The sequence below is a fragment of the Camarhynchus parvulus genome, chromosome 9 (genome assembly GCF_901933205.1).
Source record: "Camarhynchus parvulus chromosome 9, STF_HiC, whole genome shotgun sequence".
NCBI lineage: Eukaryota > Metazoa > Chordata > Aves > Passeriformes > Thraupidae > Camarhynchus > Camarhynchus parvulus.
Genome location: NC_044579.1, coordinates 14,731,541 through 14,803,629, shown reverse-complemented (window position 1 = coordinate 14,803,629; position 72,089 = coordinate 14,731,541). Strand labels below are relative to the sequence as shown.

Below are 72,089 nucleotides of genomic sequence, written 5' to 3'. Positions count from 1 at the left end.
TGGTAGTAAAACCAGTAAGAACTATAATACCCACAAGAGCTAAAATTCATCCAAATCACAGTTATTGCAACATAACAACTGACAACAGAAAGTGAAGAATCACATTAGTCCAACTTCACTAAGGCCAATTTGCTTACATGCATACATGGCGAGGGAACGATAACACCACCAGCTCATATACCCCTTTTCAAATACAGATCCCTTTCTTCTTTTAGAGAAAAACACACTGTTACAGCACAAATTGCAAATAAACAGCATCTGTCTTTCTACACTTCCTTGAGCCCAGTATCATTGCCTGTACCTTTAAACAATGCACCTCAAAATCAAACTCTAAAAGCTCCTATCAAGTTACTATGCTGATTATGAATTGCTGGTAAAACTCCAGCAGGCGTCCCCTGCTCCTGGTGACTCAGGAATTGACGTTATGGGGACATCAAACAAGCCCAGTCTAGAGGAAAATGGGTTTGCATTGTTACTTCCAGGTTAAGGCAGTCTGTCAATACTCAATGTAACAGGAGGGAGATTCTGCTTTCAGAACACACAAAGAGAGGTTTAGAATTTCCAAGGTCTTCATACAGGTGAACAGTAGCAGCTCAGCAAGTTGGCAGAGTTTTAACAAAAGACCTTTAAGCTGTAGATGTGTCAAAGATTATAGAAAGACATATATTAGCACTTCAGCTTGGCAGCACTACCAATCCTCTGACTCTCTCTTTTTTAACACCTTTATCAACTAAAGTCTCTTGCATTCACTCCAGCCAGAGCATAAAAGAGATGAAGGCAACTCTAATGCTATTACAGGGCCATCTGGCCATACCATACACTTACCTTGGATTATTGGCCTTCAAACCCAAGTCTGAAATTATGAGTGACAAACTGCATAAACTCTCCAAGCTTTCGTCACTTAACTTGTATTTTGAAAATGCACACACCTCAGCCACAAAAAAGCTTTGGTAAAAAAAAGCTGTTGCATTTCCAGCACTGAGAAAGCTATTTATACAAAGCAGAAATGCAATCAAGTACACAAGTTCAGACAGTATCGAAACCTGTCCTTGCTGGAAGGGTTATGATTGCGTATCTATGACCAAAGTGAAGTAACCTCCAACACTGCAGAAGGTGTGGCCCTTAAGTCTGCTTACAAACTTTGTGGCTAATTTTAGGCATGAAGCAACAATCCTCTACAGAGTCACATTACTGTCTAATTCAGTCTTTTTTATTGGGAAAGGGGGGAGTTGGGAGTTTTCAATCTTTGTGTATTGGCCTGTTGTTTATTGGGGGAGGGCAAGAAATATGCGGATCTAATAAAGTGGCTGAATAAAATCTCACACTGTCTGTACAATAACATCAACAAGTAGTATGGATCAACAGAAGAAAATCTATAAAGCAAGACAGTTGCCATTAAGGATCAGTGTCCACCACCTCTGCATTTCAATCATTTCTACTTCAAAACATACCATATTACAGCCACAAGTGACCAGCATACACAAACTGCTCTCATAAAACACAACTTTCAGCTCAATTTCATCCAAAAGGATTCCTGTTCAAGTGCTCCAAGACCATTCCACATCAGCCAAAACACAGCAGGTGAGGATGACTGCTTGGCTTCAAAAGAACGTTCCCAGCCCCAAAAGAAATACTAATATAGATACAGCCCAGTTATTTGCTCAATGTGAGCATATTACTGAAACTAGTCTTTCCACAGTTTGTTTATTCTATTTAAGTGATTTTACAGCTCAACTGAAAAGTTTCATTTTACTGATGACAAAAGCAAGAAAGACTGAAAATAAATTGTCTCAGGCATCCGAAAAAACTCCGTAATGTAAGAAAAGGTGTATTGTTTTTTGCTGTGTTTGTTTGGGGTTTTGTTGGGTTTTTTAATACAGCAGCGAAAGCGGTGTTTATCACTAGAGTACAGCGAGGCATAACAAGACACATCAAGCTGTGAACTCTAGATCTTCCTGCATACTGCTCAGCAGCAGAACTGAAACATACTATACCACTGCACGCTACATACATGGAAGGGTGGGTTCTGTGACGTTTGTGTCCAAAGACAGGCACCAGCTAAAAACTGTTACCTGAGAGCCTGACTCTTTCCATGTCATCCACAAATTTGGTAAGGACCTGACAGACCTATCTTACACTGGTCTTTATACAATAGCTGTTTCTGCCCAGCACCTTATTCAAAAGGAGATGCTGATGACAGTAAAGAAGACAAATTCATTTTAAATTTTATATTCACCACCATGCTTTAAGTAGGCATTTTTATAGGCTTTGTCAGCTCAAAATGTTTGCTCAGAAATGCAAAGGCAGGGGAGGTCCTCTTCTAAAGAGACCCAGATTCTAAAGAGGACTGTAAGCTTCTTCCATCCTGCTTACTTCAGTAAGGAGCTCTCATTCTGATAAAGGTCTAATACACTTTAAAAGTGCAATACACTCTCATTCATGGAAGTCTGGCACAGATCTGGTGAGGGGTGGAAGAGGTCCAGTCATTTCAGACAAGTGAATCTTCAATCAATGTATGACAGCAAATGCACAATGCACCAAAACAATGGATGAGTGACTTCCTTTAAAGAAAACAGTGCTACCCTTAAAATGCATCAGTTTGTCCAACTCACTGTGGAGCTTCTCCCTCGTATTCTACTGTAAAAACTGAACTACCAGCAGATATCTGAAGAAGAATCCCCCATCTCATCTCCAAATAACTTGCCTTCAATCCTTTATTCTAGGGAGAGCTATATTCACTCCAGGTGAAGTTCCATGTAAAAGGAAAGAGTTGGTAGGGCAATACCTAATTTAAACATCCACTGAGATGCAGAGACAACACAGAATGGGCAGAAGGGAACGCAGGGCTCACTATGCCTTGTTAAAAGAACTATTCTCCAAAACCAATTATAGCTTACAAAATAATCAGCTACATAAGGCAGCAACTTCCCCTTCCTTATGCCAAATTATTTGAGGGGAGAAGCCTTGTGTTTATCATCTGCTCTTCCACTTGTACAGTAGACTAGTTTAGAGAAAATGAAGTTGTATTTTTCAGATTGAATTTCCCCAAAGTTCCTTAGAAGTTGGCCTTCTTCACCCATTCAACAGTTGTTCAACTTGTTCTCAGTTAAGACTTAATATTAGAAAGAAATACACCTCACCTTCATTAAACTTTACAGCCTAGCTCCTTCATAGTAAAAAGCTTTTGTGTCACTGACCTGTAATATTTTAATACTCATCCCAAAAAAAACCCCAAAAAAATCAAGCCCGAGGTACACATATCACATATTCAACAACTGCACCAGTAATGTATCTGAAGTAGAATAGACAGATTTGCCTACCATCACACTATAACCTTCCTTCATTAGGCTGAGCTTTGAACAAAGTTAAAGACACACTTCTATCCGTACAGGATTCACTCATGGCAGTAACAGTACAGGCATCCATGGAACAGTTCTAAGGATCTTCTTTGTTCTGCACTGCAGAGGCGACCACTTACAGAGCAAATACAATCTGGTCTCCCTGCTCACTGTATCAGGCGCATTAAATGATGGCAAACCTTTTTTTTCTTGAGTTATTCAACATCTGCACAGGATTTATATGCAGTGCAAAGGTAACAGAGTACCAGTTATTCAGTCTTGTTGAAGAGGAACATTTTCCCAGATTCCCAGTAACAGACTCTCCCTGTCATCCACCTCCCATACTTTTAATATCAGCAAGAAACACATGGAAAGAATTTGTTACTACATGTGATTTATGGAAAACAGCTTTTTCATCCTATAGCTAGCTCTACTACTGCTATTGTAGCTGAACAAGTATGGTAGTGAGTTATCCATGGGCTTATCCCATGCAGCAACAGTACAGATAGCATTTCAGGGGCAAAAAGATTTTATGGAAGTTTCAGTGCTTGGATTGAAGGATGGGAAACATTCTGTAAATCGCATACGTGTCACTGTTACACATTTGAACACTCAGACAGCAGCCATACCTTCCTCCTACTGCGTCGTCTTGTGGCTGGGCCCCGGCAGTGTTCCTCTGTGAACGTCGCAGTGACCCCCCTGGATTGTTACTAGGCCGGTTGGACATTGGCACCTCTCTCCTGAAGGGACATACCCTTTCTAGACACTATCATTCACTGAAAGACAAGAGAGAAGAGCCATAAGATACAGGGCATGAAGACTCAGTGCCAGACCTCCTGAGACAAATGTAAAATGCTATTGTTTAAGCAAAAACTGAAGACAAAAACTTTCAAACAATTTTTAGTTATAAGACACATGGACAAGGTTCTTCTCAAGACATTTAGAACCTTAATACAGAGCAATCAGGTTTTGGTATATATAGCATACTGAACTAAATGGCCTTTAAAGACCCCTTCCAACCCAAACTACAAACTCCTCTATGATTTTGGGATGACACACTTCCTTTCTAGTCGGCTTCTCTAATTATAAGGAGACAGGACAAACACAATTTAGGAGAATCTGTGTTTACCAACATTAAGGAAAAACTCAGTGCTTGATAGACAGCAACAGTATTCAAGTATTTTAACTTTCACTGTAGATTACAAAGCCCATTTCAGGAATAAGCAGCAGTATTCACAATAACTACAATGCTTTCCAAACAGCTTCTTCCTCTAGTGTGATTTATGCAACTTTCATTTGCATAAAGCAAGATACATAGTCATTGAGGAAAAAAGATCTAGCTTTATAATCAGGAAGTTCTGCTCATGAGAGCTAAATTAAAGGGAAAAATATTTGAGACAGAAAGATTAATGAGTGCATACAATTATTTTTTAAAAAATTATCTATGGTGGTTTTGTACTACTACTGTTGGTATTGCTTTGTGACTGTTAGAGATCTACAGGTATTATTTTGGTAGTTATTTATTAAAGACTACCATAACCCCCAGCCCTAGTCCTCTGAAATATAGGGCTTGATATATTTGAAATATATTTCAAGAACAAGCCTCAGTTAATTCCTCAGTGAAGAGAGGTGGCTTTTGTATCCTGTGCTAAATTGGTATTTCCACGTAGAGCATAGCAACAGGATCACAACCAGCAAATCCAGTTTTACTGTTTCTAATTTTGTGGAATCTGGTAAAAAAAGGTATTCACAGGTGAAAAAAAGAAGCTGTAAGAAGGAAAGTAACCCAAGTTTAAGAACTCAGTAGTCTATATACTGATTTGGTATCCAGAGCACAGTAAGCAAGGAGTCTGTCATGCAAAAGTTTAAAACACTGCAGGCTTCAGATTCAAATTCAAATGTCTCCAATGAAATAATTTTCAAGATCTGGCATTGTCAGTAAAAACAGTGAATAGCTGAACATAATTGTCTATTCTTCTGAAAAGGGCTCATAGAAGCGAACAAAGGTGACAGGAGGGAAGGGGAGACAAAGAAAGAATCCTAAATGATGCAGTTTTACTGCAGGCCATAAGAAGCCAGGCATATAAACACACATTATCCAAACCATTACCTCATATATGATGCTACAAGGAACACATATATCATCCATACACCTGTGCAGCACAGGAAAGTATTGATCAGGATTCTGTTAGCTCAGGTTCAGTCTTATTACACTGTAATAATACAACCTAATACTGAAAGGTCACAGTCAGTATGCCAGAAATACTTTAAATATTTCCAGGACTTGAATAAGAATACAAGTTAGACAGAAGAATTGCTCCCCATCCTAATCTCCAGACCACAGGAGCCAAAAACATCTTTTGAAAGTTTTTCATGTTCTTTCTACTAGAAGTCCAACATAGCAGCAAAACACAAACACAGAAAGTAGAACTAAATAATCACTTTTACCTTCATTTGTTTTGGTTGGGGTTTATTTTTACCTTATGCTTAGGAATTCGAAAGAATATAAGTAAAGCACAAGATACACAATCCCACAGAATTCAGTTGTTTGATGAACCCCTTAGGTAGAGGTCCTGATGACTAAGTTGAGAAAGCTATAAACACTACTACTCAAAAGGTGACCTTTCCCTCTTCACAATTGTTTCCTCTTAATCAAACTCCTTAATCAAAACCAATATTCCCACTAACAGAAAGTTTTAAAGCTTTTCAGTAAGATGTAACACCATCCATCTAGAACTTCTTATACTTAAGAGCACAAAAAGATTTACAACAAAACAGAAAAAGCTTGCAACTGCTGGAAATCATGCCAGCTTGCTGGTGTAGCCAGACCAGTCAAGTTTGTAAGTTGTAGCATTCTCTTCAGACCAACAATGCAAGAAACAAAGCCTAGCATTAATCAGGCTGAAAGCTGAGCAAGGGCTCAGCACCTAGGGGGTCCAGCTGGAGTCAGTCACAGGCATTGTCAAATGTTTCTGTGCATTCTCTTTTTATTTCCTTGTGTTCAAACACCAAAAAAAAAAAACTCTCTACTATCACAAATGAGGCACATTTTGTGCATTTTCTAAAAGGAGGGAGTAGTGTCCCCTTCTGTACGAAGGCCAGCTGGCACTGAAAATGTACTCATGTCAAACTTTCAGTCATACCACAAAATGGTTGCCACAGAACTACTGTCTCACCTTGTAGGGATTAAAATGTGCATTCCAGCAGGTTTCACTCTGCAAGAAGCAATGCCCACCTAGACCTCTGCTAGGTTAGCCACACACTTCCCCACCTAGGGCCACAACATGGGCTTCTCCACACACCACCACAAGAGTCAGCTGAAGAAAACATCGCACAGGTGATCCTAGCCCCCCCTAGAAAAACTTTAGTTTAACACTGATCTGCCTGGGTGTGCTGGTTTTGTCTCTGACAAACCTGAATTTATGCTAAAGTGGCTGGTGCAGGGCTGCATTTTGGATTTCTGTTGAACACAGCACTGACAATAGAGCACAGTGTTGATAATACAGATGTTTTAGTTATTGGTGAAAAGTGCTTGGACAGAACCTTTAGACAAGCCTTTTCTGCTTTTTGTACTGTTAGATATGCTGGTTAGGAGGCTTGAGATGCACGGGCGCATGTAGGTTGGGATGAGACCCAGCGAGGAGAGGCGACCCAAACTGACCGAAGAGATATTACAGACCACATGACTTCATTCTCAGTGCATCAACTGGGAAGGAGGAGGAAGGGGAGGACATTTAAAGCGATGGTGTTTGTCTCTCCTGGAATTGCCCACCCATGGGAAGCAGTCAATTCTTTGTCTTGCTTTGCTTGTATGCGTGGCTTTTGCTTTTCCCATTAGACTCTTTACCTGAACCCACAAGTTGGCCCATTTTTACCCTTCCAATTCCCTCTCCCATCCCACTGGTAGGGGAGTGAGCAAGCAGCTGCCTGGTGCTCGGTTGTTGGCTGGGGTTAAACCATGACACTGGGTTTAGCCAGACACTTTAAGTAGTCTGTGCTTAGAAGTTATGTAGCACAATGTGCTGTCATACACACAGTATTTCAGCTGTATAGAAGAATGAAATGACAACTGCTTTATCCTGTAAGGCATCTGTCAAGTCAAGATGATGTCCAGAGTTATCTTCTATATTGATACCTCTCAACTTAACTGCATTTCTTATTGGGTACTTGTTACCATATGACTCCCAGTTTGCTTTTAAATACAATGCAGCTTCATGACTCAGCTGTGACCTTTAACATTAAAATGCTAACTTCAGTCTCACTGCAAGCCACACAACACCATGTGCCCAGTTAGTCCAGCAATGAAGAGACATTTTCCCAACTGTGCCTTCCACATCCTGTAACAACAAAAGAGCCCAGAGGTTTCTAAATCTCAGCTGCTCTCATTCAGACTTGTTTCTCTATCTCAGAGTTCACTCCAAGCACTTTGCTTTTTTCCCATTGTCAGACAACATTCAAAAAAACCATGCAACTCAGCAGAGACTAGCCGAATGCACCAGTGCAGATTTTAAGACAATTTCCTCAACTACACTGATTCTTCCTCACACCCACAATAACAAAAAGCTACAATCTTCCATCAGACCTTCATGCTTCCATGACAGACAATGCTATTTTGAAATTTTTAAGCTCAGGTCCCCTTCTAGCATAAAGTTATCTGCACACAAGCCTTTTTAATTAATGTTTCATAACTCCATATTCCTAGTTATGATGATGCCAAAGCATGGGCCTGCAGAGGTTCTCATCATCAGCAGACTCTTTAGAATGAGGATGAATTCCAAAGGCCAGCATTTCATATAAACCCACAACATATCTTTTGAAGCTACGTAACAACACTGCTATCTAGTGCTTATTTTTATTATGCTGCATAGTATTTTTGAGTTTCAGCAAACACGATTTGGTAACTATTTAAAGTCATCTTTGTTATTGCACAGGAAAGCAACTAGAATTAATTTCTGTAGAGCTAACATACCCATTGCAAACACTATAGCTAATCTATGGCCAACATATGGCTCAGAGAGGTTGTACAGGAACACAAGACAAAAACCACTGTTACCTTGCAGTGCAGCCTTTACCTTTCTTCTTGTGGAAAGGCCAACAGGAAACAACTAACACGCTTCCATGTTTTTGAAGCAAACTGGGAGAACAGAGAACTAGACACTCAGCCTTTGCTTAGCACCCAAATCACTCCCTGCAGGATAGTAGGAGCTAATGTACCTACCCTGACGTAGGCTACTGACAGAAAAAGACAATGACTAAACTGAAGAACTCCAATATTCTCTAGGGCCAGTACAGGTTAACGTGGCAAATCAGTAATACCTGTAAAAATAAACTGAACTCTTCCACAAGGGCATTCTTAATCTACTTGCATAAGCTCTAAAACTTGTTTAGGGTGTTTGTTCAGTTTGGATTTGTTCTGTTGTTTTAGGTGGTAGTTCTGTTTTGTTCTTGGGTTTGAAGTTCCTTGCAAAAATTTTGGTAATGCAAGAGTTTTTTTCAGACTCTTGCACTCTCCTGAATATTTCAGGATATACCTAGCACCTCTGCCTATAATCCTCCATTATAGTACCTGTTACCTGCTTGGAGTTGAGCTAAGTGCACTGGTCAGCATCCTTTCTCTCTCACAGTTTAGCTCAAAAAAACCTGGTGCTTTATTTAATGTTGCTGCAGCAATCCAGCTCCTAAAAATTGTACACACTTACTACCCTGAAGTCAGTATTAGGCAAAAGGAGGAGGGGAAGAAGGAAAAGACAGGAGGATGTTTATATACCTTGCAAGTTCAGAACATTTTCTTCCAGCAAGTTGCACATCTTGCCAACCAGAACCCAGAGTTCAGTGTACGTATCAGAAAATATTAAGCCTGAGACTTCAGATTTATATTCCTTTACTTCAATGTAGACAACATTAATTTACATGATCAGCTGTTTCTGTGATAAATCTTGTCACTTAAGATAGAAACAACACTCTAAATATATAAGCATACAACACATTTAAGAGCTCAGACTTCAATTGTGACTAAACTGAAGAAATTACTGCCTACGGTTTAGTAACTGCTGAATTGTTTCAGATTTACATCATTTTCAACTGATCTCAGCTGCACCTCATTTTTGCTCACTGTTCACAAGGCTCTCCTCATTTACCTGCAGACATACACACCTCTTTTACTTGCCTTACAAGCAAGCACTTGCAAGTGCTCAATTACTACTTCTACTTCAATAGCTGACTTAAATTAAGATGACTTTTTAGTCTAAGGAGCTGCTTTAAACTCAGTCTTCTGCAGCTGGTTTTGACACAATATTCTCCCTTCCTACACTTTCCAAATTCAAGAGTTATCCACTCATCATTTTCCAAGTTGCAAAAAAAAAAAAAATAGAGATAAAAGCTTCAGTAAAATAGTCTTCCTAGATTCATTTACAGTGGAAGAGTTCTTTTTAATTCAGTTTCTCTGGAATCACTGGAGTGATTTCAATATAAAGAAAAAAAGTAAAATAAATCAGTCAAGGAACAGGAGTTATTCCCTGTTCCACTGACTTTACAACCAACAGCCATCAGAAAATTAAGACAAACTTCAGGCCTTGCTACTTTAGGAAGTCAGCTTTCCCTTTCCCAGACTTTCCAGAGGTCAGCCCTTGCCTACCCCTCCAGCCAAAAGAGTGGCAGTGCTGAAGGCCACCTTGACAGAACAGCAAAATGAGTGGCTAAGAGCTGAAAGGATGTAACCACTACAGAGGTTTCCAGACTGCATTTATGCATATATGTCTGATGACATAGTCTCTGTATGAAAGAGGAAGGAAGAAAAGCAAAAAAGTCTACATTTGTAATCTCCTACTGCTACCTGGCAGTTCAAATACTCATTATTTGCAACCAGAAGATTTACAAGTTCCCACAGGCAGTAAGGACACTGAAAACACCTCTGAAAAGATGCACAGCACTACTTGCTAGAAGAATGCCCAGGTTGTCAGGATTATGTAATCCAAAAGGTCATTCATGCCATGACCCCAAGCAAGCAAAGCAGCACACTTACCTACAGACTTCTGGTTACTGTCCTTCTGCAAGGACTGGAAGATATGAGCAGCTTTGGTTAAGAAAAAATCTAAAGACAAGTATTACATATTTCAGTGTTGACAAGAACAGTTCTGTGACAATGATTGAGTTGCAGAAGCTGAATAGTCTCCCCTGCTTCAAGCAGGCCAATTGAATTTCAAGTCTGAGAGTGCAGAGACCTTTCATTGAACCTGATATGGGAAAACTAAAGACTTCAGGGACCTGTAAGAAATGTAAAACTTTGTTCCATTAATATTACAGAGAACTGACAACCATCAAAACAATGGATTGGCCTTTATGCCATAGCCTGAACATCAGTAAGCCCTCCTGGGCTGTGGAAAAGTCAAACTGAATTAGCAAATGGGGCACTACTTAAAATTACTGAGAAGTACAGATACCACTGGCAGTCAACAATACAACTAGCTTGTCAGCTGAAGAACCAAGAGAAACCTATGGATGGAGGGGAGGGCCACAAGTTGGCTAAAAAACTTAAAAGATTAAGCACCTGCAGAAGTTAGACAGCAGAACCTTCCCACTCATCTAAATAGCTTAAAGGAACAAAAAACCTAAAGCTTGTACAGGATACAAGTGCAATCTCAGGTATATCAGGTATAGTTGTACAACTGGTGCTCCCAGTTCATGGTATACAGGAATCCTGAGCTTCATTTCATTAGTGAAATGAAAAAAAACCCACTGTATTTGTGCACTGAGAAATTAAATCCAGGTCTAAATCTTAACTGAACTCTTACAAGGTGGTTGAGAGGGCTATCTAACATTAAGACAGTAAAAGTCCTTACTCCTATAGTCCTTTTTTTCTTCTGGAAAAACAGAAAATGCAGTCCAAGAAGAAAAACTAAGGAATGGAACAAATACAATGGTCTCTTGAGGGCATCCCTCTTCAGTTCTGCCACATCACTGCTTTCTATCTCTTATGTTCATCAAGGACTGAAATATTACAATTTGTGTCACTCTTTGGACTGCACTTTGGTTCCCAAAACAACACACGCATCATCCAATCCTCATCCAAAGGAGAAATTAGGGAAAATAGAAAGCATTTCATTTTTTTTCTCTTGCTTCTCTGTAGTTTTACACTATATATTGACAGTGTTGTCAACAGCTACTATTCCTCTCGTGCACAAGTAATAGAGTTAACTACAAAAATCTCCTGGAACTCGCTACTTCATTCAAAGAATTTACCCTTCTAAAAAAATTAAAATATTAAAGTTTTTCTCCTCCAAATAAACCAAATTTGATACTTTTCCATGTCACCCTTCATAACATGTCCAAACTAGTTCAGTGTAAGTTTTCCTCTACTATACAGTTTGACTTGAATTTATTAACAAAGGAAGAGAATGCTCTCACTGTGGCAGAGAGCCAGGACTCAAAGCTTCAAGAAAATATTTTTATGTTTACAAGACCTGTAGTTTCTCAATCTAAATTCAGCGTTCTCTATTACTTTGGCTTTTTAACCAGCTAAACATGAAGTTCTGTTACATAATTCCATCAACTCTGCAGCAGTTAATTTTTTTGCTACTGAGATATAAAGATTATCAAAAGCATAAGAACCCAGAAACTCCTGAGTCAATCTATATAAAGAAATAGTCTGATCTGGATAGCTGCAAGCTAGCCAGAGACAGCTCAGCTTCAGAAGCAGCCCAGAGGTATTTAAGCCATGTCAGTAACACAAAAGATTTGTTAGACCACACAGAGAACAGGCACACACAAACATAGCAAATGTTTGCTGCAAAATACTGAATCACGTTTCCTATCTTTATTGATAGATCTTTTTTCCCTTTTAGCACAGCAATGGGAAACAAAAGAAAAGTGAGGAACAAATATATTCAAAGTTTCATCTTCTGTACACTTGTGTCACAGAGCAAAATTTTTCAGCCAAATTAGTCCAACAGCAAGAACTTGATTTCACCTCTACAGGACCTTTAAAAGCAATGTTACATACTGAAGAAGTCTACACTATGAGAGCCTCAGGATGCAATTCTGCTACCAAGTGTTCATAGAAGTGTAGCTTCAACTTGTAATAACAATGAAAATAATAGTTCTTTCCCTTTTTAAAATCAAACAAAAGCAGCTCTTTCCAAAAGAAAAGAATACATTTTCCAACAGCCAAATTCTGACCAAAACCATGCTGTTTGTATGTAAAGCGAACTGATGTGAATCCTTCATTTCTTCCAGACTTTTAACTAAAAAACATCATAAAGAATAAAAGTAAAATCTTACCTGATCTTCATTTTCAGACTCTAGAAACCCTTGTTTAGCTGTCACTATCAGAATAGTGGTTTAAGCTTTCACTAACAGCATAACAAAAAACATTAAAAAAACCAAAACAAACACAAAACCACACTGTCTGGCAAGAATGAAGAAGACTCCACTCAGAAAACAGGCATTCGATTGAATGAGGAGCTTTATCTTCTGTGAGACAACATGAATCAAAGCACAGAATCTTCATGAAGTACAGATCAGTGACACTGCCAGAAAAAAAGGCAAGCTTGAAGCAGGTGGTCGAGCTAAGACCAAGTAAAAGAAGTGTGGCAAAGTTGGGAAAAGGGGTATTTATTACCAGGTAAAAAAAAGAAAACATTAACTGTATGTTTTTTATACAAATTTCAATTTAGTAGGTTATTTCAGTACTTTCTTGCCAGCGACCCAAGAAGTACTCAAAACCATCACCACAATGCTTAATGCCCAGCTGCCTTTGAGCTCCATAGCTGCATTTACTCACAACACTGAGTCTGAATGCAGAACCTACTGCTCACACACCAAGCCTATTCCCTATTCTAATGCCATAGACCAGATGGTGCCTTATTTGCAGTTTGCCATTCACCTGCATCTGGCACACACAGCCCTTAAGCAAAACCAAGTGCAACAGCACAAGACAAATACTGATATGGTGCACAGCCATGTCCTACCTGCAGAGCCTGTTAGACAATACGCGCCCAAAGTTGCAGCATGGAAGGTTTTCTGAGACCTGCCAAATTCCTCATCAACTTCTGCCAAGCTGTCTTAAATTACCAAGAGACCTAGTGAGCTCAGTGACTAGTAAAACATGGTTTGGTCACCCAAAGCCTAACACAAGATGATCTCTGCAATCTCCTAAACAACTAGAAGGGTACAGACAAAAACAAACAAAAACAACAACAACAAAAAGTCAAGAACTTTAATCAGCCACTGGACTGAAGAAATTCAGAGACTAGACGTCACAGAAATTACTGCTGGAAAAAGAAACACACAAACCAGTTGACTTGTAGATGTGGATTAGAAAAGTGCCACAGATGAGCTCAGGACCACAGGTCTAAGTGTATTATAAAAACAAGGTAAAGAAGCAGAAAACTGGATCTTCATTTTCATAACACTCTGCTTCAGCTCTAAACCAGCCTACAAAACTGTTCAGTAATAGCAGCGTGCCTTAAAGAGGAAAACTACAAAGCTAAAAAACAAAAATTTCAAAAAATAATTTATGCTTCCAGGGCCAGGTAGAAGGTACTCATCTGTCTTCCACTCACCTACAATGGGTCCTTCGATTTTTGCATCTTCAAAATATAACTTAGACAAGTTTGGGAGAAATCAGGAGGATTTCAGGAGTTTTCGTGTTGTTTTCCTAATCACTGACGTCTAGCACTGATTCAGACTAATGCCTGTTGAGGCTTCCTTTCCCACACTGCCTCAAGCAGGTTATGTTGTTCTCCTGAACAGAGCCTTCATCCAAATGCTACACAGAAAAGGTAATAGGTCTAATGCATAGCAAGAGCCCTACGCCACATGACACAATCTGGGAAATGGTTTAATTGCAGTCATTGAGGAAGAAATCCAATTAAAACAGGTTAAGTTTCCGGCTTCCTCAGCACTGGATCTGCATATGGATCTTTTCCTATCACAAGAACACTTTAATAACAAACAAAGGGATTAAAACACATTTAAGTTTTCTAAACTGGGCAGTGCTCAAACCAGCAGCTTCTTAGAACTGTGTGCCAGAGACATATTCTGTCAACCATAGAAAATTTCTACATTTACATTTTATCTTAGAGTGATGTAATTAGGAGCAAGCTCCAATACACATACCAAATTACTGACACAGGCAAAATTAAAGACATTTACCTTGTATGAAATCATGAACCAAACTGCCTACCAAATATCTGTATAAACAGAAGTAGTTCTGTGTAAAGCTGAGCAAAACGAAGTCACAAACCAAGAAACACCTGTTAACACTAAGGATTAAGCTGTCTTTAAACTGATCCTATGAATTGTAAGATCATGACTTTACAGAGGTCAGAGCTATTCTTTCATGTTAAATACAGGTAACAATATATAATATACATCCCACAACTGTATTTAAGGAAGGTTCACTCTTTTACAGTCATGGAAAAAGTTGTCAGAAGCCAGAGCTTTATAAAGGAAATTATCAAATTTACAGCACAAGTGTCTACTCCACTCTGCACATTTACACGTTCTCAGGGCTCCACAAATAAAACAAGAGAATGCTGTGGTAACACAGCACTGTACATGATGCTGACCTTGAGCAAAACTAAATATTAGAGCTCTCAAGTGCTTTTTAGCAGGATGCTAGATTTAGTCTTAGTTTTAAGCTAGACAAGAATTCAACATCATCAAATACACATTAAAAAAGTCTGCTACAAATTCTTCTCCTCCTTCCCTTATGTGGAAGTACCAATAGGACATTTTTCTGCTTTACCTCACCAATGACTTTTACTTCATCTTTCCCAGGCTACCCACACACTTGCCTTGAACAAGAACAACTGTAACTATGCCCATATGTCACAGCTCGCAAGACTAAGAAGTTAACACTAATGAGGTGTTTTTCCTAGGGTCCTAGCATGGCCAGGTTTGTCAAAGTCTGAATTTCCTGTCAATAGTCAATCACTTCAGGGCTGGAAGAAAGGCTCCTTACCCTCAGACAACAAAATGTTCCAATAGGTACTGCCTAAATCTGTTCAAGGCTTTTTGTTATCTTCTGATGAATACAGAACACATAACAGAAGGACACAATCTCTTCACCACCCTGAGACACTCATAAAAGAACAAGCAGAGCTGTAAGCTTTCTATAGCTTGATCAAAATTACCTAAGAAGGTATTACAATAGCTGGTTTGATAAGCCTTTGCTCTTGCAATTTGCTCTGTGACCTAATCAGAATACTCAAAGAGTTGTCTTCTATGCTGGTGACCTTTCATCCAACACTAATGATTAACTATGCTTTATGAGCAAACCTACAACCTACTGCCCTGCAAAGCAACATATTACTTTTGGCTTGTCTAGGAGTGAAAAAGAATCAGGTGAGGAAGACAGGAAAAGAAGACCGTGTTTCTCCTAAGTGCCTTGTGTATACATCAATGACATAAGTAAAGCAACGCATCCATCTTGCTCCACTCCTAAAATACATTTTTGAAAGCAAGAAAATAACCCCATACTGGTAATATGACACAGAATTGGAAGCAAAGTTCACTCAACTCCCATGCAACATCTTTTGTGTTTCTGGTTTGTTTTCGTGGTTTGGGTTTTTTTCTTTAAAGAATACCCATAAGACACTCCAAAACTACTCCACATCATCCTCTTATAAGCCATTTAATAAAATGCACTAGTAAAGAAGACAAACAAAAGGGTATTTAACTGAAGAGGGCAGTTTCATCATGGTGCAAGATAAAATAACTCTTCACAACACTTTAGTAAAAAACATACATGGAATGGAGTGGCGTCAGGGAAAGATAAAAGAAAGAATATGAAGTAGATAGGCTTGTAAAGAAAGAAAGTATCTGGAAGTGAGCCAGTTTCTTCCTTCCCCTCTACATAGTAGAAGAGTAAGCCCAGTTTTTTCCCTCCCCTCTGCACAGTAACCTACATATGACAGGTAAAATGTACAGATTTCCTAAAGGCTGCAGCCTCTCTTACTCTTCAATCTGGTTTGCAAACCAAAGACACTTGGGAGCATGCACATCCCCATCCCCCATATGATTAATGAGCAAAAAAAGCATTCTAGTAATCCTAATATCTTTAACATCTCCATTTCCCAATGTAAAGTCTTGGAAATACATCTTGTCTCCCATCAGCTACTGGGATAAGGTGCTAAGGAGAGCACCTCAACCCCTATTAGCTACCAAAGATGCCAAATTATTACACTGACTTTGGGTCTTTATTCTATGCTTTTCAAAATTTATCTGTATGTTTACTTTGTATTTAAAGGCTCCCCTGACAGACCAGTTTTGGGACACAGACATCATGTACTGCTATTTGGAAACAGCCTGATCTGTCCAACACAAACTTCTTCCACATAATTGAAAGCTGATGAAACGCAGCTCTCCAAACATGCAGTTATCTCTGAAAAACTAATTGAAACTATTTCCTACTAAATGTCTATTTTGGTAAAAAGTGGAGGATATAAAGCATCTAACATTGAATTTTCACAACAGAATTCTAGAGTAATTTTTTCTTATATCAAGGGCAGAATATGCCACTAGCATATTAGTAACATGGTAGTGTTTATTATATTAAACAGTTGCATGATAAGAGCCTGAAAGTTTCAGAGATACTTTTTCATTTTCAAGGAAAATATTTTGGATGTGGCATCATAGTCTGTGTTTTATAATGGACACTTTTTTAATTAAAATGACAGCATAAATATTCTATACATATTCAAGTACGACAGACATTGTGAGCCAAACACCTACTCGTTTTTTTGGGGTTTTTTGTAACTCCATTAATTCTAAGCTTAGTGATGATTACACTTCCTTATACTCTTCATACAATATTTAACTCACTACTGAAGTTACAGCACAGACTAAGGAGAGAAAACAAACAGGCCAGACTTGAGGGCATTAGAGCTGTGAGTCTGCACTATGCAGTTGCTCAGCTGAGCTCCATTAGATCTCCCAAAGAATACCAAGTACTGATGGAAGGTAAAAATCCCAACTACATTTCTTGGGAGACATCCTAATGAGTATGGTCACCCAGATAAAATAGGAAGTCAAGTTAGTTGCTCTAATCCAAACCTACATGGAAGCCTTGTGTACTATACAGAAGGTAATTTCCAACTATTACATGTATTTATCCAAAGTTCCACACACCTCAGAGGGTAGGGGGATAGAGTACAATCATAAGCTTCACTATTATGCCAGTGCAGACCATCTTCATGTTAAAATTCAGCACATGAAACTTAGGGAGCTGGACAAAAATATGGATTGCATCTGTAGAAGTTGACATAGACAACTTAAAACCTGACATTTTGATCTATCACCAGTTGTCACAATTTAAACTTCTCAAATTCTGACGAAGCAACTTGAAACTACATCAGCTTCTCCTCCACTCTCCCACCACAAACACTACTCCAGTCTATTGAAGTACAAAGAACAAAACAGTTTAAATGATAGTCAGTCACAAATTTGTATTTTCAAGTTACTCCCACTTCAAAGCTGGGCCACCAACCTTTCCAACAATAGAGCAAACACACCCCAAGAATAAATGCATTTCTAGTTTGTTGTCATTACCTGGAATACTATTAAGTAGTAACAAACTACCTTGCTTTTAGATGCATCTAAGCTAAACTTAGACATTTAAATCACTGTATTCTGCCACAGGTTGAGCTGCTGCTTCTAGCTGCCACAGGTCTGGGCTTGCACTAGTCACATCCTGCATTTGATGTTGTCAACAGAAAGCCCAACTCCTTATCAAGCAGGCTTTTTAACCAGGTAGATCATCTACATAAAGCAAGGATAGGGGTTCACAAGCCCCAACTCAGCAATGTCTTACAGGGTTAGGTGAAAATTTGAGGAAATACAGTAGCTTGCATCTCCTCTACTTGTCACACTCAGTGATCTCTGAGCAGCATTCCCGAATCCATGGGCACAAAACTGAGTTTTTGAATTCCTTGACTCAGTTATTCAAGGCTCAGGCATGGCAGGTTAACATCTTTAGAATACCTGGTATATGACAGGTATGGCAGGTTAATATCTTCAGAATGCCTGAAAACTATCTCTCCTGGTATAGCTGTAACATTTATGACAACACAGCTAAAATCAGAGGTATGAAAACTGAACACTTGTACATACTTTTGCACTTCACTTTTTCTCCTCCTTAAGTTAGCCTTTAGCTGGCAACTAGGTATTTTACACAAAAATCAGGTATTTAAAGTCCTCCAGCCTAAAGTGGTACAAAAATACACTAAGGAAGAACTGTCTCTTTGCCTTAAAAAACAAATTACTATTTAAAGAGATACTCTTAGTGCTGACTGTATTTCCAGAACAGGCCTTCTCCTTTCCTGAGAGACAAAGTCTATTTTTTCCAGTACTTTACATAGGACAGCCTACCTTCCTTCCCTATGTCAGTAATGCCATGACATTATATTTGTTTACTCCATGAATTTATGTAGATAGACATTCTCATTGAACCAAAGTTTCAAAGTTTAGCAAAATGTACTCTCTGATGAGGACCACAGCTTCCACCTGGCAGGCTTCAAAGCTGTGTTACAGCAAACACACTCAAGTAAGAATATTCTACTATTCAGACATAGCTGGACTTAAAATATTCACAGTTACTCTGAATGCACATTCAAAGGCCCATGGTTTTGTAAAACAACTGGAAAATAGAGTTTCTGTAAGCTGTGGTAGCTTAAACATTTTTGACACTTGAAGGCAGGCAATAATGTTCAACTTGTAATGCTATTAAATCTTGAAATCATACTTCAGTAATGACAGGACATCAGCAGACTCCAGAAGCAAAAGATTTTGGTTTTTGACAGCAGAACTCTGGACACTTAGTGTTTCCTGGCTCACAGAAGAGAGGTCATTCATATTTTATTTGTTTTATTAAACCCAAGACTATTTAAATTCCTTTTAAGTAGCATCCAAACAATTGCATTATTGCACAAATTTAACAGAAAGTGTTTGTAATGATGGAAGACTTATTACCCACAGAAGAAAACTATGAACCAAGATGAAAGCTTTGTCATTTTTATAGCCTTGCTTATTTACAAATAACTACACAGGTGATATGGTTATCTAAACAGAGCTCTTCCCTTAAAACTCTCTTTTCCAAAATTATCAAAACTTGCAAGTCCCCTTTTCTCTCCTCTGTCTCACCCAAAATAGTAAGGATATATCCAAATATGGAACAGTAAATGATTTTAAAGAGACACTTGCAATGCTATGAAGTACAATATTACCACTCAATATGGAGATGCTGTACTTCAGTACTGAACCCAAAAAGCATTTTCTGTAAGCCAAACCCTGTCAGCATGTTCCAGTTCCTCCCAGAGTGATGCAGGAGGGGAATGGGAGAGGAGGTGTGGAAGAGGAACCAATGCTGAGGTGTATGCACCATTACCAAATACCTGAGAATTCTCAGTGCTTTTGGAAAAACAGTGCTTATCTGAAACACTCTACCCCATCACAGTGGCCCTTTGTCAAGAGACACGAATTCCAGCTGAAAACCAGAAGGGTGATCTTAAAGAAATTAACTAATAAAACTTGTATTATTTAGCCTGGCAACAAGGCTGTAAATACTTTCAATAAGTTCTAAGACTAAAACATCAACAGAAGAAAATAAAGAGAGGATAGTATTGACATAGTTAGCAAGCAAACAGTTAAGAGAAACTTTCAGGCTGGAAACTAGATGATCCTAAATTTTGAGACATGACACGCTGAAAGAATATCCCAGCAGGACTAAAGTATTAAAAAGGCAAGTATGACATTGTCCTTACAGACAACTAACAAGTTCTGTTGTCCTACTATGCCCACCAGAGAGGGAGATGCCCATGCTGCTCAGGTACAAAAATCCCTTTCAAGGCTCAGCTCCCACAAAAAGCTAGTCCCCCTCTTTGGACCTTTTGGCTAAGGAAGTAACCATTCATGCTATCATAACAGGCATCCTCTTTCTCAGAAGGTGTATGAAGTCAGAGAAGACACTGCAAAGAAGCCAACACCTCTATTATCTACAATTTGAGAAGCTTTTCCTGTCCTTCTTGTCCCATGGTACCTACCACTGAAGCTCTGTTATGACTGAAGAGAGGAAGCTTGTCCCCACACCTTCTGGGAAAGAGGAGGGGAGGCAGAAAACAGCCCTCCACAAAGCAAGTTACTGCAGTAAGCAGCAAGTTCTAGGATTTAAAAATAAAAAACCACAAACCATATACCACACTTTTGGATAGGGTTAGTCTGTGCAGAGGTTGTTTATCCAGCTTGATCCTTCTATTGCTGTGTCACTCTGTGCCCATATGCTCATGTTTGATATCTGCCACATGGGGGAGGAAACTTGCCAAAGTTAATATATTCCAAAAACCAAACCAGTTACTCCATTTGTGGAAAGAGCTCCCTGTAGAACTAGCAGACAAAAAACATAGGAGTCCTAAGAAAATGCAGAGAAATTTTGTAACTGAGTTGCTAACATTCAACTCAAATGATGTTTCAGAGTGGGTTACACAACAGAGAAAGTCAAAATACTAATTGAACTCTGCTGTTAGATCAGTTAGCACTATCACCTGTTATCTGGTTTTGATTTGCCATCATACTGAGCTGACTTTCCAAGTAGCCTGACATCATCTTGGTGAAGGAAAACAGTATTGCACATCTGTGAGCCTAAGGAAGAAAGCATTTCTTAGCTGAAGGGGAACAGCTTTTAAATTAAAACACACTACACAATTTGGTAATGCAGAGCCATCTACATAGCTTACTTGTGATAAAAGTTTTTAAGATGCTCCAGCACCACTAAAATGGGATTAAAATTATTTCAATTAATTAATTAAAATAATAGTACAGATGAGTCCTAACAGGGTTTCCGGTAATTGCAAGGTAGATGTGAAACCAACAAACAGATGCCACAAACAGAAGCAACACTAGTTTAGCACAGGCAGACTGCTGAGAACAGGTTGAGGGAGTGTTCCTGATAACACTACAGGTACTACCAGCAAGAATCACAGTTTGCATTCAAGTGTGAGATCTCAATCTGACATAAACCCAAGATTTCATCTGAATAAAATAAACGAATAAAGAAGTTTTGAAAAACAGATGATACAATTGTTTATCCATTGACTTGTTACTTAATAGGAATCTACTTTATTAAAACTACAAGAATAGTTTTAACAGCTTTTGGCTAAGTCTGTGACAGAGGAAAAGCAGGGAACACACTTTACTCCAGGCAACCTCTGGAAGCCATGAAGCATAGCAACAAGTATGGTCACTGCATTGTAGTTTGAAAGTGACAGATTGAGATTACTTGGCCTATCACTGCAGTGGAGTCTCACAGGCAACTTCACATTTAGTTTAAGTGTAGTCCCAAAAATTAACTCATCACTACATTCCTATTTACCCCGTTTTTAATTATAAAGTTCTCAGGTTCTAGCTTAATTGAGTTCTTCTCCAGAAAGCACAATAAAGTTGGAATTTTTAGAGCTCATTCTGCTCCAACTCTGGTTTGAGTTGGATAATACATCAAGAACCTCTAAACTATTAAAAAAACTATGGCCATAGTGCTCAAATGTCAACATTAACCAAAGGCATTCAAGTGGTACCATTCCTTCACATCATAAATTTCATCTTTCCTCTTCACAGCTAATCTGAAGAGAGCTCACTTTCTACCCACTCCATGGAGCATTTAAATGTGCAGACTGAGGTGTGCAATGGCATTTCCCTTAACACACTTCTTCCAATTCTAGTTACAAAGTGCTGGTGAAAGTTCCGAGGGGCTGTCCAGAGTCAGGTATCCAGCATGGCTATGTTCATTTACAAGTCTACAAATATACAGCAGAACTGTATCAACTTAAAAACTACCATGGACGGTAACAAACACATATTTCCTATCTTACTTCTGGCAAAGGAATGTATCTGTTCTTCTGCCATGCTTCTTGTAACTGAGTAAGGGAGCGAAACTAACTTCTTTAATCCACAATCTTATGGTATAATTCAAATCTTAATTTTTATTAACAGTTTTTTATTGTAGACTATGATCTGCTAAATATAAAAGGCAGAATATTACCAAAGTAAGATATGGCAGCATCCATTATCATCATATGAACTTGAAAAACACTGTAGAATAGACTGCAGCAGATCTTTAAAGTACAAGCTGCAACACTTGAATTTGTGGCTTAAAGTTTGCCGAAGTTATGCAGCTTCATTAAATGAGATTCAGCTGAAATTGTGTTTTCTCCAGCTGTTTAACTTAAAGATCTCATACCTACCTAGCTATGCAGCTGCTTCACAGGTGCTGTTCACTCAGGCTTATTGACACAGCTTATGACTGTCTGCTGCCCTTGTTCAGCTGAGCAATTTCCTACCTTCCCCCTCACCCCTGTACAGTGGGCGAGTTCATCAAGCCATCACACCTGAAACAATGCAAAGCTCAAGACAAGTGAAGTTTTAAGGAGAAATTACGGTTTGCAGTCAGTCAGTTGATTATAAATAAAGTGTATCCCCAAAATAAAGAGGAAGAAAACACTCACTGTCTAAGGAAGGCAGAGTTCCAAGTTTAAATTCAGCATACAGCTTATTAACATGCGCCCTCAGTTACTTTCTTCATTTGTCCTCTTTAAATGCACAGCCACATCTCACCTGTGATCAGAAGATTCAGTTACACTGCAGACACCTTCCAAGACAGGACACTCCCTACACTGAATAAGCTAATTACATAAGGGATTTGACATTAGAAGACACAGAACATTATTAACTTGGATAAGATGCCATCCTCTAGCCTTGACATTAACCACATCTTACAATATTACCTTGTCCAAAAACACTCATCTACCACATATTCCACAAAGGCATATATAATGTAAAGAGAGCTTCTCCCCACTAACTGCAGGAGTTAAAGTAAGCAACTAATCATTATACCAGTATCAAGGACATGTAATTCAAGTCCCTTGATGAGTGGGTGGGATGCAGGTGTGTGTTTTTCCTTTTCTTTAGGGCTGGAGGGAAGGGGGAGGAGGGCAGGCATGGGGGATATTGGAGTCCTCCCTGACTAGCGTTACTAGGCATTGTTTCCATCTTTTCTTTTTTGGTGCCTCAACTCATTTATGTTGCTCCTGATCCTACAAAAACTCAATGTTTTCAACTCAGACAATACTATACAACACTATTTTTTATTTCCACGCTTATTTACCTGTACTTTTACATCTAAGCAGTCTTGGACTAGAGCAGAGGCACAGAACAGACTTCAAGCACATAAAAGCCCACACACAGCAAGATCATTTCTCCTGCCCAGAGCTGCTAAGACAAACTATCACAAGCTCAAAGTAAGACAAGTAAGACAGAAAAGGAGAAAAATGAGGGAGAACAGAAAAGAAAACACAGCTAAATATACACCTAGTTACCTTGGCGCATGAGTTTGTCACAGACCTATTTTTCCTAATAGTTTTACTATTAAAAGCTACACCTGAAAATCAAGGTAAAAAATTAGTTACTGCTCCGCATTAACAAAAACTGGTATTAACCATGCTTCAAACAGCCAGCCACAAAACTGACAGAGGTGCACACTGCCAGTATTAAGTCTAATGCCCATCTCAGGGCTTGACAGCCTCCTGAAAGTTTAACAATTTTGTTCCCAAAAAACCACACATACCTCAGAAAAAAAAAGAACACATTTGTATTCTTTTATTTCCAGCTTTACAAAAGTCTAGCAACTATTTGCCCTTCTTTACATTAAGTTTAGTTATTTGGACTTCATGAAACACAACACAAGTTGTCAGCAACAAGTTGCTATGAAAGCAGAATAAATGTGAAATATACCTTGCCTTTCAGATCTTAAAAAAAGCCATCTTATTCGAAAAGTAGCAGGGACCTCAGCTTCCAATTTGAAACACCAAGTTGCTCCCTACAACTCAAGGTTTACATTCCAGAAGATGACTCAGACCCTTTCATACCTTTCATGATGGTCAGATCTCTGCAGTTCAGCATGTGCACTTTCTTGTGGACACCATCAAAGCAAATCATGTAGAAAACACTCAAGAAAATGGTATTTTTTCCCCTCCAGTCCATAAGCCAGCATAGTATTACTACACACTGATAGAATCATTCCAGTTTCTTCTCCAAGAATACCTCTGTATGTTTGTAAAGTTTGGGGATCTTTCTCCTTTCTTACCACTGAAGAAAACAGACCTCTTTTTAGCAGGCTGTAATCAATGAAAAACTAATCAAGGGTATAAGAAGTCAAATGAGAGAAGGGCCAAGTAACTTCCTGAGGTTTCCAAACTTTCCAAACAGGCTTGTATGAGTCCTTACAAGAGAGGCTTTTCTGCAGCAACTGAGGGCAACCATGGCTTCAACATCATTGCTAGTATTTCTCATGCATCTCCAATATTGAAGTCCAATATTAAACTATCATGATTAACTTTTATAATACAGCTAAGTTTTCCATTTCTCCTATATGAAAACAGTATTTCCATTTTTCCTTACAGAGCTGACCATCTACTGCTCTCGGGGCAGTTTGCTGCCATATTTGTACCAAGTACCTTCATGAGTCAAGTTAGACTGGCAACAGTCAGTACCTTGCAAGACAAGCATCGTCACAGACAAGGAGAGTAAAGAGATTGGTTCTGTGCGCTTGGACCCTGGCTGCCAGACAGAACTGAAGGAGAATATGCATATTTACACAGTTGGACTCTACCAACTTGATGGCAGCATTAGGAAAACAATTGCTCCTCAAACTGAACTTCGTACTAAAGCAACCATTGCTGGTATCTGAAAGCAGGCAGGAGAAGCCAGTTGACTTAGTTAGCCCTGTCCTCCACAGACACTGTACATTTGGGTAGCTAAAATTTCTTTGTTTGCAGAAGATAACTTTAAAACATGAATTCAGCACCTGTTTTGTTAAAAAAAGTGATCCTGAGACGAGTGGCTACATACAAGCATTTTTGTCATTATTGCTCACCACTGAGAACTCTGAAAATAGTCGTGCTCCTTGAGAAGCACTTTATATAAATTAAAAAAATACATCAGTGGGAAAAAAGTTAATATGACTTTTTTTGCAGTTACCAACTTCATGTCCTATGTTAAAACTGATCTATGGAAACCCTCAGCAAGAAATTGCTTCATATACTACCATAAATCTGTTGTGATACTATGCAGTGATTAAAATACTAAGAACACATTTAAAATATTACTTCTTCAGAAAACTAAGCATACTCACTCAAAACTAGTATGTTACTCTATCAGAAAAAAAATCCACTGTGGTACTACCTTCAGAGTCAGTACTGAATGGAGCAGTGACACCTTGATGAAAAGAGTATAACAGAGTCAACAAAGTGCTTTACAGGGAGTGTTATGAATTTGACAGGTGATGAACAGGACAGTGATCATCCAACAGGCCAACGGGAGATCCCAGAAACATCCTGGGTTAAGTTTTTGCCAAAGCTCTAGTTCACCATGTTGTAAAACTTCAATATCTGATTATTGATTTTTGTCACAAAAATTTAACCTCAGTGTGACAAAAGACAGATCTCTGACCAAAAGCGTTCTACATGATGCTTACCAAGTAGTTTGTTAGAAAACATAGCATGGCCTATAACTGCAAGATTAACACAGATAGCTGTGAGATTCATTTAGCTGCAAATTAGGTTCAAACATGTAGTTTACTTACTAACTTTCCTACTGCTTCGGCTTCATCACTTAGAAACAAAAGGAATTTAGTCAGGTTATGCTTCAGGACTGCTGCAGGTAAGTAACTGTACTTATCAGTGATGTAAGGATCCACATGGAAACTGATCATGTCTCCACTGATGGCATTAAAGACAAATGCATTTTATTTTTGCTATGCTGCTGCAGAAGGAATAGTGTTGTTGTCACCTATGGCTTTAGGCCTCAAATTTACGAATGATTTCATAAGAAAAAGTTTCCATTACAGTTTCTTTTCTGTAATATTTACACTCTGGGTTTGAAGACAGTCAAAGTACAATACAAAAAGGAAAACTAAAAAAAAAACTAAAAAAAACCAAAAACAAACAAACAAAAAAACAACAAAACAAAAAACAAAAAACCAAACAAGCAAACAAACCACCCAAAACCTGAGCATGATTCCTGATTAGGAATGACAGCTTTGATTATTCATTGACTGGGAAGATGCAGAATATTTCCCCTAATGGTCATTTTGACCTGAAAAACTTTTGCAAGACATCAAAAGACTCCATTTTCATAAGCTCTTACTCAACAGGTTGGCACTCCTACTGAAGTAGATCTGCTATATTAATAAGCAGTAATGTCACACTGTGGATGACCTACAATCTTTCTACTAACAGCTAAGACATGTTTAGGCTCCTACCTATGCAACCACCTGGAGACTGAAGATTTAAACGTTGTTAGCTCAAGTTTACTACTCATTTTTCTCAGAAAAACCCTAAGAAAGGGAAAAAAATCTGATTACCTGTATTTCTAACAACAAGAAGATATACCAAACAATAAAACTTAAAAACACCTTCGCATTTAAGATCAAAAGAACTGAGCTGCTCACAATCAGCTGCATTTTACAAATACAGAAACTACTACAAGTTAAAAACATGTATATTGCCAAAAACTTTAAGCATTATTTTCAGAATTTATTCACCAGACCATTGTTTTTAAATTTCTTAGTTAAAATACAACATATTTCGTTAAAATATCAGCTGCAAAAACTGAAATACTAAAATTTTCATTAATAGATTTAACTCCTATTGATATTTATTAAATAGGGTACCAAGAAATAGAAAGATATAGTTATTTTTCCAGTACCTTCATGTCTATTACATATATTTTTGCATACATAAAATACAACTCGCTTAAAAACTTATAGCCTAACAAAAACCTTAATTAATCTCAGAAACCTCAAAAATCAAATGCAAAAAAAAATTTTTTTTAAAAATTAAAAATTTAAAAAAAAACCAAAAACAATCCAAACCAGAACCCCACCTCTGTACAATTAGAACTCTAGTTCTGAGAGTGAAGAGGAAGAACTGAAGAGACTACACCAGAGATAAACAGAAATAATCACAGGAATGCTTGCTAGCTTTTGAAGTCTTACGAAAGTATATCCACAGTGTTGGTTCCCACAAGAAAATTTTGAAAAATGTATTTAAGTGCTCAGAATTCCTCTTCTTGCTCATTATGATAGATGTACTCCCAATTTATCAGCTGGTAACTACTCAATTCCTCTTTATGGCAGCCTTTAAAGCACCAGGAAGCTCAAAATTCATATTACACACAACAAAACAGTGGAAGTTAGTCCGAGTTAAGTTTTGCCTTACAGTGTTAGAAGCTCTGAATCAGTACTATTTTTGCTGAACAAGGCAGGAAGAAAAAAAAAACAACCTGAACTGTCTTTTTAGAGGAAAAAAAGGATTTAAAATAAAAATTATTACTGGATTGCTACACGTAATAAAAACACTCCCAAAACAAACTACACACTCTCTGAAAGCGTTCCTAAGTTCTATGCCAGACTTACAGAATAAATTTAGGCCAGTACCAAGCACTCATTTCTTCCCCGTGTGTAAATGCGACACAATCAGGCCTCACATGCAGGCCTCTCTCTCCAACACAGGCAGGACCTTTGTTCGATACGTCGATGTTTTTCCCCCAAAGCCCTTGACATAACTTTCCATTCTTTCCCCTATTATTTTCCGGTTCCCCGTCTAGACTTTGGGACTGCCGAGCCGAGCAAACCCCCGCCTGCCGGAGAGCCCGAGCACTCGGAAGGGGGAAGGGGGAACAATAAAAAAGTTGGACACAGGAAGACAGGCCTGCAGGTCTGGCGAGAGCCCCGGCCTCGGCTCCTTCCCTTGCCCGGATCCCCGGGGCAGCGGCCGGGAGCCCCAGCGCCACCAGCCCCCTCAAACTTGTGCCACGACCCAGCCCCCCGGGAAAAGGGAAGGAGGAAGAGCCAGGCAGGAAAGGCAGAACCCAGCGTTTGATCAGCCTCCAAGTACGACGCATTATGCAAGCAAACGCAAGGACCAGGCAACTTGCTTCTTGACTGAAAACAAGAAAAACATCAGCTCGAAAACATTTAGCTGCGAAAATAATCCCTTTCGTGGGCAGCCAGCTTTGTGACTCCGACCCCACGGGCGCCTCCGTTTTCTACCCACCTTCTTCCTCCCCCCAAAAAAGCTTGTGAAATATGGACGCCGGCCGATTGTTTAGCATTTTTACCGCGCTGGGCAGGAGGAAAAGAAAAAGAAAATGCTATTTTTTCCTTTAAGATATTCTCTAGCTTCTTTAGAGGGGAACAAAAAATAAAAGGGGGGGTGGGAAAGAAAGGACCACTAAGGAAAAGGGGGCCAAGCGGAGTGGGGGAGGGAAGACAGGGAAGGGCATCGAAATCAGCACGGCAGTGTCAACACTGACACTGCCCTTTTGTATCAGCAGCCACATAGGGCCCGCCGAGGGGCGGCCGCGCTGCCGCCCCCCTCCCCGCCAGGCGGCCCGGGAGAGGCCAGGTGGCCCCCCGCACCCCTGCCCGGGGTGGGGGGGCGAGGGATATCCCTGCAGCGGGCTGGGGGACCGCCTGGCCATTTTGTCAGCTCCGTTTCCACCCCTTCCCTGCACGGCGAGGGCCCCATTCCACCCCTCCGGGCCGCCCCATACACTCACCAGCACGGCGCCGCGTCGTTCCCGGCTCCCATTCGGCCCCCCACCCCCATCCGCAACAATGCTCCGGGATGGCGCCGCTCCCCTCCCCCTGCCCCGGGCCGCCAGGAAGGGCAGCTCGGCTAATGCCAGGATGACACAACAGGCCCGGCCCGGAGTCGCCGAGGGGCCCAGCGAGCGCCCTGCCGCCCCGCGCCCGCCTCCCCGGCGCCCCCCGACCGAGCGGAGGGGCCCCGGGTACCTAGTTTGTCCCGGTGCGGCCTCCGCAGACGCTCCGTGCCTCCCTCCTCCCGGCAGCAGCCGCCTCGCTTCCCTTCAATTATCAGCTGAAGCCGCAGCACCGAGCGACGCCTCGTCCGCCGCCTCCGCCGCCGAACCCCTTCCAGCGGCGCGAGAGGGAGGCCGCGGGACTACTTTCTCCTGGCGCCGGGGCCCCGCCGGGGCCCGCGCGCCCCGGGCCGGCGGGCGGCCCCTGCCCCGGCTGCCGCCCCCGCGCAGCCCCGCCGCGGCCCGCAGCGCGGCCCACTCGCTGCGCTCGGCGGAGCCGCTGGCGGCGCTCGGTATCCCTCCGCCGGGGTCGTCACCTCGGGTCCGCGGGAATGTCCCCCCTCGGGGCGGCCAGGGGGCGGCCGGGGCGCGGGTCGCTGGTGGCACCGGCGGCGGGGGTCAGACCCTGCCCGGCACCGCGGGGCCGCCGCGGCTGCTCCTTTAAGAGGGGGCCGGGCTAGCGGTGACCCCGCGCGATGTCCGCCCCTTCCTGGTTGCCATGGAGACCGCCCGCCGGCGTCCCAAAATGGCGGCGGCGGGGCCGCCGCTCTCTCCGCCGTCCTGGAAGGAAGGAGGGAAGGCAGAGCGGCAGCCTGAGGGGGCACCGGCTTTAGCTAGGGCTTGTCCTCGGGGAAGGAGCCCCTCCGTGCCGGTGCAGGACGAGGGGCCCCGTTAACGCCGCCAGGAAGCGACCCGGGAGGCGCCACCAGTAAGTGCCGGTGGTCTGGCCTCCTGAGGGCCGGGAACGCCCGGCTGCGTGAGGGCCGGCTACCAAAAGGGTATTTCCAGACATGGGCGAAATTATGTGAGGAGCCTCAGTATGTGGGAGATTCCTTCTACCTGGGCTTTTCCCAGCCTGTGGGATGGGGCCCTGCATGAGGAACCGGAGGAAAGGAGGACGGAGAAATGTGAGTTAGAAGCCTTGCTAAGTAGTATATGCACATCCCTAAGTTTCTCAGAAATGCCTCACAAATAAATGTGGCAAGACATTTAACGCAAATAAACGACAAATCCTTAAGTGTTCCTTCTAAAAAAAGAAGTTTAACTGCACTTTCACGGTAATCAGACTTAATGCACAGGGGTAAACAATAATCTAACACGTCATCCCAAGAACATGAAATTAACATTTGGGAATGGGAAGGCTGTGTGTATTTTCCACATTGTACCTGGAGATGCTAGATCTTCTGCCTTTCACCAGTGTAGATAGTTCGTTTTTCAAACAGGGAAATAAGCAATGATAAATATCTTGGAAGAGTTTTTTGAACCTTTGTTTTAAAATATCCTGCAAAATGTCCAATATGAGTATTTTTCAGAGTAATCTAACAGAATCATCAATGAGAAATGTTGGACAGTAAACAAATGAAATTTAAGAAATCTGATTATGAATTTATAAGATTATGAAATAAAAATGCAAATATACTGTGATCTTTGTTTCATTTTGAGACATTTTTTACTTCGTTTACTTACTTATATTTACTTATTTACTTATATTTTACTTATTTATACTTAATTACTTGCTCATACTTATATATACTTATTTATATTTTACTTATTTACCTATATATTACTTACTTATATTTTACTTATATTTACTTATAGTTATTAGAGAGACAAATACAAACAGTTGTCTCAAGCTGGACATAATGATTTAGAAAATGTAAAGTTTCAGAAACTTTTCTGAGGAAGTTCTTTAAATGTCTCACCAGAACCAAAAAAACACAACATATTTTTAAACTAGGAGGAAGTTTCAGTTTGTTTTCATAAAGTCAACCAAAATAATGAACATATGTTCTTTCAGGGAAGAACTGCTCCACAATAGCTGGGAAATACATGGTTTTGAGTAGCTGAAGTTTTGTAGTGGGCCTGTCCCACTGACCCCATAGGAATCCTAGCAGTGCTCTGCTTGTCTGTGGAGTGTGACTGAGTGTTGTGGGGTCTTTGCTATTCATTTTTGCACTTGGATAATAAAAATAAGATGGTTCTTATTATTATTACTGTCTTCAGGTTTTTGGTTCTCATATCTGTTTCCTGTCCCACACTTCAGGTATCTATTCTTGGGTTTCTTTTCAGCTGCCCAAATATATCCTGAAAAGTACCAAAATCAGTTAAAATAAACCATGCAAAAAAAGCTTCATAACTGTCAGTGTAAGTAAGTTCAAATTGTTCTGCAAATGTTCATTGTACAAAGCATTACCAGGAAAAATAACTGGTTTGGACTGTTTGAAAAATTCAGCTTTGATTTTATGGCAATAAGATCATTTGAGTATTGTGCAGTGAATGTATGTATTTGAATATATCGCTATATTTTCTGAAGCTAATGCATGTGATTCCAGCAAAACTTTCCAATTCACTCAAATTTTAATTCCTTACTGCTCAAAACACCTTCACGTAAGTAGTGTCTCCAGTTTTAACTTCTGTACATGTAAAACTTTTGGATGCTAGTTAACCTTTCTCCAGGCTATGGAATCTCCTGCAAAGAGACCTGTGTCAAAAATAGCAGTTGAAGGTATGTGCATCACTGATGTTCCAAGTTGTGTCTCATGTAAAATATATTTAGCCATCCTGGGTTAGCGTGGAGGAGGCCTTGTTGTTGGCTCACGTTCCCAGTGAGCTGTTTTGCAGTTTCATAATAAATAACAGTCTTTGCCTGAAAGGCCTCACAGTCTAAGGCTCCAGCTTAGCACAGGGTTACATGAATGCTGAAACCTGCTACTTTGAACAGCCCTGTTCTTGGAAGTGAGTGGTTTCAGCACTGTCTGTTGTTATTTTCTGTAAAGGCAAAAAGAGGAGTTTGTGGCTGCATAGTGGATGTGTGTGCAAGGTCCCATAATTCTGTCCAGTGTTGCCCTTCTTTGAACAATCTACTTGGGCTTTACATGAGCAGTAAATTCAGCTCCTCCAGGATGAAGTTATCAATTTACTGGGCATATCTTATAATGCTCCAAGGCTTGTGGACCTGTGATCATGGCCAGGATTTCCAGATATCAGCTGAGTCAAAGTCAAACTGTCACAGAGCCAGAAATCCTGTACAAATACAGAAAATCTTAAGAACATGTTAGAGCAAGAAACTTAGTTGCATAAATGAGCATTCACAGAATGCAATTCACCCAGCTGGGTTGTGTGGAAGGAGAGATCTTCCGAGCCATCAGTGAAAATAATTTTTTTCAAGCAGCTATTTTAAGTCAGCAATCATAATTTTACAAATGCACAGAAATTATTCCACATATTTCCCCTGTGTGGGCATCTGCCAGTTCCACTGCAGAAATATAAGACTGAAAGGGACAACTTCAGGTCATCCAGTCCCAGTGCCTGCTGTTTCATCCAGCTACATAATAGATCTTCATAGCATAAATGGGGTTTGATGTGTTTCAAAGGCAGTGAAGCTTTTTTTCCTCTGCTACTTCACACAGAACAACTGCTCCAGATCATCACTTCTCTGATGGTTAGAAGTGCAGTTACACAGATTAATTTACATTTATTTTGTTTGGATATCTTTTGTGTAGGTAACAATGCTGTATATATGTATATATATATGAGATATATTGTATATATTTAATTAATATGCATTCTGGATAGGGCTTGTTTTGTTTTATCAGTCTCCACTTGTGAAACAGACTCTCTGCTTCTTGGTCACTCTCATTTTCTCATTGCACTTATTCCGATTAATAATTTTGTTCTTAATCATAATAGGCCTAATAAGTATCGTGTGCCAAAGCATTGTTACTTCCCCATGACTTCTGAAAAAAACTGGGTGATTTAAATTTTAGGTTTGTATATAACTTTCTCTACCAAAATCACATTAATGACTCTTGATCATCCTTTGATTAGTTATTGTTCCAATGTCTTTCTCCTCTGTCAACTTTCAATTTATAACCTTTTGGTTTATGGCAGAAATTATTTCCAGATGAATGATTTTGTCATTTGTACTTTTCAATTTAATTTTGTTTGTTTGTTTGTTTCCTTTTTTCCTCTCCAGGACTGCTCTGAGTTGTTATGAAGGAGAAGTTGGTGTACATGTCAGAATAAACATAATAAATATAAAATCATTCTTGGCCATAAAATGTGTTCTAGGAATCCCTCTAGTATTCATGGAAATGGTGAATAGTTTTTGTTTTGTTTGAGTGCATGTACTATTACATAGAATGGGAATCTTTTTGTTCAAGACTGACACGAGGGATAGCAACTTGTTTCACATATACCTTTTACTGTACATGTTTTTCAATCTTGAAATGCCAAATTAATATTTGGTATGCCAGTTATAATTTGGCAACATTTATCGCAAAAAACAATAGATGTTATCTGTTTGTACAAGGCACCAATTAATCCTGTGGCTTCCAACATTAAATGTAAGATGGCTTGAGAGAGCCACACAAATAACTTTCCAAAATAACATAACATGTTATAAATTGTCTAACAGATGATAAGTACAGGTTTTGAAAAGTGCAAGAGAGGAATCCAGATGGTGGGGTAGTGTAGGAAAGATCAGTCACTCATTTTGGTCAAACAAGCAATACAGACACACATCCCCCACCCTCAAAAAAAAAAAAGTCTGGTGCTTAATCTGCTTATAGGGCAGGCTGATAACTGGAATGATGAGGCTGGTAACAAAAGAAATGTAATGGGAAAATGATCCGCTCAACATGTAATTAATACTAGCATCTGTCACCATTTAATGAATGCTACACTAATCAGAAGATTTTGTCATGTTAGTAAAATGTTCAGCTACTTACCCACAAAAGACCAGCTTGGTACATTCACAGGGCTGCCGTGGTTCTGTGCAATATTCCACACATGATCTGCTCGTGTAAGAGCCAGGACTCTGTCAAATATGCAACTGCAGAATTGTGTGTTTGGCCAGAGCAACTGGGTTCTCTCAAAGATATACACAGGACATGTAGATGAACAAACAGTGTAAGTAACTGGGCAAACAGTTCTCATGAATGTTCTTGTTCTTTACCCCTCATTGCTCCCATTGTTTAGTGTTCGCCTCTCTGTCTTCAATCAGTTTCTGATTAAATCAATACATTCTGAGCACAGCACATTATTTTGGATACTGAGTACTATAATATTTGGTTAAAAGATCCTATAATTAGTTGTTTCAATTTTAACAATAAAGGTTTTTTCTGGCTTTTTTAGTTGTAAGCAAAAATTCTGAACCTATAGCATTTAAATCTTTAAGAACCTATTTTTTAAAAAAATCCTTTTTCAATAAACAACCCAATTCTCTAACTGATCTCTGTAAGTCCTATACTACAAAAACCCAAACAAACAAAAAATCACCACCACACCACCACCAACATAACCCAAACCAAAATTAAACAAAACACCCCAACAACTTATCCTTTCTAATAACATTTCCATATTAGGAGACAATACATGATCCTTTTAGTGGTGGGGTGGCTGATTTTCAGTTGTGAGAACTATCATGATTTATTAAACCTGCAAGGATAGCTCCTCCAGTTGGTATTATACAGTTAAATATTATATCTTGGGCTTGTTTTCAAGTCTTTATGATGACATTTGATATGTAACCTATTTGATTGACAGCAGATGCCATTTGAAGTGCTTAAGCCAGATGGATTGGGGTGGGGGGGAAATTAACAGATGTTCTAATAGTAATAGAGCTGAAATTAATTTCATGTTACACAAAACAATTTTTGGAAAGATAAGTCTTATTTTAAGTAAATATCTGTGGGAGATGAACCTTTTTCAAAAGTCTACTCTTTTATTTACATTTGTAACCTGAGGGATGCCATATCAGTTATTACCTAGCCAGATTCTATCCAAGTCTCTTCTTTGACTTTTCAAACAGAGATTTGTGTTCTAAGCAAACGAAAAAAATACAGAAATTTCTCAAGAGGGACTTTAAAAAATTATATTTTTATTATGAGCTATTTGTATGGAGGATTTCAACTGCATAAAATAGGAAATTCTTCTTGTTGTCGTAAAGTAGAAATATTTCAAGTATAGTTTGTTGAGACCAGGAGACAGCAGCCATTTTGTCCCAGCTCAGGAAATGCTCTGCTATGCTGAAAAGGTGTATTTCCAAAAGAATCAAACATTTTCATGATAATGCTATCACACAGTATTAATCAGTTATTATCAGGAGAATGTTTGTTAAGCCTAAAATACATAGGGAAATCACCTTTGCTTTTTTTGCTGTCTCTAATTCAGACATCAAAGTAAACAGTAGAGCTGCTCAGAGAAAATGGAGACAGTTTCTCTGGGGAAATAGTGCTGCCCTGGAAAAACATGACTATTGTTGTCAGGTGTTCCAGTCCAGAGCTAAAATAAGTCAGTTTAGCAGTGTTGTGGCGTGTTGTGGTTTGGATGCCTGATGGTACCTCTGACTTCTGTGATGTGCCACCTCTGGGTGTATGCAGTTGCTAGATCTTATCCATAAGGTTTGGGGAAGATTTGGGAATTCTTTGGTCATGCTGCAATATTGAAAATGTAATACAGCGCAAGAACTGACATAGGAAAATTTGGGCTTTTAAGAACTGAAATGCAATTGGTGATGTGTTGCACTGCCAATTCTGGAATTTCAGGGCTTTCATTATTAGTGGAGCAAGATTTGTCTACAGAAGGCATTACATACAGCAATGTAAGTGATGGGGTTTTACCTTCCCAGAAGGCTCAATTCTCTTTTTGGAGGGTGATTGTTTTGGGTTTTTTCCCCCACACACATTATCAAATGAAACATTCATTTATTGATTTGAAATTAGATATATAACTTATATGGAGTGATTATTACTTGTGAAGTTGAGTTCTTAGTGAGCCTATGATAATGCAGTGCTGTCATGTAGGCTTATAAAATCCGTTTTCAGTAGTGGATGAGCTGTTTTTTGAAGATGCATTGGAATATTCTCATATCAGTTTTAATTAAGGTATGTTAAAGATGATAAAGTAATCATAATTAATTTGCCATTAATCTGGTTTTACTATATCACTGGTAGCCTAGAGATGTATTTTCTACTTTTGTCTCAGCTGGGTTTTGTCTACTTATAACTAGTCTTTAATATACAGACAGCAGGATCTCACAGAATTGCAATGTTTAAGCTCCCATTTTAAGTATTATGCATGGTTTTAATATTTGTGGCTTTCTTTAAAAGTATCGTACTTGATCTAGTCCTGCCTGACAAGGATGATTTTCAGGTCATGAAGTGAATAGTTTCTCAAGGTAAGCAATCACAACTACTTTCTGCTTAATAATGCAAACATTTCTTGCTGTAACCAAGTCATGTTCACATGTTCCTTATTGCCAGTGCTTGTTCTTTAGAAACAAAGAAAGATTTAGTTATATTTTTATACTTCGGTGGTAAATCCTTATCAATCTTGTTCTTTGTCTTGGGATACCTCAAGAGTAATTCTGCTTTCATGTTACCAAAGGTAAATTTGTGTTCTTGCATGTTTTGTTTTCCTTTTTCCTGCTTCAAGTTAGAAAAATAATTATTTCTTTTTTCTGTCACTTTATTAAGCAAGAACTGTTTAGATTATTTCATTTTCCATATACACAGTAGCATTCGTGATGAAGAACTGTCAGATATGTTTACTTGACTAGGCATACCATATATTTATAGTTTTTTCATTTATCAAAAGTAATTAAATGCACTCAGCAAAGTGTTCAAGGGAAAGAAGAAGGCAACAAGTGTAGAAGGCAAAGCTAGAAAAAGTTCCGAATTTTTATCTCAATGTGAGATAGGCTATGAAAGGTCTTATCTAAAGATGCACCAGTGTAACCTAGAAATAATTTTTAAACAAAGTTGCTGGTCTAAACTGCTCTGTGTATTTTTATTCTAAAGATTTGCTTGATTTTTATTTGCTATAAACTACATCAGTTTGTGTTAAACTGAAGTAAGCCTAAATAAAACCAAAGTGCCTGCAGCTTTTGGATGGACTTCACGAAATTAGATTAAAATTGTGCATTGGGTACAACCAGTGTACATGTCGTTTGTTGGCTGAAGCCTGAATTACACAAATTATCTGGAGAAAGGTGAGAACTGGAAGAATGAACACTAGTACACAGTAAAAGGATATCAATCATTTGTTGAAAAACTCAAAATAATACTGTAGATGCAGAAACCTGGGAGAGTGTCTGAAGCCAGAGTTCTAAATAACATAATAGGATGACAGTGAACAATAGAGTGAAAGGAATGACAGCAGATGGGGATTGCAAGCAAGAGAAGCTGTGTAGCTGGAAAGCATCAAAAGAGCAAGCAGATACTTGTGACAGAAAGTGCAATGTATGTTTTAATACATGTGCCTATCAAATTATCATGACAAATGATAATGAGAGATTTCAGCTTTTGCTAAGTTGGTGCTACAGCTGAGTTGTACAGTTGTTTCCTCCTGTGCAGTTTATAATGAGACTGAAACCTAGAGGTAATCAGTGTTAAGTTTCATGTAAAATGAGTAGTTAAAATTGGATTGAAAAAATCCTAGTGTTTGAAGAAACAGGAAATAAAATCAACCAACAGGTAGCACATGCTGCCTGAAGTACTGGGCTGATAACTGATGGAGAGAAAGGGCACACTTGTTAACACAGCTTTTTCTAAATACTGGAGTCATGCGTAGGAGCCAAGTATATGAGAATGCCTGCACCATGTGATAGATTCTTTAGTGTTCCTGTCTTCTGATTTGAGGTGGAATTAAAGCTGTAAATAGGCAGCAAGGGAACTTTGAAAAACACACTGATAGTGTTAGTTTGTTCTTTAAAAATGTGGTGAGATTTTAGGGGCCAGTGCAATAGATGTTCCTCAAAATTTAGAGTAGGAGATGTCAGTGCTGAAAGTGAGCTGCCCACGTACGAATATAGGAAAACAGTTTTTAGCAGATATTAAACTGGTGGCAGATATATGCAAATCAGGAAGATAAGAAGTATCCAAGAAGGGAGCAGTGGGATGATTTAACTAAGACTTCATCTGTAATAAAAAGGATTGCCAGTTATATGTACGCTGCTAAAAGAGATGCAGATTCCCTAAAAATTACTTTGCACTGTAACACTGCTGTACTTCAGGACATTTTAGACAGATAGCAAAAGTCTGACTGCTCTGTTCTGTTGTTTGGAGTTTTTTACTCTAATGAAGAGGAAACAAACTCAAACACAAAAAAAAAAATCAAAGCATTGACTAAACCTGAAATTGTGAGGGGGAGACCTTGAAACTGAATTAAGGAGGACAAAACTTAAAGAAATTGTTTTAAATTAAACCTGTCAGTGTCTTATCCATCTAGAAAGGAATGTTATGTTTTGCACTTAGCTTGCATGCTTTGTTCCGTTAAGTAGTAGAATAATCTCTTTGTGGCGGTCTGATCTAGGTCTACCTGTTTAATCACATTAATAAATGGCAAGTATCATGCTCATAAGTGAAGACTCTGATCCTCTAGAGTAATATTTTATTCCTTCTGATAGTTTTGCTTTCCCTTCAGCACATCCCCTCCTTTCTGCATTCTCTCACTTGTGTATTGTTTCTCTGATCTGCATGCACAACTCTATACAAAGGTAGACCTTAGCTTCCAAAGCACCTTTGCTGTAAGCAGCTGTGATAAACAGCTTTACCTACTTTTTTTTTTCCATACTTTCTTCACTTTTTATTTATTCTCCCTCCCACCCACAAGCTCTGGGAAAACCATGGCAGAAAGATACTAAAATAGGAATTAACCCGGTATGAAACTGAGAGAAAGGGAAGAGACCGTGGCAAGACAACAAATTTTATGCTCAAATATAAGTACTGCTTTCCCCAAAGGAAAAGACAATTATTATTAACAAGCTTTTTATTATATCTTCCTCCTGAATTTTACTAAAATGTTTTTCAGATGCTCTAAGTGGGAGCCTTTGGTAGTCATGCATACACACACGCAAAGCTAATCCCTTGGTTTAAGTGGGTTGATGTTTCCCAGCATGAGTGAAGTGAGGGAAAAATTATCAACTTCTTAGATGCTATATGTGAAATTTTGGAATTGAGACATTTATCTTCTCTTCATGCGCTTGAAATATTTATTAAAAGCACCATACAAAAGAGTTTGCCTTGACACCAGGAAGTTATCTTTTTTCTGTGTGTCATTATCGCTGAACTCTGCTACAGTCACTGGTATATTTTTGTTTGCTAAATAAAGCAAACTAAATCTTATTTTAGCTTTCCTTTCTATTAAAACTTCTTTTTCTGCAAAACCAAAGCACACGTAAGGGAAGGGAAGTATGTGGGTTTCCATGATGACTAATGTGGTCCTGAGAAGGAGCTGTACAAACTTTCAGGTACACACTGTTGTCCAGAATTTCTACTCAATGATGTGTATGGGTATTTCTTGTAGAACAGTTCCTTTAGCACAGCTGGGTATTAGCTTTTACACTTTAGACTCTTTGGCATAGATGAAGTGGACATCTCTAAGACTGAAACATGGACCATGTCTAGTTAATGCCAAATAAATCTACTTTTTCTTCTCGTGAGTGGAGTGCACATCAGAAGGAAATGTTTATCTTGTAGAGATGTAGTCCTATCAGTACAGACAAAATAGTAATTGGTATAATTTCCTATATTATAGCAAATGCAGATGTTGAGGTTTTGTATCTGTTGTGAAATGAAGCAGGGACATTGTAAGCCTTAAATTTGGTAGGGCTTCATAAATTGCCAAAAGAACAAAAAGCATCTGATTTCACAGACATAACAGGCAGTAACTAGTACCTGTTGATTTCCTATTGTTCATCCCTGAAATGTGGAATGGCACCAGTGTATGTCACCAGAGTCTTCAGTTTGGTGGACTCTTGTACTATTGCACCCAGATGTGTTTCATGTTTTGTGTTTACTCCTAAAAAGCTGTCCTTCAAAGACTTCTGAGAACCCCAAATAAATTAGGACTTCATTTACTGCAACCTCTTGATAGTCCATTTTACTTTCTTTTTCAGGTCAAACCCTGCCAGTAATTTTGAGCTACATACCAGCACCAGTCCTGAAACCAGTATAGTCCCTTCTTCCAGGCTGCATTTGCTAGTGTTTACATTCTTGCATATTAACCAAATCAGAATTCTCAAAATAATCTGCTTTGGCTAGTTATATATATTCATTACCAAGAGTCTAACTGGTCTTGGAGGCAGGAAGGAAAAAAGGAGGCTTAACAGATTCTTCAGTTGCACAAGATCTGCATTCTTGCTTTTAAGTTAATCACAATATGCCATTGTAGGCTCTCATGAAACAATTGCCCGTGTGTGTTATCGTTCCACAGCAGCTTATCCCCCAGGGATCAAAATAGCATTGCCCTGAGCTGGGTCAGTGTCCATGCCTAAGGATAGCCTCACTCCAGCCCCTTCTAAAGCTATGAAACGTTTTCTTTTAGTTCTTTTGCAAATACCTGGCCATTGTCAGTGCTAGCTGCTTTCGTAGTTTAGACACAAAACATGGTTGCCTCTTCTTGGTGAAAATTTAGTAAAATTTTAAGGTACCTGTTTTGCGTTTTTTAAAGTGACCTAGAAGCCTCAGCTTCATTCACTTGCAGAATGAGCATAGCTTTGTCTAAACCTAAAGATTTCTGTTGTCCAGCTCAAAATTTCCTTGATTTCTTATGCAGTCAAAGCTGCAGTGTGGATGTAAATGCAACTGTGTGAAAAACTTCACTATAAAGTAAAAAACCCCCTCTACTATGGTATCAGCTTCTCAATTAGATGCAACTATGTTAGAGTAGAAGTAGAAAAATCTATGGTGAGAGGGTGCCTTTTCATAAGTAAAAATTGTAGAACTATCTAATTTATAGTTATCTCCTTTAAGATATTTCAGTAATGTTGATATTTATTCCACTTTTATTTTGTAAAGATTTAAGTAAGGGTGAAAGGGGCAATTTCTTAACCAAAATACATGGAAGTTAATTGTTTTATAACCAATAGATTCATTTGCAATTGTAGTAAAAATGCAACAACACTGTGCAAGAGAAAAAAAGATAAAATGATAAAATGAGTGACAGAAGCATTTGAATACTCTAATTCTGAAATCAAAATTTTCTGGTCTTCTTTAATCTACAAAACCCAACCGAAGCACAGGTTGGTTGTTTTTTGTTTTGTTTTTTTTTAATATGATGGGGAAGTAATATAATATGTGATAGAATAGTCTGGGTAAAGGGATTTAGTAAAGATAAAGTTTCTTAAACTAACTGAGAATGTGACATTTTCTCTCTAGAAGACGCAATGGCTCCTTCTCTGTACAGTGGAATGAGATCTTGGACTGTAGTAACAAATCCAAGGCTAAAAACAAAGACTGGGGATTTAGGCCATTCACCTGGGACAGAGGAAAATGTTTGAATCTAGATCTCCTGAATCTCAACAATGTTATTTTCTAGATTCTGTAGTCACCTTCCTTCTCCAACGAATGTTTAACTGTTTAAAGGAGAATAATTTAAGGGAAAAGTTAACCTCCATATAGCCTGTAATCTGAGAAACTCTGTTTTGAGTTACTAGTTTTAAGCAAATCAAAAAGCTGAATCTGAAGAAGTTTGAAATCCTAATAAAGTGTACTGGGGAAGGAGAAAGTTTCTCATATTTGCCTTTGAACAGGGTTTCACAATTCACACTGTCTGTCTCAGCTCCCCCAGAGGTTTCTCAGTATACAATATGAGTCTGACGTGTGAGACTTGTCTGTTGGGGTGCGTACTTGTCTGTATTTCTATAGCTTCCAAATGAGATTAAAGGAAGAGTGAGACCCACATCCTGAAAAGGTGGCTCACCTTGTGACAAATTTCAAATATTATTTTCTCATACAATGTAAAGAGTTCTATGCTTTTGGTAATCTACAGTTCAGATTCATTTTGACAATAGATACTTCCTAAATAGTTTATTTTTTTGCTAATTTTCGCTTAAATATTTAAGTTGTTTTATTGGTTAAAAAATTGCAATTACTTTTTACGTGAAACTTTGTTTGGTTCCTGCTGTTTAGATTTGGGTTTGCTCATCCTTTCCTCTTCTCTCTTTTTTAAAGAAGAAAATGCCTATGGAATAAGCAGTGTGGTAGTGAATTCTTTACCACTTGCACCTCCGAGTAACATTGAGAATGGAACGTGTCCATGGTAACCAGGATGCACTCATAACACTTTCCATTCTTCATCTTTTAATCTATGCAAATAGTATGGTATTATAAAATCTATGCAATATTTTTATTTGAAATAACCACATGCTAACAAATTACCAAGGTAATTGCAATTTGCCCTGGGTATTTGTACATAAAGCAGTTTTTTAATGGAGTGGTGCTATTGACAGTTTGTTCTGCTGTAAATCGAAGAATAATGTTGCAAAAAATCACAGTGGTGTTCAATAAAATTACTTGAATATTTTACTTTTCCTGTGCCTCCACATGTTGGCCTGGTCTTTCCATTCTGGCAGAGCTTCATGGCAGTGTGATTCCTGGTACAGCAATTGAGAGAAGGCAATGTTATGGAAGTATGTATTTCTTTAGTTTTTTTGAAATCCCTATTAAAATGCCTTGGAATTTATAAAACAATAATTTGGAATTGTACAACAATATTGCAAGAAAGTACATTTGTATACCCATATTAAAACATCTGCTGTAATAGGCAAGGGTATTTAATTTGCAGAGAATTGGCTTATATTCCATTTTAAAGTTTGTTAGATTCTGTAAAGATAAAAACATTTTTCAGAGTCTAAACACACATATGCCCACTCTAGTGTTTAGAATAAGTATGTTCTTGGGCACTCACATATATTTAAGCTTACATTATAGATAAATTCACTCATATACACAACATAACAAGAAAAGTTATATAGAATACTTACTGTGAAAAGTTTGTCTTGCTTACAGCAGTGCAGATTTTGACTATTTTCTATCTATATACTTTGTTTTGTTGTACTGTATATCCCAGACTGAAAAGCGTTGATTAATGTATTTTATTACAGATCCCAACACATTGTAATCTCTGGTGCAATAGAGCTCTGCTTTTTAAAGAATCAGACTTATAAAATTGTGTATAGTTAATTTTCTGTATAGACTTATAGATTTAATCTGTAGAACATTGTTAGGTATGCAAGTTCAAAAGTTTAAAAGCAACAGTTATTAATCAGTTTTGGTAAGTGGTTCTGGGGACAGGTAGCTGTTTTTGTTTTTCAGTTACACTTGGCATTTTCATGCTGAGAAATTGGTTTGTTTGTTTGTTGTTTAAAGAAATGTCACTTCCAACAGTAACAGGAAAAGACCAGGAGAAAGCCTATTAACCATGTTTCTTTTCTCCTTTAACAATGGGGTTTTTCTCATATATACTGTATTCATGTGTCCATGTTGAAGGATATGCAAGATTAGGAACATGTTAGAGATGTCTTTTGTTTCTCTACTGGTGTATCAGTTTTGTTTTGACCTTATTTTCACCTTTTGTTTTCCACAGATAAGAATGGAAGTAGCCTTGTGTGCTGCTTCTCCCTACACTGCTAGAGATAACAAGAGCTTTAGGAAGTACAGTAGGGCATTCACTGTCCTATTATCCCTGTGCTGGGCTGCAAACATTCAAGTTCTAAAGCCTTCCCAGGTAGCAACATCATCTCTGAAACAGAATGACAAGAGCTTTATAATCCCTTTTGCGTTGAATCCTCATTACCACTGTTATGAAATGAGGTTATTTTAACAACATGGCAGTCTATATAGTGTATGTGCCTTGCAGAAATGTTCATTCCACTGTATCAAAGGTTTCAATGGTATATTTATTTTTCATATATTAAATTCTAGAATGCAGTTTGGATGAATATGGGCCTTTTTGCCTTCAAAGATGCAGCTGTTTCACTGCAAAGGATTAGAGACTGTTTATTGTAAAATAAAATTAATTTATATAACTGAGTAGGACTTTTTCCTTTTAATCCTACAAAAGGTTGTTTTCCAGAGTACTGTGGATATCTTTGAGTGTTAATCAAAACTATTTTATATGTATGCAATCAGATATGTGATTTAGCCATTATGATTACCCCATATAGTGATATTAGCCACAATAACCATCAAAATGATAAATTTTACCTCGTTATATTTGACATTCAGATAAAAATGTTAAGCATTTATTCTAACTTATTTACTGCTGTATATGAGATATCAACAGGATAAAAGAAAAACTTGAAAAATACAGACATGACTGGTATAGGCCTGCCTTAGCAGATAGTCTGGAATAGGAGTTTTAATTTGAAAATTAGTGATTAAACTGAATACAACGCATTGGGAGTTACAAATACTTAATGCTCAACTTTAAAATTTCCATTTTAGCAGTGAAATATCAGAGAGATCTAAAGTTAAATTTGATGTTGAGAGATGTGTACCACTGTTGTCAGAGCTAAGATTTGTAAAAGTAACTCCGTGTTTTTCAGTCAGTATATGGAAGTATTGACAGTTAACTCAGGGCTTGCTTTTAATTTTCCTTTTTGGCATGCCAGTAGAAAAAATAAAGTTCTATGGAGTATGTGTTTTCATACACACATGTATGTGAATGTGTTTATAAATATTCACCTCACTAATATTCTCATTTGTCAGTTTTATCACTTGTGTCAGGAACCCACCTATAGATGTGACAGTGTAAATTCCTGACTTTTCTCAATTAAATGGAAGGGAATAAACCAGATTAATATTAGTAACACTGGATTAGATGGGGTTTTTTAACCTTGTCTATAACAGCAAGTGAATTTTACTTGTGGCTTAGAGCATGCTCTTTATGAGCAACTTGTGTGAATGATGGTGACTTTCCTCTTGGATAGGCCCAGCTGTGACAGCAACAAAAAGAAAGTCAATGTTAAAAGGTGACACACTGTTCAAGCACATATGTAAGTAATGTTTTAAGACAACTCTGGGAAAATTGCTGGTAGTTAGGACCACTTATACTCCATCATTTCATAGCTATCTAGTTTACTATTCACGTTAATTTTTTTGTCTCGGTTGCATGCCTTGTAATGCACATTTTCTTTTCTTTTTCTGTCTCTGAAAATGTGAGTTGAACATTACTTCTGGAAAGCTTTTGCCAGAGTTTTCAGAATTCTTAAGTGCTGAGCTTTGAACTGTCCTATTAGTTTTGATTTTTACAAAATGTTAAAGTCCCAGTTTAACTTCTAAGCTGCCACTTTTGAATGCCTGAGCAGTTGGATGGGTATTTCTACTTAACCACATAACTTGACACCTGATACATTGTGATTCTATGAATAAATGAGAAACAAAACCAGAATCTTTATAGTCTTGCCTGTTGAGATATCTTGTGTGTGAAGTGTATGTTTATTTCTATGAACAATTTGCATGCAGGTGTTGTTAAAACATTTTACACTTGTTGCAGGTGCATTATGGGATGTTTATTGTCCCTTGAAGCTGCTGGTAATGTAACTGTGGTCTAATCATTTAGGAAAACTTTCTTTTGGGACTGTAGTAATATTTACATAGCCCAGACCCTGAATCTGGTATAATATTTATCTCATGGTGCTTGATATTAATTTCATCTGCCTTTTTTCTTTTTTTCTTTCACAGTTGTAGGTAATTTTCAGGTGGTGGAAAATCTCCCTTAGGAATGAATTTCATCATTTAAAACCTAGAGAAATTATAGCATCCCAGGAGGATAATAATAATTACAAATATTGGGTGGCAATATTGATCTGCAATAAATTTCATGAAAGATGGGATTGCTTTGTCTAACATACTTCTTCCTATGAATTAATTAATATAAATTAATGTATGAATAATGAAAAAACCAAAAAGATGTGACAATAAACCTAAATATATGATAAAGCCCAGCAACATTGATAGTTCCATTGTAAGACAATGACAGAGATTTTAGCAACAAATATAAGCCAGAAAGCAACGTTTTTATGGCTGATAACTCATAATGCTCTGTGCCAGCACATTTGTTTCTATGGCCATGTTGTGAGCCATCCAGATTTGAATTCCCAATCTAATTTGACACAACTGCTAATGCAACAGGTGACTGGGTCTATACAACTGCAAAATTACTCCAGAAGCAGACAGCCAGGAAAAGAAGGGCAGTGGGGACACCACTAAATTAATCTCAGAGACAGACTGGCCACTGAGAACATGTGAAATAATGATGCATTTTCCCAAATTTCCATGGAACTATGTGTCCCCAGTAGTTATTGCTCTGCATCTTATAATTTTGGTTCCCAGTAATGGATTAACTTAAGAGGTGATCATGTCACAAGATGCAGTTGATCATGGTTCACAGAGAAAACAGTCTTCTGAAAATACTGATCCAGAGACATCTTTATTCAGTAACTGCTGGAGATGGGTGAGGTGACCTATGGCCTAGTCTGGAAATGGAGAATTGCATAACTGCACCTGCAGTCTCTTTTGTAGCCCAAGACCTAATAGCACAAACCACCTCAGATTGGTGAGATCTTGACTTTTTTAAAAATAAACTGCTTTTGTATTCTGATTCTGTACAGATATTAAAAAAATATTTACAATGTGACTTCATAATTACCCCATTTTTATTATGACCTTGAAAAATGTCATTTTGAAATAAAGTTTTGTTTTTCTCATCAACAGCTTTGGTTGACATAATCTTATTGAATCACCATCTTATGTAATCATCATCTTATTTGAGTAAGTTCTCCAGGGAGGTGCTGGAGTCATTTTCTCTGGAAGTGTTCAAGAGAACACTTGGAGAATGATTTAGGGATTATTATGGTGGTGCTGGGCTGATGGTTGGACTGGATGATCTTGAAGGTCTTATCCAGCCTTGGTGATTCTGTGATTATTTACACAGAGGTGGAGGAGATTTGCTTTCCCGAGAAGTACATGAATCTTGAGAAAGAGGTATGGGGGTAGGGGGAGGGTACGACCATTTATCTCTTTTCAAGAATAAATTGGAGTGTATCCTCACTCAGAGTCTCAGATAAGACCAACACATTCTCTATGCTTTGCTTATTAAAATCTAACACATCCTACAGCACAATTGAGAGATTTTTAGCCCTGCTGAGTACATGTGGCCTGAACTTCTGTGTTTAGGTTTGTGTTTGTTACATTTGTGTTTCTGATTCCCTGTTATAACTTTTTCAACTGGTCAGTTTCAAGTGAACTTGATAGAAATAATAACACCACCTTAGGCTGTTGGGTAGGGCTGTGAGCCCTGTTGGTGTTCCATGGATGGAAAGGCTTCACATTCTGAGCTCAAGGGACTGGATATATATACACAAGCCATGGAAAAAGTTTCAATCAGCACTCACACTCCATGACAAAACCAATCTTTAATTCCAGTTATTTCTGCTTGTTTTGACTAGGAGGGGAATGAATATGGCCTGAACCAACAGAAAATGGACTGCCTGTTGAACTTGGCTCAGGCTCAGACAGTCTTTAAATATGCTGGAGTTTTGCAGATGTTCCTAATTGCTCCATTAGTTGAAGCAAAAAGTTGTACTGCATTTTAATTCATGGCAAAATTGTTCATCATTTTTTTATAAATTTGAGCTTCCAAAAAAGTAGTCTTCTATACTCTTTTTGTTGACCTCTTTTTTTTAAATTACCTTATAAAAGTAGATTTGAGATGGGAATATATGCTGGTGAGAAGGCTTCTAGCTTTTTGGTTTTTACTCATTGCTAGTAGTGTAAGGTTTTTCTGCAGCATTTGATATTAATATGATGTCACAATGAAATATCTGTTTTACGTTACATGGGTGCAATGATTTAGGTAATTAAATTATTGTAAGCAAGCAGTTTTCTGCTGTTATTCTGTGGTTTTGGTAGGTTACAAATAATTCAGTAGGTTATAAATAAGATCTGCCTGCTTTTTCTTGAAAAGTCTTATTGGTGGTTTAGAGGTTTCCTTCCCTACAGGAAGTATTGAAAGCCACATTTTTGCCATTCTTTTCTAAGATGTAGTCATTTCTTTCTCCTTCTAAAAGTATCTCTAAAATTGAGGGGTTCCCCTCTACTTTTTATTAAAATTGTCATATAAAATAAGGGTGTTTTCTTTTTAGGAAAACGCTAACACAAATAGAAGTATTACAAGTATGAATTACTATGTTTGTGAGTTGTATTGTCATACTGATATTATTTCTGTCCATAGTTCTTGCTGTTCCACACAATCAGATGTTTTTACACCTCCTCACCTCCTGTTAAGAGCTTTGCTGCTCCTAAGTATAGATAGTATAGATAGATAGATAGATAGATAGGTAGATAGATAGATAGATAGATAGATAGATAGATAGATAGATAGATAGATAGATAGATAGATAGATAGATAGATATTCAGGAATAATATTCTAGCTATCTGTACTGATTTATTTGCTAACTGAGAGTTCAAATAAATACTTCTCACCAGATCCATGTTTTGCTGCTAAATATTTGGTACCCTCCCGCCACTAAAATGTTTTCCTGTTAAGTGTTGATATTTCCTGTCATTATCTCCTGGTTTTCATTCCTGTGATTTTATCTCTCCTCATGTGATTGGGATTTTTAGATAACTTTTTTTTATAAGGTGCCTGAACTATTAACATTACCATTTTAATAAATTTATAAAAACAACCATACAGCTGTAAACATTCATGTTTGTTTTGAGATATTTTCTGTTCTTTTTGGGCAGTGAAATAACATATAATTATGTTTCTTTTCATTATTTCATGAAGCCAAGAGGATAGAGCAAGATTTTGGATTCGGTTTTGCAATTATGGAAAATTAATTGATGATAGTGTTGAGCAAGAGAAGAGAGGTCTACTTATATTTCTGGATGAGTGAGCAATTAGTACAAGTCATTAAATATTCTCCAGCACTTTCAGAATGAAAATATCGTAAAAAACGTAAAATTCAATAGATTTTCACAGTTAGTCCATTGTTAGTTTCACATACATTAATAAAAAAATTAAGTGCTAAATATATTTTAGAATAGCCATACCAGATCACGCTGTTATTTCTAGAAAAAAATTAATTTCTAATAAAGAAAAAGTCAAATATGTGTGTGGTAGCCTGCTTGATCATTCAACATTAAATAGATGTGCAGTGAAAATATTTATCCCCATCATTCCCAGGATGAGAAGATTTGAAGCATTCTTTCATATCAGCTTGAATTAGATCAGCCTGACCATTTTTAGTTGACTGTGTAGATCATTTTGTACTTGCATAAGAAATTTGAGGGAAATTACCAACTGTATAGAACTGAGATGCTTGGAATGCAAAAAAGCAAAGGACAACTGACAGCAAACTGATTCTGCAGTATGATATAGCATGGAAAAGAGAGCTGCAGAATATTGGGCCACCTACCCAAAGACATGAAGGAAGATAAGGTGATAGCTTCCTCCCATGTGGTTACCTCAGGAATATTGGGGGAAGAAAAATGTTAACATCTTAAAATCATGTCATTTTCAAAGCTCTTTCAAAGGCATCCACACAATGTCGAGCTTTGTAATTAATCTGACAAAATACTTTGGAAGGTAGACTGCTGCATCAAAATAGGACTATAGTCAGTATAGTTTCAACTTCCATGAAAAAGAAGGGAAAAAATCCTGTACGAATCTGGATGGCTGCATTCATTTTGTTAGGAAACAGCAGCTTCAAAATGTACCACTGATTGTTCATTAAAAGTGTAGCACATTGAATTCAGGATTCTATTTTGTAGTGAACCAGTAATTTATTACAGAAATTTGATAAACTAGATAAGTGATCTGAAGAAAACAGTGGTAAATTCAACAGGCCAAATTCCAAGTTGGACACAGAAGCAGAAATAATCAGCTGACTGTGGGATGGGCAGTTGCTCACTAGGTAGGAGACTTACAGAAGGATAACTTGGTGTTGTACTGGATCACAAAGGAAAAAGTCAAAAAATGCCACATCCCTGCAGAAGGGAATTGCCTTCAATTTCATGTTGGTTTAACTGTACCTGTGTAAGGTATAAGAAGCAGAACTGCAGGGACTCGTGATGTCAGAGCCATCATTATTTTCCCCAAAGCATATGACTGAAGTATTTTTTTTCAGTTGTTTTACTAACCTCCCTCTGAGTAAATAGCACAGTCTTTACATAAAAAACTTATGTATGTGGGAAAGTTGATCCAAAAGTGAATCTGAATAGTCATGTTAAATAATATTTTCTCTAGAAAAACATAGGGGAAAAAAGCTGACTTTTTGTTGGGTTGTTTTTGGTTTGGTTTGGGTTTTTGTTGTTTTTTTTTTAAAGACATACCTGCATAACCTGAGATTATTGGAAAGAAATTTCAGAGTTTTACAAATCTGTTGTCTCTTGTATTTGGTTTCATTTTTTCCCAGTTGAGATTGCTGTAGTGTTTGGTGCCAGAGTTCTGGAACGTCCTCAATCTGTGCCGAGGTAACTATGACTTCCTGAAACAGCTTCCTGTCCCATTGCTCCTGTACATCATTTCCTTTCTGAGCTTGAAGATATTGCCAGACTTTCTCAAGTTTCACACAGATTTGAAACAGTAAAAATTTAAAACCCAAAAAATTCAAATTGAAATAGTTATCTTTGCTGAGCAGACTGTTGGCTTTGATTCATGGTTTAACATAATCGTCAATCTGTCTGCTTCACTTAAGACAACAAGTAAATAAGGATTGTCATTTTTTTGGAGACAATAAATGAATCAAACTGAATGGCTGCAGTAAAAACCAGATCTTAGAAAGGGTGTGTTTATCCTGCAAGCTTTTGTTTTATAATAAACTCAGTGATCCAGGTAATTCCATTGCAACCCATGGCTGGCTGTTGCACACTACTCCCAGGATTAAGTATTGGAAATGTGAACCCTTTGCTTTGTTTTATGATTTGTATTATTTAGTGTCTAGAAACTTCACCCACAGACTGAGATCCCCTTATTCTGAACTCATCACCAAACAAAAATTCTTTATGTCTTTGACAAAAGACATGAGCACAAGGAAAGAGATTTTTTTTAGATTTTGCAGCAAGGAACTGTTAGAAACACAGGAGGAGAAAGAGGTGACTTTTGCTTGCTTGCTAGGAAGCTCTTCCCAGCTCTCAGGAAATTATGGGAAATAGTATATACATGTTGAATTGAAACTTCAAAGAGTGAATAACAGAAGTTTCCATTATTGGACAACTGCAGCTAAGGGTATTCTCTCCATGCTGAATGAGGGGTAAGGGATTGGAAGGATAACCTGGAAGCTGCAGGAGAATGGGGGGCAATCTGTTGGTACAAAAGAGAGAAAATGTATTGGAAAGGCCTTTGGGAGGTCACCTGTTCCAGCTTCCTGGTCTGTGCAGGGTCAGGAAATTGGGATGGAAAGCTACAAAATTCAGAGCTATCATGTAGGAAACTTATTTCTGTGGGTCTGAATACCTCAAAAATGTATTTTTTGTCCCTGTCAGAGCCTGAAGAAAGGTTGCTGCAGTAATTCAGGTAGGAGAGAAAAATATCTTATGGAAAATAGGAAGAGAAATGTTTTAAAGAGAGAAATAACTTTATTCTTACCCCCAAGAGTGCTGTAGAGGCCTAGAATGAAGCCTATCAGTTTCTGGGTGGAGCAATTAATGAGAACATAAGCAACAGTGAGACCTCATGAAGAACTGTAAAATGGATTTAGTTCTCTTGATTTTGCTGTGACAACTAGATATGCTCTGAAAGACTTCAGAAAGGCAGATTAAACTTGTAGTATGGAGAGTGGGACATGTGTGGTGCAGAGCACATCCCAATCAGAATGAGATTGCTCACGGGATTTGTATTTTTTTGAGAATATGTGGGACAAGAGTTCAAGAAAAGTTCTGTGTCAGACTGGCAGTTCCAGAGGATGTGCTGCTGTTCCTGCTGTGTGGCTACCAAAGCATTACAGATGCTTTAGTGAGAGTGAGTTCAAGTGAGCACAAGAAAAAGGGGATGGGGCAAAGAAAGCGCAGGAGGAAACGGTGAGACAGGAAAATAGAGCATGTCATTAATGTAAAAATGAAGGCCAGATGGGAGCAGATAAGCTTGCTAAAGTTCTGGGCTGTATTTCAGTTTGAAGATAAATCAGTTGATATTGTGACTTTGGAACAACTGAATGGAGAATAAGGGAATAAAAATAACTAAAGGAGAGGAAGAGACTGGATTGACAAGAGACCAGGAAATTATTTGTCAGTATATTTGGAATTCATCTGTCATTTGAAGAGTGTGAGTGGAGTGGGATAAGGTATTATGGAGGGCAGTAAACTTTTCATTAGTTTAACACAAAGCCTTGGATATTTTGGAATTTAAAGAAATCCTAGAAAGCATTAAGTTGCATACTAATAAAAATATGATTTTGGCTTATTGCAGTAAACTATGAGAACAAGTAAGGCCATGTTCCCTTTCTCTCATGTCAGCAGTATACCTAGGGAATTAAAAAACTCCCCAAATAATATGAGTTTTAATTTCCAGAGTAATTTATGTATATACTGGAATGCTGCTCTCTGTGGGATTATCAAGTAGCATATTCAGATTTCTGAACAGAGGAAATAGAACAGTCTCTCCACTCAGGACTGGAAAGTAGAGTGTGGGTGCTCTGTGTGTCCATCCTGTGCAGTGCATCCTTGCAGGCTGAACTCAGCAGATATCTGCATTGTTTCCCCAAGTATGGCATTTCTTTGACTGGAGTTCTGAGCATAAATCCTGTTCTCCAGGAGATCCAGACGCTTTCAATGTGCATTTCTGAGGATTTTAGACTGTTCACTAGGTGCTATTCTTACGTCCTATAAAAGAATTCCTAACGTGGACACCACCGTGTGAGCACAGTGTGTGTTTTCCCGATGGTTTGGCAGCGAGCTGCTGTTCTGGGCAGGGTCCCGGCGCCTGTCCCGCCTGCGATCGATCCCTGGCCGGAGTTCCGGACGAGTCGTCCTCAAATCCCGAGCGCTGCGGGCGCTGCGGCCGCCAGAGGGCGCCCCGGGGCAGGGCCGCTGTCAGCGCGCCTCGGGACGGCCAGGGAATGGCTGGGATAACCCAGAGCCAGGGAATGGCTGGGACATTCTGGAGCCAGGGAATGGCTGGGACAACCCAGAGCCAGGGAATGGCTGGGATAACCCAGAGCCAGGGAATGGCTGGGACAACCCAGAGCCAGGGAATGGCTGGGATAACCCAGAGCCAGGGAATGGCTGGGACATTCCGGAGCCAGGGAATGGCTGGGACAACCCAGAGCCAGGGAATGGCTGGGATAACCCAGAGCCAGGGAATGGCTGGGACAGGGCAGAGCCAGGGAATGGCTGGGATAACCCAGAGCCAAGGAATGGCTGGGACAGGGCAGAGCCAGGGAATGGCTGGGACAGGGCAGAGCCAGGGAATGGCTGGGACATTCCCGAGCCAGGGAATGGCTGGGACATTCCGGAGCCAGGGAATGGCTGGGACAGGGCAGAGCCAGGGAATGGCTGGGATAACCCAGAGCCAGGGAATGGCTGGGATAACACAGAGCCAGGGAATGGCTGGGACATGGCAGAGCCAGGGAATGGCTGGGATAACCCAGAGCCAGGGAATGGCTGGGACATGGCAGAGCCAGGGAATGGCTGGGGCAGTGCACAGCCAGGGAATGGCTGGGATAACCCAGAGCCAGGGAATGGCTGGGACAGTGCAGAGCCAGGAAATGGCTGGGATAACCCAGAGCCAGGGAATGGATGGGACAATCCCAAGCCAGGGAATGGCAGGGACAATCCCGAGCCAGGGAATGGCTGGGATAACACAGAGCCAGGGAATGGATGGGATAACCCAGAGCCAGGGAATGGATGGGACAATCCACAGCCAGGGAATGACCAGGATTATCCAGAGCCATGGGAATGACCAGGATAATCAGCTTTGCTTTTCTTCCTGTATTTTTTAATAGAGCACTGTGTTTGGAAATATAAATATGCAACAGTAAAAATAGTCTATACTGTTTATAACTTCATTAAAAACTTCACCATTCATGGTGTTCTTATTTCATGGGCAAAGAAGATTGGTGAGAGCAGAGTAAGCAGAAATGTAAAGAGAACTTTTAAAAGGCTCATACATTATAATTTCAGCACTAATACACATTTTTTCCCCAATAATCTCTCCTTTTGCTCTGCTAGAATGTGCTAGGATGTTTTGTATGCCTGCATAAGAACAACCAGGACCACACGTACTCTGAAGCAGCTTTGCTGTAGGCAGTGAGGGAAGCAGTTCCAGCTACATCTGCAGTGTGTAACACAAGTTACACCAGGATTTCTGCTTTTCTATTTCTGTTACCACTTGCATTGGAGTCATTGAGTACAACTGCACTTAGGCTCCTGCAACTGCACCTGTAGAAAAGTGGAACATTTGTGGGAAAAATTAATGTTTCTATGTTCTTGTATAATTTACAATGAATAAATAATATATGACAGAGTATCTTCCTAATTTTTTTTTTGTGATGGTTCTGTCATCTAACAGATTACTTTTTTTTTTTCTTCCTTGTATTATTTCCACCTGATTCTGTTTATGGAGTCATTCTGAAAGCAGGAAGCATCTCCTGAGAAACAATCTTAATCCTTACAGTACATCTGAAAGTTTTCTAAAATCACATTTCTGTTCAAACCCCAAGAGCTCTTTTACTTACCTTGAAAACAGATTTTTACTTCTGGTGATTTTTACATACTGACAAGTTTTTTGGCATCAGTTTACACAGCTTGGTTGATTTCAGAGCAGCTGTATGAATGACACACCAGGAAAGTACGTGGCATTACAGCTGCTTTTCTTTTTCTTTTTCAGTGGCAGAAAGACCTTGGATATTATACCAAAAATAGCTTCTCAGATTTTTCACAGAAAAACTGTGGTATCTTGCACTGGCAACTCTGGGCAAAACTACTGATCTCCTGTGAGTTTAACATCATCTGCATCTTTCAAAATGCGTGGGCAGTTTGCACTGCAAGTGACCTTCATACAAGGCCTCTGTGCTGTCTAAACACATTTTGTGGAGTAGACTAATCAGCAGTGAGTAAGCCAAATGATGATTTTAAGCCTCTACTTTCTCTTACAAGCAGCTACGTGACAGTAATGTGCCCTGGGAAGCTCTTGTGGAGAGGCTGCGTGACACAGCCCCGCCTGAAATGAAAGAGCCCCCCAGGAATTGGGCTGGGAACCTCTGCACACACAAATGTCAGCCACAGCTCCAGAGGGGGCAGGAGCAACGTGCCAAGAACAAAAACTTACTGAATAAAGGTGCATGCTCCATTGAAGCAATTGTTATAAGGCATGGCTGTTTATTGGGTCAGACACACAGACTTTTCTTATTTACTACAGAAAACAGACTTTTTAAGGATTGAAAGAGGAAAAATAAAATATGTTTTACCAGGAGCAACATGTAAATATTACAATGTTGGATAGGTTGGGCATCCTGAAATTGTGTTTTATCAGCATCATAGCAGTTACTGCAATAGAACGGGTTGTGGCTACTTTGTATTTCTTCATTCTGATTTCTCTGTTTTGTATCTATGCTCCAGGTACTCCATGGCTTATAGCAGACGCTGTGGCATTGTCATTTATAGAGGGTAATTAATATATCATTTACAATTGCCTAGATCTAGGACTCAAGTATTAAACCAGTGATTTCAGTATTTGGATATAATCGTTTCATATTTGAGGAGTGTAAGGAGTTTACAATTTTTTAACATGTCAAGTACTAAACTTGAATTTTATAAATTGATTAAAAACTATGAATACAGGGTTCTTGTATAATTCTGTTTCTTTATAAACCAGTGCTTTAATACTTAAATATTTGTTGATTTATATTAAGGATTTTTTGTTCTAGAACTACATACCAATATGATGGAAACATTCAGTGACTGTTGATCTTTAAGTATAAGAAGAAATTCCATATATATTATTTTGTCTTTGTGATTATTTCTTTTTAGGATAATGACAAATACAAATTCCATTATGTGGCTAAAATACCATACTAACCTAATAAATGAACAGAAAGTGTATTTTTGGGTAATGTAAGTTTATTCCCAACATATGGCCCTGTAAGAACCTCTATAGAAAGATCTATTGCAGATATCACAAGTGAACAACACATTTTTCATTACTGTAATATGCAAATACCATTGCTTTTGACAAAGACAAAGTGAAGATCTATGTATGAAGGATACATATCTTTCAAAAAAAAAAGCTCAGTTCAAATGAGCCATCAGCAGCATTCCCACCAAGAAGACATTTAACCTGTAACAAAGAACTGATGTGAAAGTTTACGTGCACATTTTCTCCAATAACAAAAGCTGATTTTAAGAAGTTACTGACTGTGTGTTCACACCATGTGTTGCAGTTCAGTGCCACCTCAGTTGTCTTATGTGAATTTTAAAGGCCACACATAACTACCCTATATGATTGCACTGATATAAATCTTAAAGTAATTCAGGGTTTCTTAAGGTTTTATTTTTTAACTTGGCTCACTTCAGTGATCTTTAAGGAATACTTTAAAGTATGTCCCTGACAAGAGTTGTAGAAGTGCAACACTAGGAAGCTGGTGAATTGCAATACAGAACAATACACATTCAGAACTTTTTGTTAACCAGCCTTGCAGCTAGAAAGATAAGGATATTGATATTGTTGTGTACTGAACTGTTTCCCAACGGTTCTTCAATATAATTGAATAGTTTCAATTGCTTTTTAAGGAATTCCAGCAGCACAAAGAAATATTAAACGAAGAACCTGATTCATCATGCAAAGAACTTTAATAAAGCTAAGAGGATGAAAACTTACAGTGGTTCTTATTTGATAGGAAAATTAACATCAGACTCACTTCTCAAAGCTGAAAAAAATATGCCCTCAACCACCATACATCACCTTCTGCACTGGTTACCAGACCCTTAATGTTAAGAAAATTTATTTTAATATTTTAAATGCTCTTTAGCTATTCCATGCTCTGCAGTATCTAATTTTCTAGAGAATAAATTTCTCAAACATGATGAATTTTAGTCAGCTCATGGTACATTACAAGCAGCAACACAACTGCTCATATATAACAAAGTTGGTGAACAATTAAATTAAATTATAACAAAATTTAGTGTGCTGTAGTAGAGTTCATTCCCATGGAAAGAGTCAGTGGCAATGTTATTAAATTCTACAATAAATCTAATTAGGTAAAGGGGCCAAAGAACTCAAACTGTTTCTGGAAACATTTCCCAGTCACAATGATATTTTCCATATGTTTCCTGTTTCTTCATTTATAGGTTTTTTTTTACTTCAGGTGCATTAAATGTCACAGTGTTTAAACTGCAGCCTATGTATCGAGGATGGCTACTTCAGATGCAGTTGATACTTTAAAAAAACAAAATTAAAAACCATTGAAGTAGAATCACATAATATTCTGGGTTGGGAGGGACCTATTGAGTCCAACAATCATTGCAGAAATATATGAGAACTTTTCTTCAGATTTGCATCACAGAAATAGTAATTTTAGTATGCTGAATTAATGGAATTATTATAGTAGCATTTCAACAGTACTTGAGTAGCCAGGCAAGAAATACAATCATTTTCTAATACCCAGAAACTAATCTTTCATCAGATTGAATACATACTAGAAAGGACTTTTATAAATCATTCATGTCCTGACCAAATTCTCTCATAGGACTAGTGTAAATCAGAGTAACTGCACTGCAGTCAGTGGATTTTCACCAATGGTTAATGGTGAAATATTAAAAGAGAAGCAAGGGTAAGTATTCTTAGCATTGTTCCAATATTGATGATATACTAGCAGTGTACTTTTAATCACTGTATTTGGTAGTTCTAAAGTAAAATATCTTAACTAATTTTAAAAGCACATTTCCAATAATTTATAAGCCTTATGGAGCACGTTTGATTTTCACTTAAGTGCAGCTAAATGTGGTTGGTTCTATAAGAAAAACATCTTCATACTGTCACACAAGAGAAACACAAAACCAAAAAGGTTCTATAAAAAGTTCTGGAATTTGTTCTATACTTGTGCTTCTTCTGTAGATTTGTCTGTTGACTGTTTCTTTTGAATACAAGGTTGTATAAGTAAAAATATTATTCCCACCATGTATAGCAATCCAGCTATGTAAAAAGAAAAATCGTATTTTTGTGTGATGTCATAGATCCAACCTGGAAAATAAGGACAGAACATGTTTGTTACAAAGTTTGCCAAAAAGGTACATTTCATGAGAAAATTCAAAAAATACTTCACATTTCTTTCACGACGTTTCTGTCAAATCCACAGATGCTTTGTGGAAAAACAATATTTTTCAAACACGTTATCACAGGTTTGATTTTAAAATCAACATTTTGTAATCCCAAACCAATTAGTTCCTCCTCCTTATCACTGCCTCTGTAAAATGCCCAATATTGGGTATTTCAAATGCTATGCCTTGTGCAAGCAAACACATTCCCCATAGCTGTCTCCAAGCCTCACATACCAATAGAAGACTGTTCAAGAGATACAATCTCAGTACTGCAATTATTCTCATTCCAGCCTCAATTCCTTTGCAAAAACACATTAAAGTTACTTCTTCATTAAAGTTACTTATTCATTGCTTTGGGAAGGTTTGAGAACCCAAATAAGCCAAACTCCCTCAATCCACGCTGGCTGCATTGCAACATACCCACAAGATCAGAAGCTCCCTTTACATCAGCTGCTTGCATCCAAAATTGCTTCTTAACCAAAGACCAAATTCAGAGACAGGTTTAGCACAGACTGGGAGGTGCTGAGGGAACATGGCAGAGTAAAACACTGCTGCTTTCAAGGGGCACTGAGAGAGCTTTCTTCTCACTCATGTCGCTCAGCCAGGGGTGGGGAGAGAAGGGGCTCTCGCTTTCCTGGGCTGCTCACGCTGCTGCTGCCTTCCCTTCAGCCTAGAGCTGCCCTGGCTGACTAAGGCCATGACTCCCAGAATTTCTCACAGCTTTCTTCTCAGCAGCACCTCTGTAAAAGGGAGCTGGAGTCTGATATAGTACTGACAATCAGTACCTGTATCTCTTCTGTATTCCCCCACCTCTTTCTATGAGCAAATGTATAATGAATGTCTGTTTAAACCTAAGTAACTCTAGGGACAGCATACATACACTTCTCCCTTCTGCTGGGGATGACAGAGGTTATGAGCTGTAAATCTGTACAATGTAAAGCTCGATGTTATGTCCATTCTGGAGCAGCTGTGATTTGTTAACTATACATGCTCATAGCATAAGAATGTTTAATAATACAAAGAGTCATACAGCCATTACACAAACATCTGTTGGTTAGCAATTTTAACTCTTTACCTGCAAAGGGTGGTCCAAGCAAAGCAGATATTCCATTGGCACAAATGATGATGCCATAGGCATTTGCAAGGTGTTTAGTTCCAACTAAATCTTCAGTCACAACAGGCATTAGAGAAAAATAGCCACTAGAAAATCCTATTAGAGCACAAACCACAGCCAGGCCAATGTATGTCTGCATTAGTGGCAAAGTAAGAATGCAGGTGACCAGGGTAAAGTTAGCCATGAGGAAGACATTCCAAGTGCTGATGCATGGCAGATCAGAGATGATTCCAAGGATCACTTTACCAAAAATATGAACAATGGCTATAATGGATGTCAAAGGAAATACATTGTCCTGCCTAGATAATTTGTACTGCTTGACTATTTCTGGAAGGTGAATAAAGGGAATGACAAAGCTGCTATAGGCAAACAAAGCCCAAATGATAAAGGCCACAAATACTCTATTGGTAAACAGCGATGCAGCTCCAAAGTAGCTGGAGTACCAGAGTGCAAAGCCCTTCCTGACTGTAACTGTCAGCTGGCTCACTGTCTTAAAGAGGCGCAGTCCATACATGCTCCTTTCACTTCCAGATTTACCTCCAATTTCTATGTGCTGCACACTGCCAAGCACTTCTTCATTTGCTACCTCTTCTTTTTTCTCTGGTTCTTGACCAAGGACTCCATTAGATTTTATAGTCTCTGTAGATTGGGACAGAGCTTTTGCTCGATTTTCTTCACTATCATTTCCCACCACATATTTTTCGCGGAGCTCTTTGGGAGAGAGTGGTCTCATAAGTGCCCCGCAGACACAAAGGTTCAGGGAAATGGCCCCCTGGATGAACATGGCATTCCTCCACCCAAATTCAGTGCAGAGGTACTTCAGTAAGGCAGTCATTAGGAAAGCTCCAAACCCCGTTCCTGTGGTACTGAGCCCTTGTGCAAGTGCTCTTCTGTTCTGAAAATACTGCCCTACCATGACCACTGCAGGCAGATAAACCATGCCACTTCCAATACCTATAAAAAAAATTAAATAAATCTGAACTGTTTGCCAACAACATAAAAAGCAGTGAAAAAAAATGAATTTTATTCCTAACTTTTGTGTAAGCACAGTAGTAAAATCAGTAATAGATATTCAATTCTGATGTTAGCTTTCATTTCTGTCTCCTAATGTTTTCTAGAATCTGCAATACTCATTCCAGAGAGAATGCAACACTGATATTTATTGCCAGAAAAACTAAACACGTGGAAGATAAACCTTTATCTCAGGTCAGCATGACAACACTGGAAAGTTACAAATGTCCCACAACCAACCAGTGACAGTTACTATGAGGACAAACATAGACACAGCCTGTTTTGAAATATCTGCAATTATAATACCCACATCTGATGGTATCAGTGACCAGAACTGCTTAGTGAGCATATCTTGTTGCTTTCACCTAAGTTCCCCAGCAATGAAGATTCTCACTGAGTTCCTGTCCTTGTTCAGTTACTGGAGCCACAGTGACTGTGACATGTATTTGAGGAGTCAGCACAGGGGTTAGTGCACTGGTGGGACCTCAGGTGGCTTCCAGGTTGGTTCTCTTTGGGCAGTCCAGGGAGGGCCACACAGTAGCTGCTCAGCCTTACAAGGCAGATCTCTAATGCTGTTGAAAACCCCTCACCTGTAGTTAAAAACCAGGCTGGGTATTCATGGCATATACTTCAAGCAGGAAGCAATGAATTGTGCAAACACATCATTAGAGGTAACAGTTCACTATTTTGTCTCACAGCAAATTCTTCATAGAGGGATTTGGATTGGAACGGGTGTATGCAGAAGATGCTTCCCAACTCACTGTGATTGTAATTCAGAAGTGTTCTGTGACTTAGAAGTTATCCTAAAGAGGTGCTAACGTAGCTGCATGCAGCTACAGCATGATCTAGCTGCAGCTAGGCCAGAGAAAGCCGTAATTCCAAAAAAGCCTGAAAAAAAGCTCTTCAACATCACAGCAGAGACCCTGGCCAGAGCCGACCCATTTTGCTTGTTAGAAGTATTTCTTACTTTCCTAGGCAAATACACAAATTGGGCTTTTATTTTTGGGCTTTCATTTTGCACCACTGTCGGTCCCCACACCCAACCACAGACTCGGGGAGGCCTCTCTGCCCCCCGGGAGAGCCGCTGCTCCTGGGGCTGCTGCCGTGAGGAGCCAGCCCAGGTGCCGCTGCGGGAGCCGCTGCTCCTGGGGCTGCTGCCAGCCGTGAGGAGCCAGCCCAGGTGCCGCCAGGAGAGCCGGCTGCCAGGAGCAGCGGAGCCCTGAGGGCAGGGGCCCTCGGCAATGTGCTGAGGGTGGCTGCGGATGGAGAGATGAGGTTGGGATCGGAGGGATGAACTGAAGGCAGCAGCCATGAGCAGGCCCATATGCACAGTGCGGGGACCCAGAGGTGATGGCAGCAAGAGGTGGCCACCGCAAGGGAAAAGCAGCTTTCCAGGAGCAGCCATGAGAAGATGGAGAGACTTCCCTGGATGGGCCGGGACTGGGCATGGTGAGTGAGGGGATGGGAGTGAGCGGGCAGGACCGAGGGTGAGTGAGCAGATCGTGAGGGAGGGACAGTGAGCAGAGGTCTCATGGAGCTGGAAGGAACCTCTCAGGTATCTCTACACTGTATTTCTAGCCAGAATTACTCCTGTAACATCTCACTTCCCCATCTCACATAAAAGTTTGTCTCTGATTTTTTTTCCCCAGAAAATCTGGTTTTCACCACTCTTTAAATTCTCTACTTAAACCCTGCTATTTTTTGTTTTGTGTGTGCTCTTTCTGAAAAGAGCACGGGGGCTGAAGAAGAACTGTGTAGATTCCTGCCTGCTTGATTATATTCAATATATATGAAAACAGAAATTCTGAAAAAGGCAGGATCCTCTCTGTGATCGATGTTCTTTGTTCAGGAATTTACAATGTTACTGAAGTCTACGGTATGGTGGTGTAAGGGGTCATCAGAGTGATCTTTGCTAAGCTCGGTATTTCTCCATCCAGAAAGCTAGATAAAAATTTATGTATAGAAATTCTGGAGAAAACATTTGTTACTCTTTCCTGTGGCAAGGAGAGGAGTTAGCTAGATATGAAATTCATCTTTAAATTTTACTTGTCAGAGTTTGGGTTACAGTAACTCCCCTAATTTAAAATGTCCTCTCATGTATTCACTTGGCTGAAACTGATAGAAGTTCCACCTTCACATGGCAAATTTAAAAAACAACAGAAGTCACTGGGCCCAATCCACTGAATAAATAAGTTTCCTAAAAGGATAACAGGCTATAAAAAGTGTGAAAGCAGAGCTGGAATAACTTTACAGTCTACCTTCCCTATTTACTCACTCAAATAAGCTTCAAAGAAATCAAAAATAATTGAAAGAACCTTCAAACATTAGTGCAGCTCTCACCAGCTGTCACTCCAAAGGTGAGGAAGAGGTAGTGCACATTTGAGGCATAGGCACTCAGTATCCAACCCAGGGCATTCAGGATCCCTCCAATTATGGCTGTCGTGCGGCACCCACACATGCTGATGAATAAACCAATAAAAGGACCTGTTAAAAAACATGAAAGAAATGATAAATTATTTATTTAATTCTTTATGCTCTAATAATTTTTCACCTTAAGTTTCTTAATGTTTTAAATAAAATGTTAAAACATCAGGCAACTCGTACAAGTCGGTTTATTTTTCATATTATTTCTTAAAATCATGGAAAGAGAAATACAACCAACTGATTAAACACTTAGCAAATACTTGAAATACCTACAATCAAATTTGCCCCATGAAGAAGGGACAGTTTAAAGAGAGGAATAAGCTGAAACTCTTGTTCCCCGTGCTGATGCTTATATGAGTGCAAGACTTTTTCACAAGTAACCAGAAGTTAAGCATTTTATCTTGTTTTCAGTAGAATAATTTAGGCAGAGATAAGCATAACTTTTTTCAGTCTTCATTTAGGGAGTCATACATATGTCTATACATATATACACAAACATTTCCTCCAGATACTATTTTGGGTTGATCCAACTACAACTAAAAAAATACATTTTCATTCATCTGCCAAACTGAAATACAAACTGTGTGAATTCAACATTTTCTCCTCACAGATGCAGCATGGGGAGGACTCCAAACTTCACAGATCATGTTTTCTTAATTCTAGTCGGACCTGGACGTCACAGGCTTCCTTTCCTGCTCATGCAGTCTGCTGGGCTGTCTTCCCTGTCATCTTCCCTGTTACTCCCTTTCTCCATCTACATTGTAAAATTCGTCCTGGTGACTTTAAAAGGTCATCTTGGGACAACCATAAGAAAATACTTTAGGGATGAATGGCAAACACATTCTAAAAATATATCTAGTTTTAAAATACGTGATGCTGGCACATACCTACAATAAGTGTGATGCCCATGCTGAGGGAGCTAACCCACGCTGTTAAGCCACGACTTTGATTAAACTCTTCAAGCCATTCCATATTGAGTATTCCAAGGGCCATTTGGGAGCCCATGATGAGTATGTGCACAAGGAAAGAGGAAAGTACGATCATCCAAGCCCATCCTCCATCAACGTTTGGATTAGGTTTAATTGGCTTACTTCCAACTTTGGAGTCATCTCCAAAATCATATCCAATATCCTCTCGACTAGCATACATTTTCTCCACAGTATTCTGAAGCAAATGCAGTAAATACCTAAAAATACATACAAAATAATCAGATTTTGTGGTTTGGTTATGGTGAATGCCATAAATCGCTATCGTATTTCACCACTGTAGTTAGTGCAGTTGTAGTGAATACTGTGACTTCATTGTTCAAATGTAAAATGCTTAGGAAATTGTCCAATTAATTTATCTATTTGTGTAACTTGTTATCATGGCTGTCTATGCAGGAGTATTTACAGGCTGACAGTAGGCTGCACTATTTCCATTACTATACATTTTACTTACTTTTAGGTGGCTGAAAGCCCTCACTCTTCATGGGTTGACTGTGGTCACAAAAAAGATTGGTCTCTCTCTGTATATTACTTCTCTGTGTCTCCTTCTGCTGTCCTAGTAAGATGATGTGCCTTTGTGTTCAAGTTCATAAAGCTTGGAGTAAAGAAGCAGCAGGTAGGTGAAGTTACCGCATCTTTTCAGAGGAAACCAGTTTGGGGATGTATTTCTTCCTTAGCAGTGGAAGAACAAGAATGAAGACAGCAAAAGATAAGGAATTCAGATTCTTAATTTTCAAAATGTTTTGCTTACATAAATCACAACAAGGCAATTGTTACTGCCTCTCTTTTTAATAGAGTCAACATGACAACAGTTTGCTATTATGTATTCAGTTTCCATAGTATTGATCCTTATAATCCTACTAAAAACAAAGAATTCTTCCAAATTAATGCCAATGCCTATCAGAATCAAACTGAGTGGCAGAGTTACATGCATAGGTGTACACAGGATCAGGTCACACTAGCTTAATTTGATTACTTTGATTTATTCTATTGTTACTCTAAGTGAAGATTGCAACACAAGGTGAAAATAATTTCAAAACCTCTTTTAATTGATTAACAGTCAAGGTGCATAATCCAGTCTTCCCTCCATCTGATTTCTGCAGCAACAGATTCAAATCTTACCCAACTGTGGAGCACCACATATGTTTCCATGGAGACTAGGAATGCAATGATACAAATTACCAGAGATGGTAATTTTTTGTCTTCTTTTCTTCTCCAGAGAATTAAAAAGAAACATCAGCTTCAGGACAGTGGAAAGGGAAAAAAAGTTATCAAAAATTGATTTTAAAAGCTTCTTTTATCTCCTATGAGCTCTCAGAATGTGTGCCTCTGGGCTGGCTCCTCACTGCTGCAAACAGGCAGTGAACAGACAAACCCAGATTCTGTACCAACTCAAATTTGTCTTTAAATACATGAGTACATTTTGCTTCTCAAGTTACTACCTTTCCAAACTATTTTACTTTTTTTCTTATTGCTAGATAAACACACAGAGAAGCGCTGGGGCATTCCACAGTAACCCATAGCTGGAATCAGAGCTGGCCAGTCCCAGACAGCAGTCAACACCTGTTGGTACGTGCAGCCTCTCCAGCCTGGCTGCTGCCTAAGTTCCCTTTCTACTCGAGTGCCACCTGACCCTTCCTGGCAGTGCAGGTAATCAGGTGTAACTAAGGGCAGCTTGAGCGTGTAGGTTCTGAGAGCACATTGATCTGCCTCATAAGTGAGCTGCAGCTAAAATATGTTGCACTCCTGGTAGCAAATCTTTCACAGATGGATGTTCTGTAGTGACTAAGCTGTCATTTGCCCTAACTTGGCCATGGGAGGTATTGGTGACACAGTGAGGAAGAACAAGAACTGTGTACATTTAACACTTGCTGCACAGACAGATAAGCTGGGATCAGTTGCCAGTGATGAGTTGCCAGTGAAAATGGATACTGAAATGCCTTCCGGGCTGTTCCTTTCCAAACTGGGAAACAGAGAATGGGGATAGTTTTTAGAGGTCCTTCTAGAGGTCCTGCAGGGTGTTTGAGGGAGGACGAGCAGCAGGGGAACAAGTCAGAGCCATGCAATGGTACAGACTGGTTTTTTGACCATAAAAGGACAGCCTGGTCACAATTATTAAATTATATTATTAATTAAATTAAAGAGGACAGCCTTAGTCATAATTATACCTCATCCTTCCCATGCAAAAGATAGGTCTTAAAGATGACATCTCAACCCTTTCCTAATAACGTACTGGGAGCCAGATCCTCTGTTGCTGTAGGTTACAGGACTACTTACAGAGGATTCAGCCCACTCACAAGGCAGAGAGAGACTAGGTGCAAAAAGGTGATAAACACAGGGAATAATCCCATGTTAATGGGAAATAATGAGAAGAGGCAGAATGAAGGAAAATCGCAAGCTGTTGCACATGCTCTGCATAAGATTAATGAAAATGTATGGGGGATATTACAGTGCATCTTAGAATGCAAAATACAAAATTATGTAACTGAAGATTCAGAGTCAAAATTAAATGTAAAGCCTCACCTTTCTCTCTTATTGTGCACACCTGAATCCTGATGCTGGATACAAAAAATTTCTTCTTTGGACAGGAAATAGGCACATCTTTTACATATTTTAAATTATTTGAAGAAAAATAATTGATATTGAGCTGCAAAGTTATGACACTCCTCTTTGCAGTCTTGCTGACAGAACTGGCTTAGATTGAGTAGATGCAAGTTAATGTCATGCTTGTATCAACCCCCACAAATCTTCAGAAAATGCATATATTTTCCGTTTGAACTGAATTCTTGCTTATTATTACTTTCATACTATTAACTTTTCACTAAGGTGACAAGTTCAGAGTGAATACACTCAAAAGCAGAGGAGGTCATCTCCAATAACTGCACAAACTCTGTCTCTGGATGCCTGGCTCCCTTCCTCAGGACAGTCTGATCATCCCAATGCCTGTTGCACCCAGGAGAAAGGCACATACCTGCCTTCAACCTTCTTCTCACACAGCCCTGCCAAGAACAGGCTCATGAAAGGCAGAGGAGCCAAATGAACTATTTGCAATTGTGAAATCCTAGAGAAACTGTACTGAAAATGACAGCAGCTGGTGAATCCAGCCAGTTTCCCCAACCAGCAAGGCAGGGAAGAGCCACTCACAGTAACAGTGTTTGAATACAGCCCCTCAGGAAGAATTTCATTTAAAAGCAGGGGAATCTGGATTCTTATTTGGTCACCTGTAAAAGAATGAGATTATTTTTTTCCCCATAAAAGCTTTTTAAACTAAACGCACACAAAGTATGCAGAGCTCTTAGAAAAATGGCCCAAGCATTAGTGCCTGTGAAGATGCTGAGCTTTTTTGAAAACCTGACTCATGAGCTATTTTAGGGACAAATGCAGGTGCTTTAAAAGACCTAAGTTAGCAACAAAACACCCAAGTTCTATGTACCATAGTGGAGCTATGGCTCTCTAACTTGTAGTTCAACTAGATCACTGAAAACATCTGCTCTTGCTATAAAAAGTCCATATGATGAATAATTTACATATATTTGGTCAACTACTTCCAGCATTTGACTGCCTCAGTGTTAAAAAATGTAGAATAAAATTGTACTTTAAAGACAGTTCCAATGGATAACTCATACATGCATTATAACTAGTAATGAGGTTTACTTTGTAATATTCCTAGTAATCATGCCACATGTAATTATTTGGTTGCTGAAGGCATACAGAGGAAACATTGCTAAAAACATGGTTTATTTTGGTTGTCATATGTTTCAGCAGTCTGACTTCACCTTGCTAACATGCCCAGCACTTCAGCTGTCAGCAGCTTTACGGAGATGTGGACACCGGCCACCTCTGCCAGTCAGAGCCCCAGTGCATAAAAATGCATGCCCAGAAGGGAACACAAAATCAGGGAAATTAAATGCTTAAAAGGCTAAACTAATTGCCAGGGTCACAAGTTCGCACAAAGTCGGCAGCAGTTCGGTTTCCAGATCGGGGGCGCTGCCCTGCTGCCCCTCCCTTAGGGATGTTTCCAAGCCCTGCTCAAGCGGCCTCCCCGGAGACCCCTCGGTGCTGCTGTGCCCCGGTGTGACCCACGCGTGGTGTCCCGTCCCCAGGCACGGCAGAAATGGCTGAGATAGTGGATCGTTATCTCCCCTTGGTCCCAAGGGCTCGGGCATCTTGCACCAGGCGTGCACCTCTATTTTGTACAGGCTTACAGCCTGTTTCGGGAGCAGCCCGAAAGCAGGGGATGTACTTTTTTCTCCAAGAGAACAGCGTTGGGAGCTTCGCACGCCTTCGCGCGCTCCAGTTCAGTTCACCTATGCGAAGCAGAGCTGGGGCGGGGACGGCCGCCACCGCCCGGGCCGCGGGGCTGCCACAGGGACAGCTTAGCCGCGGCTGTCCCGCAGCCCGGGGCCGGGCCGGGGGCGCGGGCTCGACCCGCGGGGGCTGCGGCGGGGCCGGACGGCAGGGGCGGCGTTCTGTAGGCGGCGCGGCCGCGGCACCGCCCGCCGAGCACAAAGGATGACCGCGAGTTACCCCGCTGCGGCAGCCGCGCTCCTGGTCCGCCGCACCTCCGAGGGGCCGCCGTCCCCGGCCCCGGGAGCCCCGCGCCGGGACAGCCCGGGACAGCCCAGCCCCGCACAGCCCAGGACAGCCCAGCCCCGCACAGCCCAGCCCAGCCCAGCGCGCCTCTGCCGCAGGCGGCGCGGCCGCTCCGCGTTCCCCTCCCGCTCCGGTGCCGCTGCCGTGTGGCGGCTCCCGGCTCCTCCCGAGGTACTCACCGCGTCGAGCTCCGCCAACGCCGCCGTCCCTGAGCGCCTCGGCACAGAGTCCCGCTGTCAGCCCAACCCGCGGCGCTGCTCCGCGCCCCGGGACCCCGGGGGCTGCTGCGGGCTCCGGTGCCCACCTGCGCCCGGCTCCGCTCAGCGCCCGCGCCCGCTCAGCCTCGCCCCTGCTCACCACCCTGGGGCTTATTTTCCATAAGAGTGCGGCACCGGTCTGGGGCCTCCTGCTCCCCAGGCAGCTCGTCCTCTGCACCGCCTTGTCTCCATTCTCTGCAATTTCAAATCTCCACGCTCTTTCATTCCTGCGATACCGGCTAATTCTGGTTTGGCAGAGCAGATTTGCAATCCTCTCACATGCACACTCTTGTGGCTGAACGAAGTTTATTGCTGCACAGGTTATGGCCGGAAATTTACATCCCAGAGAGCTGGAGGATATGATCCAATAAAATCAGCCACTATCGAGATTTTAACGGCCATTGAATATGTTTATTTCAGAGTGTCTGGTTGAACTTATGTATCCAAACCACCCTGACAGTGCAGCTTGGGAAGTTTCACTGTATGGTACCTTATTTGCACTATAAATAAGTTTCAAGAATATTCCACCCTTGGGAGAAGAGCTGCAAAAATACATTACTTTTTGAGACCAGTATCTGCTCCTCCCTTGGATCTTTCTAAGTAACCTGACTAATGAGGTTTACACTCTGCAATTCTTTGCTCTATTTGCAGTGAATATACCCAGGCTAAGGTGACTATATGCCACCACACATAACTTTCATTCTCAGAGATTCTTGATGTCCTAGCAGTGCACTGAGTAGTATAAATCAAGGCTGTTCAAGAAGACATAAGAAGTATCTTGAGAGGAGACAAAATGAGGAGAGGCCAGCAGGAATGTTTTGTGTTACACATACTGCCTATGTGCAAAACGTGACACAGAATCTGTTAGAGAAGAAATGGTCAGAAGAGGGTTAAAAATATTAATTTGGGGCTTTTAAATATTTTTTCTGCATTTTTGCTTGACGCTCCTCCATCTACTGATAAATGCAAGTCTGATCTGTTTGTTTCATTTTAAAATGTGCTGATGATGATTATTGATCTAATTTATCAAATATATCAATATGAAACGCTTCTATCTGGATTGGGTTCAAGTGTGTGGCAGATTATGAGCTATTGCTAGGGCTTCTGTCTTTATATAAAACACAACTTTGCATTGTAGTCTTCAAAAAGAAGTCCTTTTGCAGAATAAATAACTAGATTAGTGTCAGAGACTTGTGATTAGGTTTATTTATGTCTCCTTCATAAACAAAACTAGATTTCCATTTTAAAATACTGTGATAGTGCATTGCAAATATGTGTCATTCTACAGTACACATGTTCCCTGATGATTTAATCTTTTACAATAATACCTTGCCCAACAGTGTATGGGCACTTGTATCCCAGAATTTAATTTATAACTTGGCATTAGCTTTTTGACTGGAGTCTGCTTTCTTAAAAGGCTTAATGCTAGGGGCTTGGCACTTGAAATTAGCTGCTTATTGACTACTGTTATTACTCAAGTTTGAGACACATACACTTGGATTTATGAATTATCTAACATGCTAACATCCTTTAAGTCTGCTGCAGAAACAGATTTGACTGGCTGTTAACCCACTGCCTCCAGTACCTGAGTGCCACCTATGTGCCTAAATCCTTGTGCCAACAGAGATTTGATCTATGGAGAAATTACTCAGCTGTGTCATACTGCTTCAGCAGTTTTGGTTCATATACCACAGGGGTTCTGGGCTATTGTTTTGGATTTATGTTGTCCCTTAGGAAGATGAGTATGTGTGGATCTACTTGAATTGTATCCACTAAACTGTGCACGTCTAACAGCAGGAGTACAAATTATGTTCAGTAAGGAAAAAAGTCCATTTTGTAAGAATGGAGAGGACAATCCTATAGTATTAGAAAAAGTCAGCCATTTTTAAGTAAGAAGAATAAGGTGCCTGATCCAGTAAAATTAGAGGTAAACAAAGTGTGACAGACTCTGGTACCTTAGAAATCTTAACTGTGTAAAATGCTTGGATGGCAAGCAGAGTAACCCCAAATTAAAAGGAAGGATGTTTTACTAGTCCCTTAAACATAAAGGTAATTAGATGTCATAATAAAACTTAGAGGCAAAGAGGAGTGGAGGGAGAGAGGGAAGAAGGCAGAAGTAGGAAGACTTGATAATTCAATTTCCTTTACTGTCTGGGGGTCAATGTGGCAGCATAGTCCTAGAAGTGGTGGTTGGAAGGGATCTTTGGGATCCACCCTGTCCAGCCTTCCACTTGGAGCAGGACTGTGACCTGTGGTATTGCAGGTCAGTCATGGCCTTGCTCAAGCTGCCCTTGAAAGCCTTCAAGGATAGAGACTGACCAGCCCTTCTTGGGCAGTATGTTCCTGTGTAGCACCAGCCATGCTCAATCACATGCATCCAGTCACAACTCCAAGGACTCAGCTTGTGACTTTTCCTTCTGGTTTTGCCATTTGCTGCTACTGAGAAGAGTCCAGCTCAATAATCTTTGCCACTTCCTTTGAGTAGTTTTACGTTGTCGTCAGATATCCCCTTATTTTCTTCTCTGCCAGGCAAACCAAGCCAAACTTATTCTAAATCTCTTCACAAGTTGTATGCTGTAGGCCATTTGCCATCTTAACAGCCCTCTGCATGTCCCTCTCCTGTTTCTTGACATCCTTTTAGAACTGGGGAACCCCAAACAGGACCCATTATCCCAGATGTGGACTCACTATCACTAAATAAGGAGGGATAATAATCTCCATTAATCTGCTGTCCATGCTCCCTTCCTAATGTAGCTCAGAGGGTGGTTCACTTTATTCACAATGAAAACTCCCTGTTGGCTCATGTTCAGCTTAGTGTCCATTGTGACCCCACATTCTCTTCAGCTGCCTCTCTGGCAGCTTGCACTGGTGCCTGGCACTATTCAATCGCATGTGTTCCCTTTGCACTCTTCATCACACTTTGTAAGGTTTCTGTTGCCTCAGTTTTTAAGTTTCCCAAAGGCCTCTCAACCAGATCTCCACTGTTTGATTTGGAAATCACCCCTTCTAAGTTAGTATTGTCTGAAAATCTCCTGCAGGTGCATCCTATATAATTATTCAAGCTAAAATCAAAGAAAAGAACAATTCTGGTACTGGTATTGAGCCTTGAGTGTTCTGCTTGTACTGGTCACCAACTAAACACCCCATTGATTCCTATTCTTCAAGCCCAGGATTCCATGCAGTTTTAACCCATCTCACAGTTCATTCATTCAGCCCATACTCTTCAGCTTCAGCCAGTTGCTTAATCTCATTGCTTAAAAGGGTAGCTGTGCTGTAGATCTCACAGATCATTCAGCCCTCAGGAAATGCATACTGATAAAAATATAAAGTGCTATTTATCTTCCCAGCACTTTTTCTCTACTATTGCTGTAGTGCTGATCCCTCTCCTCCCTAAAGCTCTCATTAAGCTGCCACCCTGCTTCCCATGAAGTCCTAGTGCTGTAGTGATTGA

General features: G+C 39.5%; 2 protein-coding genes across 11 annotated transcripts in view; both read right to left on the bottom strand.

Annotated features, from left to right (window-relative positions):
• Positions 1 to 29,647, bottom strand: part of TRIP12 (thyroid hormone receptor interactor 12) — a 78,808-nt gene extending 49,161 nt beyond the window's left edge. For 4 of the 7 annotated variants that reach the window (XM_030954714.1, XM_030954717.1, XM_030954718.1 and 1 more), the window contains exons 1-2: positions 29,182 to 29,378; positions 3,968 to 4,114 (exon numbers count right to left, since the gene is read on the bottom strand). In XM_030954714.1, coding sequence (XP_030810574.1) covers positions 3,968 to 4,065 — 98 coding nt within the window. In that variant the 5' untranslated portion in view covers positions 4,066 to 4,114; positions 29,182 to 29,378. Of the gene's footprint in view, positions 1 to 3,967; positions 4,115 to 28,943; positions 28,992 to 29,181; positions 29,379 to 29,524 lie in introns of those variants that run through there. The other 3 variants (XM_030954715.1, XM_030954720.1, XM_030954716.1) reach the window with 3 other exon arrangements.
• A 25,669-nt stretch (positions 29,648 to 55,316) lies between these two features.
• On the bottom strand, positions 55,317 to 68,922 carry SLC16A14 (solute carrier family 16 member 14). 4 transcript variants are annotated; one of them, XM_030954770.1, is made up of 6 exons: positions 68,561 to 68,922; positions 64,243 to 64,460; positions 63,690 to 63,988; positions 62,719 to 62,862; positions 59,329 to 60,321; positions 55,317 to 58,176 (listed from the first exon to the last, which is right to left on the bottom strand). In XM_030954770.1, the coding sequence occupies exons 3-6, from the start codon at positions 63,949 to 63,951 to the stop codon at positions 58,028 to 58,030; spliced, it is 1,548 nt and encodes a 515-aa protein (XP_030810630.1). In that variant the 5' UTR covers positions 63,952 to 63,988; positions 64,243 to 64,460; positions 68,561 to 68,922; the 3' UTR covers positions 55,317 to 58,027. The 4 variants fall into 4 exon arrangements, with proteins under 4 accessions (XP_030810630.1, XP_030810634.1, XP_030810631.1 ...); XM_030954774.1 differs by having other exon boundaries at positions 63,894 to 63,988; XM_030954771.1 differs by having other exon boundaries at positions 64,243 to 64,456.
• Positions 68,923 to 72,089: the final 3,167 nt, after the last annotated feature.

Coding starts and splice junctions, on each gene's coding strand:
- SLC16A14 (XM_030954770.1), bottom strand. CDS start 63,951: ATGTATGCTAGTCGAGAGGATATTGGATATGATTTTGGAGATGACTCC. Junction 62,863..63,689: donor GGGCATCACACTTATTGTAG/GTATGTGCCAGC, acceptor GTTTTTTAACAG/GTCCTTTTATTGGTTTATTC. Junction 58,177..59,328: donor GCTTGGACCACCCTTTGCAG/GTAAAGAGTTAA, acceptor CTTATTTTCCAG/GTTGGATCTATGACATCACA.